This window comes from Rhyacophila brunnea, unplaced genomic scaffold (genome assembly GCF_057557595.1).
Source record: "Rhyacophila brunnea isolate RB1 unplaced genomic scaffold, BYU_Rbru_1.0 scaffold_12, whole genome shotgun sequence".
NCBI classification, from domain to species: domain Eukaryota; kingdom Metazoa; phylum Arthropoda; class Insecta; order Trichoptera; family Rhyacophilidae; genus Rhyacophila; species Rhyacophila brunnea.
The window spans coordinates 34,469,470-34,541,558 of record NW_028232774.1 but is presented as its reverse complement, the minus strand read 5'-3'; the positions used below and the strand labels follow the sequence as shown (position 1 = coordinate 34,541,558).

Genomic DNA, 72,089 nt, shown 5'->3' with positions numbered 1-72,089 from the left:
TTCATTTCGCAGTAAGTTTTGAGATCTCCTTTTATTTGATGTTGTTATTATTGTGGTCGAATTGAAAAGGAAACTTTTTGATTGATGTCTTTTGTTTCGAGGTGCAAAACAAAATAAAAAATATCAAAAATCTTCAAAAAAATCTAAAATTAAGAGTAAGTACAGTATTAAGTTATGTTTCTGAGACAAGGCTGACTCTGATTTGATCAGCTTTGAAATTTTATTGTTACATTATGATAAGAGCAAAATGGGACTTAGATAATATTATTATTAATTTCTTTTCGCCTAGCGAGAATCGATAGTGTGATATCTGTATAACTTTTTTGATTAGTGGGATTTACAATATACCTAACAAATACTATTACTTCATTACTCTAAACTTGTTATCATCATCATCAGCCTGAATCTATCCACTGCTGGATGAAGGCCTCTTCAAGCTGCTTCCTCTTCTCTCGGTCCTATGCGTTACGTTGCCATGTACGTCCGCAGAACGAACGATTAATCGATCTAGCGACCTCTAGGTCTACCTTACGGACGTTTTTCACCTCTCGGATATCACTGAATGACTAAATTTAGCAAATTTCGCAGAGTAAAGCTAATCTAGACTAGAGTGCTTTTGGCCGCCTGAATAATGTCTTCAAAAGTGACCTTCCACTGTGCCTTAAGCGCAAAGTGTTCAACCAGTGCGTGTTTCCCGTAATCACATAATATGCGTGTGAAACATGGACCCTAAGTAAATGAGAGATCCAAAAACTTAGAGTAGTACAACGTGGTATGGAGAGGTGCATGCTGGGAATAACGCGAAAGGACAAAACGAGGAATGAGCGGATAAAGAAGCAGACAAGGATTTGCGATGTAATAGAGTTCATTAAAAGCCTCAAATGGAGATAGGCTGGACACATAGCTCGAAGAATAGACAAACTTGTTATAACGTTAAAAAATAAAAATAAAAAATATATATTTGTCAAAAGTGTTTATGCTGGAATTATATAAACATATTGACGATATTACATGTTTGACCGTTCAAGGCAAAACAATTAAGACAGAATTGTTTATCACATCCATAGTAGATTTACTATCTTCGTGTATCTTTTTTATATGAATCTCTATAGGGGGCGTTACAACATTCGATGTTACAGCAGTTGGCAATTTATCTTACTTGCGTCATTGACCCATAATATTACAAGGCATATGTTATTTTATTACACGGCTTTTATTAGAATATCAAACTTCCTCCAATAAATCACAAATAATATGATCAGTTTAAAGGGCGAAGGGTTAAGTATAATATAATATAACCGAGGAAGCAATTTTCCCTGCAAGAATATAAAGAGGAGTTGCATAGTATAATGGACAAATTTACGCTTGAATGGACCCTGCGCTAATATAATATATTGAAACCTTCTAACAAATATTTATTAATAACAAATAATTAAAAAAAAATACATGTTAGGTATATGTTCAACAATTTTGTTGGCTATTAATTTTATTTACTGTAATGTCTTGATGGAAAGACGTAATATTAAAATCAAAACAAACATTTATTAAATTCAACGGATTTAAGTTTTGTAATATTTCATTTGAGTCATTTTTTGCAACCTGGGTTTCATCCTTCGGCATCTTCAGGCACTGTGTACACTCACCAAAAGGCAAACACACACTGCCAACGAACAGTATTAACTCTAACTTATATAACAAATCAGTACAATAAAGTAGGTATCAAGGATCCAATAAAAAAAAATATAACAAAAAAAATATGAATAGTTGAAGATAGTGTTTGTCATTGTGTAATTACCTGTTGCTGAGTGCACATAGTGAAGATGCCGAAAGGCGAAGCCCAGGTCGCAAAAAACGACTCAAATGTAATAGTACAAAACTTAAATTTATTATAATTATAATATTATGGTTTATTCGTCACTACAATTTAGAAAAATAAATGACTTTTTGCCTTTAAAATCAGTAGATCACAGATATACTAAAAGAACTGTAATTTATGAATATGTCTTCTTTGCAAGTGATTTGATCTCAATTTTTTCACCTTTTGAACCCCCCTTGATTTATTTTCATGTAATCCAATGTTTATTTTTTGGGCCCCGAGGTACCTACAACTAGTTGACCCTGGCATATAGCTCTTTCACCCACATAGTCAATCTAACCCTGTTATTCCCAACCTTGTTTAAAATGGCAGAACTCTTGAGCGGTTTCATACAATCACGAGCAACCCCTACCTGGCTGACACATACTAACATCCAGGAGGATAAATGACAAAATTAGCCCCAAAAACAGTGGGCAGTACTGACCTTAAACGCACTCAAAATTCCAACCCTTGCTATTTTAGTTTCAAATTGTGTGTACCTTCATATCATACTTAGTAAATTCTATTATTTGTCATGGCTATTTAATGGATAAATCTAAGGATAATCTTTAAAATTGTGGTAATATTAAATACATCCGAAAATACATACAGCGTATTAGCACCGCAGGCGAAAATTTGGATACACAATTTATCTTAACATGTTTGTCCAAATGTAATGGTTAGGCTAATATAATATACTCATCAATAAATAACGAAATTACTCAAACATACCGCCCTCAAACAAACCGTCTCGCACCACACTCGGTCTTAATCGAGCGTATCACGAGCTCTTATATTTTATGTGAAGCATCAGCAGTTTTTTTACGCCTGGGAATGTCTCAGGAGCAGATACCCAAAACTGAGTTCGAAACGCACCCAAGTGTGCTTTGACTGATTTTACAGAGACTTTCTAATAATAGTGCTCATGGAAAAGCGGAGCATGGTGAACTAACAAAAAATGAATCTAGTTAATCCTATTAATCAATTGATCATTCGATTTAAATAATTAAATGCTCCGCGGTCAACAAATAATTAATATTAAGTATATATATAACAAAAACACAGCTAAAACAGTAAGAAAATACTTTACGTCAGCAAAAGATGGCGTATTTTTTTAACGCAGAAGAATTGGCCTTTGTGGCTACCAGATCGGACGACCCGACGTAACTGCATAAAATGCATCTCTGCCCTCTCAGCAACAATTCTACAAAAGTCCTCTCCTAAGTAAATCTATGCCACTGCACTACTATGTTTGAACCATACCTATACTATACAAGCTTAATTTTTTAAACTGTACAATAGTTACATATTTCTACTGACTCAAATGTCATCTGAAACGTTTAGGACATTTTGTTTTTCAAAAGGGTTTTAACTGAAATAAGTCTTATCTCCGTCTGATACAATACAAACTACGGCAATAAATCTTTTACTTTTAGTAAGCAAACTGAACAGGGGAAATCTCAGGATCAAATTTCCGGCATTATCCGGGGAATCTTCACAAAGTAATACGCCTTTATTATCACGATTTTACACGACGGCTGCTAAAAACAAGTAAAAGATGTATTAGTTAGCGATACTTTAGTTAAATATAAAGACCTAGTAATAACCTTACTTTTGCTTACAATGTGATTTCCCATATATTTTAAGAGTTAATACGTCATACAGATTATAGATAGATGGTACTGGTATTAGATGAAGATATTGAAATTTGTTTTAACTTCACAATACTGAACTAACCTTCTTTTTCTTCTTCTTTGATGGCGCTACAGCTCAAGTCGAGCTCTAGCCTCCTCCACCACCGTCCTCCAGCCGGAACGGTCCTCCGCACGTCTTTTCCACTTCATGATTTTTAGCAGCTGGTTGGCATCTTTTGTAATGTTATCACCCCATCGTGTGCGTGCCTTTCCCACTGGCCTTTTCCCCCCTGGGTTTCCTTCGAGGATCTTCTTCGGTATCCGTGACTCAAGCATGCGCTGGACATGGCCTGCCCAGTTTAGCCTCTGGAGAGTTTTGAATCTTGGTATAAGCGGTATAGTTCCGTGTTGTATGTACCTAATTCTCCACTCCCCACCATCATTCATGAGTTCGTATATCCGCCTCAGGATCTTTCTCTCAAAGTAGTCCACTATTTCAGCTGCTTTCATATTTAGCATCCATGACTCACACCCCTATGCAACGACTGTGCGTTTGACGGTTTTATAGAGCCGGGTCTTAGTTTTTCTGTGGACATTTCTGGATTTGAATATGGGCAGCAATGAGAAGTACGATTTATTTGCAGCGGTTATTCGGGCTTTTATTTCTTTCAGTTCCTCGTTCTCTTTTGTAATATTGGAACCCAGGTATGTGAACCGGTTGACAACCTCAAATTATTGGTTTCCAAAACTGGAACTTTGGCCCAGCCTACTCTTATTTTGTCGGCTTTGTACCATGACTTTAGTTTTGTTGAACTAATCTTACTAGGTTAAATTGAAAATACTAAGATTTTCTTTGATATATTTTTTATTGCAGTACATTTTTCGTAGACCTTTATAGCGGTTTTTAAGTCATATTAAAACAAATGTAAGTTGTCGCAATCCTATACCGACCTTTGCGTTCAATATGTCCAAGATTGGATCTAATTTTTGAATAGAATAATATTACATTTACCGGAAATTATTTCAGTAAATCACGAAAGGTCTAATAATTAATAGCTCTAGCTACCTTATTATTGCTTATAATAAATTAGAAATTACACTTCTTTGACATAACAAAACAAAATAAGCCGTTACCTGAGTCTATTAATATTACAGTGGATTAGATTGATGAAAACGTACTCGATTCATCTGTGTCTCATATAGCACATGATAATTGTAATTTAATTATTTTATTGAACCAAAACTCATCTTTGCCATATAGCGGTTATAATCGATTCAGAAATGCCCATAATGAATTAATAACAAATTAAATTTTAATATATTTTTTTGAATTATTTATCAACTCAACATTCACAAAATTTATTTATTTATTGATATATAATTTTACTCATAAATAATACTTACATAAATATAGCCTCAAATCTTGATACACAATCTTTACAATGAAAAATAAATATACACCATAATATAAATAAAGTTTTATGAATATAAATTAACAGTGTAGAATGTTAGTCTCCAGAAATATGTTTATAAACATATATTTATTTATTATGACACAATAATGGTTATGTTTACAACACGTGCTCTTTACTTGCTTGTATTGAGCAAGTAACTAAATGACACTATGCGCATGCGCATGTACCCTTGAGACCGAAATGAATATGATCATAATAATACATTATGTGTTACATCGGCGCGCGCAACTTCGTCACTCGCTAAAAATACACTGTGATCTGTTTTCCCAAACGCGCCAAAAGAAGTATAACTTCAAAAATAGTATACAATAATAATTATTATTAATTTACTTATAGTTATTATGTACGTTTCAGTCATCGAAGGATGCGAACCGTACCATTCTTTGTGAAAAATAATAAAAAAATAAAGCTGATTTATTTAAGTAAAAAATCTTTGTATCAATCCTGCCATACGGTATTATGTATTCACTCTTGTCGTATTGAAAAATATCCTAGCACACAAGTGTGTGTTTTTTATACAAAGCCAATATATTAAATTTAATGTAAATTTACGGCATTATCTTCGATACAATGAAAACTCGTTCGTCTCGAAGATCCGACACCCGCGTATATTTTCTGGTGACGATAACAATAAGTCGTGATATTCTTGAGAAATGAACGATACTTGGGGGTGACTCTAAATTTCGACAGATATGGAGCGGTTTAATAGTGTACAATATATATTTTTTTATATTATTCGTTTTAAGCTTCGAATACAGGGATCTCAGAAATAATGGGGACTCAGACAGAACGCAGACTATGATGACACACAATGCAGGCTGATGGATCCAATTGGAATCAAGCAAAAAATACCATAGTTTACGTCAATTTGCAGTGCCGTGTGCATTAGCCATTAGTGTTATTATTATACGTTATGTAAACTATAGCCATTTTAGTCATTTAATAAGTTGCTACACTATTGTCAATGTTTTAGATTGAGTTTATTGGGTGCTGGAGAGAGTTAATAATTTTTTATCTAAAATAATCTTCATCGAAGAGGCACATTTTCGGTGGCTATGTAAGAATACAAAATTGTCGACTTTGAGACTTCGAAAACACTCAAGTGAGTATTTCTCAAAGACCAGAGCTAATATTATGTAGTTAAACTAAAACTTCAATGTCATCCAGCGATTATTATTCAATAAAGAGTTGACACAAGGGAACTCAGAAATAATGGAAACTGAAATACCTAACGAGTGTGGAGTAACAGTCAACCTATCTAGAGTATGGAATAAAATAGGTTAAACTTTAACACGTATCAAGAATACGCTTGTATTTCGTTCTGACAACTGCTCTCAGTTTATGCACTGACGCTCATTCAATATTGGTGTCTTTGAAGGTTCCAACATACACTATTGCATGCCTTTAATGTGTGGTTCATTTTCGTTGGACACTCACACATTTAAAACCATGTGTCAAAATGTAGTATATTTATTAATCTATTATGTGCCAAACAAAACCATACAAGAATAAAATTTGAATATAAAATCATATAAACGATAATATTGAATGCGCAGCTCACACGACAGGCTCATTTCAAGGCCGTCGATGAAGCAAGTACGTTTTTATTATGTATATTAAATAATCCACTACGACTAAAAATTATTACTTTATTTAAATTTTAATAGACAGATGAATAAAAACAGTCTAGTGAATTTTCTCCTTTAAAAATGAATGTTCTCATAACCAATATAATAACTATGAATAATTCAAAAAAACATAACAGATTGATATAAAGAAATGCGAAAGCCGGTCGCCATAGACCAAGTCTTTGAAGACAGTTTTGGTTTATAAATTAATGATGGCCCTACCATAAAACGCAATAATCAATAATTGTGCATATTCTCAAATATTACTTGTTAGGTACCTAATAATCTATGTCCTAACACACATTGAAAAAAACAACTTGTGAATTTCGACTGCCAGTATGGCAAATTCACATTATTCGTATACAGAGCTTGAACTTAATATATTGATTCAATTAATATAATTATCATCAATTTCTCGTAAAAAAAAAATGTAAAGAAAATAAATAATCTTTCCATAAGACCACCATAATTCACGTCGGATTGTCGGGCCAATGAAAAAAATATTCTATTCTTTTGACCATGTTCGATACTTACTAGTAGTATCATATGGGCCTGCACAGAGTGGAGGTTTGTATTAACAGATTTTGTTTTTACGAAAAATGGATGTTAGCCACTTACTCAACTTATTAAGTCCATACTCTGACTTCAAACACAAATTGAAAAACAATTTGTGAATTTTATTCGCCAAACCCAGGATTCGAGCGTGGGATCCGCGACACTATTATACACCGACGCTTAAGCCGCTCGGCCATCATGGGATAATACAATAAAATCTGGGTAAATTACTTCATCTTCACTTTCATCAACATCACTTACATTTTGACAGCTAGGAATTATGACTAACAAGTTTTGGTGCGAAACTTTGTATAATGTGGCATATGGATCCCAAAATGGCTGTGATTTTTTTTAAATAATTACATTGTTACTTATTAAAAAAAATAGTCACCGTGCTTTCTTCAATAATTCTAGAGATATTTCATAATAATATAAAGTAAATAATTTCTATATGTATGTATGTATATGACAGACATATCGTAGATGGCATTCTGTGAAATCAAAAATACAACATCCCGCTGAAGGGAGGCGGATATCTTATTTGTTGAAGCGTAACGGCGTTTGATTTGTTGGTCGTTATAACGCCGCGTCGTTAGGTACTCCCTGTTCTATCGTCTTTACTCACTACTATATCGGAAGTTTTAAAAAACGCCATCCCTGTGACTAGGGAATCCAATCCCGAGTCAAAATTCTGAACCCGGGATATAAAATTTTTATATTTACAATTAATAACATTGATAAAATAGGTCAAAAATAAATCTAGTATAATTTATACTATTTAAGACATGTATTGTTAATATTGTTTACGTTCAATCTTGGAAATACATAAGTTTAATGGAGTAAATAATATTGTAATATAAATAATAATGTGAATTTAATATGAGATTGCTGTTCTTGATAGTAAAGACTTAATGTATGGGTTAGCGAGATTTAATATAGTAAAGCAAATCATGGTGTACTTATGGCATTTCCGCTTCATAAATCTAATTAGTCAACCAAATATGAAACTACCGTAAAACGTATGAGATCATGGTGGAATTACTTTGTTAATAGTGCGAAGCATTGTTTTTTTCCAATTTTTCTCATTTTTATCAATTTATGTGAAAAAAAAATGAATCGGCAACTTACACATGGGTATAAATCAAACTTCATTCAAATTCAGTTTATTTCTAATGTAGTTATTTGTCGTTAAAAGTATTTTTTCTGTTATATTTTCGTTTTTATTTTATTTTCCATAAAAATTAATAAAAAAATCAATCCCAAAAATGTCGGGATTATGTTTATCAATCCCGAGATTCATAGGTATCGAAAATAGCTCGGGATCCCGGGATTGGAATCTTTACCTGTGACGCTAATGTGTAATAAATAATTCAAATTTATTTGTTTACAATAAGTTCGCTTAACGAATTTTTGTACAAATTCTAATATGTACACAATATGCTGTAAAAAATATAAAAAATAATGATATTATCGAAAAATGAAGCTTGTTCCACAAAATTTAAACAAAAAAAGTTTTTAAATCATATCAAAACCTCGGTTCTCTAGACCGGGGGTCGGCATAAGCGTCTCGCGATCCGCATGCGGCTCTTTGCATAGACATTTCGTCGCTATAGGATTTGTTTCCCGAATAGACCAAATGTCAATTTTACAGGAGACGAAAAACAAATTTCACTGTCGTATATTTTAATATCAGTAGATGTATCAATCATTCTTTCTATACTGTATGATTGCAACATTATCTAAGAATAGATTCCAAGAATAATATACTGGTATAAATCATTAAATGCACAGAAAATGCGTTTTATTTACAAGTACTCACTGTGGATATTCGGGAAATTTTTAGCGATCTCTCAGAATAATGGATATTCGGGACAAAACATGGACGTTCGGGATTTAAGACCGCAGCGTATTGCTGCACGGCCCACAGATTACTGAGTGGTCAAAAAGTACGCGCCTCAAATGTTATATTTATTTACACGATAATTGTTAATAATTACCTCTACTATTTAAATACTTAATGATCGTAATTACCCAAGTTCGTATGTAATAATAACACGCGGCAATCGATTTTTTCGGTTTTTTTTCGGATTAAGTAATAAAATAGTTTTTAAGTAATTAACTATTTTTTTATTGAACGAATATTTCACAAGATTTAAGAATGTACCATTCTAATAATTGAACATACTTACATATTTTTTTTAAATCACTTCTGATAAAATATATTATAAGATATCTACTACTTCAATTACTAACCGACGTCACGGTCATTTCTCCAATATTTTATGATGGTACTTACTCGTACTTGCCAACAATTTTATATTAATACTTTTTCCAAAAAAAAAAAAATCTATTTATATATATTTGTATATTATTATATATATATATTTCTATAGTTGACAATTAAACTTATTACAAACCACCAAATAAATATTATATATTTACTATTGTAAGGAACAACAACACAAAATAATAGCATGTATAAATTAATTACCATTGGCTGCTAATATTAGGTAGGTACCAATATCCTAAGTATATAATATCCACCAAATAAATAGTTACTAACATACATATTAAATTAAAATATTAATTATCAGCGCATTCAAAAATAAATAATAGCATCGCCTTTATTTTCATAGAAATACCTAGATTAAAAGTAAAATAAAGACAAACAATGTTTGATTAATAATAATTTGAAATAATAATTATTTTTTACGTCATAGTAGTTGCCGGGTCATACTGTAGAATTCATATAACCGTTGGGATTTTGTGTCATTTATCAAAACAAAATGCAGTTATTTAGGTTAAAATACTCACTTCCACAACTCTATTGTAAGTTCAGGGCGAACTGGTGATGTATCAGCTATGAATGATCTCTTCAAATTTGATGAATTCACTATTAAAACAATAGTAACGTTAAAAACGATATCAATAAGACGAAATTTGAAAGAAGTCTCCAGACGGCGGAAAAATATGAAAGTGGGCGTGATTGTTTTAGAGCTAGACAGCGTGAATGTGGGAGCGAGATGCACGGCATGAGCGCGGTTTGATTGGCTAAAGTCATATTCGGGAAATAAACACTCAGCCAGAGATATATTTCGACCGAAATTAACTTGGATATTCAGGTACGAATAGTTGGACATTCGGGAGAACACCACGGAGTAATTGTAACTTAACATGGCGTATTCGGGTTTTTTAAAAAAATATCTCTGTTCCTAGATAAAAATATATTGTTTTTATAAATGATTTCGGAAGAGTTCGATAAAAGAAATTGAACTGCATTAAAATGTCGATTTCGACAAAAATGGATATTCGGGAAACAAATCCTATAGCGACGATTTGCGGCTCTTCAAACATAAACTCCAATTTCACCTCATCTCAAGCAGCCTTATAACGTATTAAGAAAAATGAAGAACAGTTTTGGTGAACGTTTTCACCAGTTCAGAAGAAATAAGACTACACTACCTTTTATCGTACGTGCTCTCAAAATAAATGTCAATGAACTTAACTTGACACCGTTCGACACAGATGCTGGTTCACTCCAGACGCAGTTGATAGATTTAAAAAGCAAGGAATAGTGGAGCAACAAATTCACAGATCTAACCAGCCGTTTGAAAGAACTCGAAAGAGAGAAATCCAATTTAATTTATCAGCACAAGTGAACAGCTATAACACAACAACCTAAAATAGAAACAATATTAATTTGATACGTGTAATAGTTGGCCTGAAACATTCTTCTTCTTCTTTTGCCATATCCGCCCCGTAACTGAAGCATATGAACACCACGTTGCACCTCCAAAAATCCCTGTCGCTCGCCGGTCTTCTTGCTTCGTTCCAAGTCAAACCAGCATCCTGTAGCTTTGCCATATACACTCTGTAGATTGTATTTAGCGGCCTTCCAGGACGCCGGAATCTAGTCGGCTTGAAGAACAGGCAAGCCCGGTTGAAGTTCTCTTCTGGTATCCGCAGCACGTGGCCGAGCCAGGTCTAACGTCGCCTCTTCACTTTCAGCGTGATGAGAGGCTGCTTGGTACGTTCTCTTATCTCCTCGTTGCTCCTAAAGTCATACACCGCACACCCAGTATTCGTCGCAAACATCTGTTTTCGAAGCTCAGTATACGGCTTCTCTGAGCCTTCGTAAGGTGCCATGATTCGCTACCATCAAGCAGCACCATCAGAATGCAAGCGTCGAATAGGCGGCATTTGGTTTTGACCGAGTACAATCGTGAGTCCCAGACATTCCGCATCGAGTTGAATGTTGCTCCAGCCATTCCCATTCGGATAGCAAGCTCTTTCTGCAAAATGCCATTTCCCGTGATGTGTACCCCCAGGTACTTGAAGCTGTCGACGCTCTCGATGTTTTGCCCGTCGCTAATCAGAGGGAAATCTGGATCAAGACAGGTGCTATTACACAAGACGTTGGTTTTCTTAGCGTTGATTTTCAATCCAACGCAAGAGGAGTTGTTATGCAACATATCGATTGTCTCTCGATTGAGTTGTCGAATAGGACAGCGTCATCGGCGTATTCCAGGTCGCATAGCTTCACCGTGGGGGTAACAGGTATGCCTCGGTCTGGTGGTATTGACTTCCGTAGTATGATATCAAAGAGAATGACGAAGAGAAACGGTGCAAGGGCAAGGTTGTGGATTTGGTCTGCACACGGCTTGGTTTTTCCTGAGGACGTGCATTAATGGGTCCCTTATTCTCATCAAGAGGATGTTTGCCAAAATCTTTCCCGGAACACTGAATAGCGTAATGCCTCGGCAATTGTCGCAACTTAGAGGGTCATCTTTTTTTTTTTTTGAAAAAACCTGAAACATAACGTTATTGACGCGTTAAAAAAAAACTAGCTTTTGTTATTCTCATAATCTGTGGCTTTGACATATTATAATATAATATGCGAACAAACATGCGAACGAACAAACAAACCAAATAAAAAATAAACTTAGAAGCAGAATAGGATAGGATGGGATAGGATAGGACAGGATAAGATAGGACAGGATAGGATAGGATGGGATAGGATGGGATGGGATGGGATGGGATGGGATGGGATGGGATGGGATGGGATGGGATGGGATGGGATGGGATGGGATGGGATGGGATGGGATGGGATGGGATGGGATGGGATGGGATGGGATGGGATGGGATGGGATGGGATGGGATGGGATGGGATGGGATGGGATGGGATGGGATGGGATGGGATGGGATGGGATGGGATGGGATGGGATGGGATGGGATGGGATGGGATGGGATGGGATGGGATGGGATGGGATGGGATGGGATGGGATGGGATGGGATGGGATGGGATGGGATGGGATGGGATGGGATGGGATGGGATGGGATGGGATGGGATGGGATGGGATGGGATGGGATGGGATGGGATGGTGTAGGCCTCCGAATCCTCGGCTAGCTCCGGGCCTGGAGTGGAGGTACATTCAAATTGTAGGAAGAACAGGTAGGCACTATGTCTAGTCCAATAAAAGAACTTATTACGATATTAAAACAATTTATTAGGTTCCGCGTCCACAAAGGTCACAAAGTTCAAATTGTCTAAGTCCGAAACCACAAAATTATTAAAAAGACTTATTTAAGATATTACACTAATTACATAACTAACACAATTATTATTCAGTTATTTGAGAATTAATCTATTTTTATCCGTAAGCGAGATTGCGCGAACACGGGGCACCGCGATAAAAGGTTGGGGACCGGGTCCGGTAATGAAAAGATAAACTCGCGAATAAAACGACTAAGTCGCTGGGTGACACTTCACTCCTATCTGTCAAAGTGACAGTAGGTGGAGAGGTAGGTATCTGCCTGTAGGTATCAGGACCTGGGCGAGTACCTCCTCACAAGTCCTGGCGACTTGTATGTGAAAATGTAGAGAAAATTACGCCGCTGACCTTCGCAGGTTCAGGGTCGTAAATGCGGGCGTAGACTGATATTGAATTTAAAAATATTGGGTTTATATGCAAATCTGGCCGATTTCATCCCTTAGCTCAACGTTTTTCGGGTGACAAAATTAATTAACGGTTTCCTTACGAGAGTGGCGGAAATTGTACAATGACTAATTACCCGCGACATCTACGTAAGGGCCGACTAAGAAAAATTATGGGCGCGAGTCGACGCTCGCCGGCGGGCGGCGTCGCTCACTCGTCACGTACGTCCTTCGAGTACCTAGGAGTACTGAGATCGTGTAATTGATGAAGCAGTACCGCAGTGTTTCTGGGCCAGCCCCACGAAAAACGCACCTACGAAGGCGTGCGAGGCATCGACGGATTCGTGGTTGAATTACCTATCGATACAGCACACCCCCCGCGTGGTGGCGCTCTTCATGGCTGAGGGAGGGGCGTTCCCGCGGCGGCCGGCTTTGCGGGCCCTAGCGGCGCGAAGGTACCTCTCACCCAAAAACAAGGGTACTACAAAGTTAGCCTGGATGATAAGGCGTCATACGCCAGTGGTTAACTCGGCATATTTGAGGCACCAGGCCTCCGACAGCGCATATCAATCCTTCGGCCAACTACCGTTGGGGGGCTCAACTTTGAGGCGCCCCGACGGCCTGAATACCTACTTGACGTTGGTCTAAGAATATGAACTCGGTAGATTGGTAATTTAACTACAAAATAAAAGCTTAATATAAACCCATATTACGCGGGGAAGTTACTCGATTCTAATATATAAACGTATTGGTCGCGCAATCTTTCTCACGTTAACAACTAATATAGCTCGGTGTCGCCACAGGCACATACTTACGACTAGTTGACGGATGTCATTCCGTCAACCAAACATATAGGCAGTAATAATTGCTTAGTACATACTCATACCTAGCCGATCTTTTGGTATGCTTGGCGTGTAGGGTGCCGGGGCTATGCCCCCTATCCCTTTCATCTATATTATGGCGTATGATGGAAGTCTGCTCCGTGTAGCGGTTTAGCTACTAATTGGATGTCATGTCTTATTTGAGTTTTGTAGGATGGCTTAGATGTATAAAATCAGATGTATAATAATTCGTCTTCTTCTCGTTTCCTCATCGTCTTCTGGTCTTGATTATTGGGCTTTCAGGTCTTGTCGAGATTAGTTTAATTCTGTCAGTTTTGATATCATGTTGTTGGCAGTGTCGATAGTGTTTTTTAAAGCATTTATCATGTCCTTTATCTCCTCTGGTTTAGGTTTTTCCTGGGTGGTCTTCCAGGCAGGCCTGAACGAGTATCTGTCTTGGGTCCTTTCCGCTTGTCGTTTATCTGCTTCTGTGTATCCGTATCGGGCGTGTTTTGGGTGCCTCGGGCATCCCCTGTAGTTGGCCGGATGAGGGCCTCCACAGTTGGCGCATGTCGCAGGATCTGTGGTATTGGGTTTCTTGCAGTCAGCTGTGAGGTGATCGCCTGCACAACGGACGCACATTGGTCTGGCATGGCAGCAGGAAGCGGCGTGGCCGAAGCCTTGGCAGCGATGGCACTGTCCGTCCGTCGTCCTCCTGCGTAGTGGCTCCACCTTTATAGATAGTCCAAAGATTTTTTCAAGTCGGTAGATGTCTTTGGCGTCGCTGGTTCTCTCTACGTCCACCAGGATTAGCGGTATCTGAGTTCTTGAGTGGCCTTGAGTCATCCGATACGCGCTCTTGATGGTGAATCCCAGTTCCACAAGCTCGGCGCGAATTTCTTCGGCGGCCGTTTCTTCTGGAACTCCCCTGAGCACCACTTTGAGGGGTTTGTCCCCAAATAGGTTGTAGGAATGGAACTCAATGCCCTTGCTGTCTAGTAATTTTACTGCTTGTCTGTATTCTTCTATTTCTGAGATCGTTAGTATAATCCCCTTCTTGACATTTTTGGCTTCAGAGACACATATTCCTGCCTCTTCCAGCAGCTTCATGTTGTCCCTGTAAGCCTTTTTGTCGTGAAGGACAATCGGAGGGATTTTCTGTGCTCCCGTGCGGTCCAAGTTCCTCTTGGCCGGATTCTTCGAGGGCGCGTTGCCTCTTGAATTTTTTCCGGGGATTGTTGTCTTCTTCGAGCATGCCGGCTGGTTAATGTTAGGCATGTCCGGTTTCTTCGGCGAGACCGTGGCGGGTTTCTTGGCCGCTTTTTGGTCTGCTCGGTCGGTTGCTTGTCTTTTGGTCGCTTTTTTTCCGTGTTCTACGCGGGCTACGTCCTTGTCCGTTGAGGGCTTGGCCGCTGCTGCGTAACTCTTCGGTGCGTCTGGCTTGCCGGCGTCGGCGGGTTTTACTGGCGCGGATGCGCGGGGATCTGCTGTGGGTTTCTGCGTGGCGGCGGTAGGGTTAGGCTTGCCGGTTACGGCGGGCTTTTCCGGCGCTGCTGTGCGGTGATCTGGGTTTGGAAGCGATACAGATGTGGCCGCTGGCGTGGTGTCCATCTGTTCGTGGGCGGTGGAGACTGGTTTCCCACTCGAGACCGGGTCCTTGGCTGTGGCTGGGGCGGCAGCCCTGGCCTTGGCCGAGGCGGGGGCTTTGGTGGGTTTTACAGCATCCATGGAGTGAACGAGTTTGCCGCTATAGTCGTCGGCATCATCGGTGTCTAGGAAGAAGTCGGAGTCATCATAATCCAAGTCTTCGTACTCCTCGTCTTCCTCTTCCGAGAAAGGCTTGAGTAGTCCCGAGTCCATGGCGTTGATCTCTTCGAGGACCCTCTGGTAATTCGATATGTTTTTGTTCCTCCTCTTCTTGTCCTGAGAATCGCGTTGCTTCTGCAGGTCAGGAAGAGAGTCATGCGGCTGAATCCCGTAGGCAAGGGCGAGGAAGCCGTAGATGTACGCGAAGTCCGCGGCCCTCAGCTTCCTCCTCAGTACACGGATGTTCAGCAGGTCTGTCTTGATGTTATCGTCCACTTGTCGGTGGCACTCTGGAGCCAATAACCCCACGAGCGACGGTATTTTGCTCATGATGGAGGTTTTGGTGTTGACAGGCGTCTCCGCTATGAAGGCTTTGCAGGGGAATCTTGAAGTAGTCGGCCGTCGAAGAATATCTTTATAAAGACTTTTCCGCGGCGGTGAAGTTCTGCCAAGAGTCCTCTGATATGGCGATGATAGCGGCGAAGCGGTGTAGACTTTGGATCTGTGTGCAGACAGGAGCGCGGTAAATGAGGTGTTTACGCGGCGAGTGTCAGTCAGCAAGTGACCTAGCCGATCAAAGATTTCCCGCACTTTATTCCAGTACGTGGTCTCCTTGATCGACCAAAATCATTGATCCGATTCTCCCGTCGCGCGTGAGCGTGATGCCGTCATACACGCGAGCGAGAGGGGCTCTGTCACTGCAAAGCGAGCAAATTCGTATCTCGAAATCGGTTTCTACACATACGACAGAGACGCCGTCGTATGTGCGAGCAGGAAAGCTGCCAGAATACCGATTCGGAAACGCCGCGCGCGGAATGACCGCGAATATTAATGAACGGAATTGATATGTAAATTAATTGCGCGGGATCGTGATTATAATCGGATCGATGATTGCCTAGGTGTTGCTATGCTTTGTGATTGCACATACGTGCAAAAGGGAGCCTTCGCAACAGGCCTATGAGCATATATTAACAATTACTGTGCCGTGTACGCGCGTCGCGCAGCGACATCGATCTATATGCACTTATCACTACGTACATCTTAACTATCTAATTACATACCCTCAACGCCCATCCATAAGTCCCCCTTTATTACTATTTAATCCTTTGCCTTACATATAATATTTTACAATTTACACTATACATTATTATAAACAAATCATATCTAATTTAATTACCCTTTACCTAATATATATTTAATTCAGAATTCAACCTTATACTATATTACCTATTACCTATATTTACATGGTCAGTGGCGACCGACTTAACCATCCACAGTTCACTCTGAGAAGCCGTGGGGCCTGTCAGAGCAAACTGCGGGACTTTACATATGAAATATTTTGTTCAGCTTTGCCAAGGGTCATCATCATTTCATCGGTGGCGCATTGATTACCAGGGTCAGACCGAGCGGCTGGGTGGCACTACTCCTTATGGGAGCGCCCCCCACAGGGGCGGAAAAACCTGTCGGTGACAATGGGATGGGATGGGATGGGATGGGATGGGATGGGATGGGATGGGATGGGATGGGATGGGATGGGATGGGATGGGATGGGATGGGATGGGAAGGGAAGGGATGGGATGGGATGGGATGGGATGGGATGGGATGGGATGGGATGGGATGGGATGGGATGGGATGGGATGGGATGGGATGGGATGGGATGGGATGGGATGGGGTTTTTTTTTTTTTTCTAGATGCCTTTATGGATACCTCGCATTTACTATCGAGGTTTCTTAAGGACTTTGGCACGCAAACTACTCTACTTGATGCTAGTCAAATGAAAATTGTGCCGGCTGAGAGAATATGCCTTATTGAAAACTGTTCTTCTACCCGCATCGGGTATTGCTGATTTGAATTCGGCCAGGGCCTATGATACCGCCTTGCAAAAACCCTGGAAAATTCTTAGTAGCGCAAGGCGGAGGTGATTCTGATGAATATTTTGTCGTATTCATTGGGAACTGAGGACTGCGATTTGTAGTCGAGTTTTTTCCCGTGGTAAAAGAAATGTCGCATTGGACTAATGTTCTAAGTATATACTTATCCTATCTTATATGATTGCAGTCACTGGATCTGAAAGGCATGAATCATCTTTACATGTCACCATTTATTATTTTTATTCTTTTTATTACATCAATACAGAAATTAAAAAGGGCATCTCTTCCGGCCTCGTTTGCCATGGTCCCCGGAAGGTCTCGAATGTCCGCATCTGCCATCTGTAATAAAAAGTTCAGGTTGTGCCGCTCCTTGCTAAAGATTTGACAATCTAGGAGTAAATGTAAGACGTCCTGGTCGCTTCCGTCGTCGCATGGACACTTTCCATCAGATGTTATTTTAAACCGGTGCAGGTATGCTCGCATGACTCCGTGACCTGTAAGAATCTGAGTCATCTCAAAACACAGTCCCTTATGCACCCTGACGTCTCGTGCTGCTAAAATTGAAGGTAAAAACTTTCGGGTCAACTCCCCTGTCGATGAGTTTATGTATCGTGAGTTCCATTCGTTTTTCACCATATCTGAAATTGTTATTTTCGCGTAGCTCAGAGGAAATTTGTCATAAGCTACCGCGGTCTTGGGTTCAGAGGCACCATGCCGAGCCAATTTGTCAGCTCTTTCATTTCCTTCTGGGATGGGATGGGATGGGATGGGATGGGATGGGATGGGATGGGATGGGATGGGATGGGATGGGATGGGATGGGATGGGATGGGATGGAATAGGATAGGATAGGATAGGATAGGATAGGATAGGATAGGATAGGATAGGATAGGATAGGATAGGATAGGATAGGATAGGATAGGATAGGATAGGATAGGATAGGATAGGATAGGATAGGATAGGATAGGATAGGGCTCAAACAATCGACCCACTCTCGAACCTGCTTCGAATTAACAAATTATACAAAAGTCGTTATACCTAGCATAACAATCACAAAGACCAGGAAAATACGCAACATGTAGAGCGTATTATTACGAATGGTATCTATATGGTGACCAAAAGTCAGCTAGCTGTTAAGAATAATGCCAAGATTACTGACAGATTAATATTAAATGATAGACTACCAACTCCCCATGCTGCACTATTTGTCTTCCTCTTATATGTGGGTGCTGATTCGAGTATCTGATAAAAATACAAATTGCTCTTTAATGCGTATTTAATACAGAAATACATTACAGGATAAGTTCTCACTTAATCTAGCTACTCTCCCCAATTCGTTACCCAAACCATACAGCAGTATGTTGTCTATAATAATTGTATATTTTATCCAACACACTTTTGGCGTGCTTTCAATGACATAGCAACCTCGTCGCAAATGTATGCAACAGCATTTGGTCCTGCCGGTTAAAGATCCTTAAATCTCAATTCGATAGTTTTTATAATCAATTTTCTATGTTGAGTATCATACCATTGACAAATCAAATATATTCAAATATATATTGCACGTAAATCCGAAATGAAAGTTAAAAAGGCTCTTGAAATTAATTTTGGAGACAAAAAAATAATCTGCGAAAAAATAATGATGATCTGGGACACAATGATCTGGGAAAAACAACAATTACTGTCTAGAGGGCCCAATATGTCTAGCTTCACCACTACCTGTCTTGTCTCTTGCAACTTACAATATGGTGTCTTTTTGATTCTCTTCCTCACTATTAATTAATAATGGTATATAATATTTTGTTAGTAATGTATATACAATACATTTCTTAGATATTCGAGTCATGAAGCCATTTTGGCGCTTCCTAGAGGCGGCATTTTGTCTAGGGACGTCACTGACAGCCAGACCTGGGAGATTGCTCATGGGATACTCCTGGAAGAGCTTCGAAACACACTTCACGTTCTCTAAAGCGGGTATGGAGACGTGACAGTTAACACCAACGATACGTACTGACCTTGAATAATAATTACTTTTCGTCATTTTATATTTTTCCAGGAAATATTTTTCATTTTTATTTGAGTTTTTAAATTATCAAGGAGTGCAGTCACAAACAAGATTTGCGGGATGCATAAAATTTAATTTGCTTTCTAAATTAAAACTACGCCTCCCGTGTCTGAATTTCAAAAATTAGATTATCCAATTTGCTCTTCTGTACGTATCCTATTAATTGCATTCTGTTGACAGAATGTTTTTTTTCTAATTAAGCAGTTTTCGTTATTTTTAATATATTGCGAGAAAATGAAGTTAGTTTTTAACAGTTATTATACAATTGTATATAATAATATGTTCGGTGGGCTTTTTTCTATTGACACATTCTAATATTCATGAATAATACACACGCGATCTCAATAGACGAATGGAAACGTATCCGCTTATTCAGTCGAAGGTCTGGGGTTCAAATCGCATGTAAGAAAAATTATTACATGCCGTTTTTCAAGGTGTGTTTAAAGCAGTGATTCCCAACGATTTGCGTACGCCCCACCGGACATTGCGCAAATCATTAAAAATGGCTAATGACTTAAATGACAGATTTCCAGATTTAAAAGAAATTGCTTTCCACCTTGGATAACTCAACCGATGTTGCTAGATATAACTAGTGGATCTTTTAAAACACTATTCATCATAAAAAATACAATGGCGTGGCTTTGTGTCTAGACAGAAACAAAATATCTAATTATGACAAATTTATTAAGAAAATTACTGTCGCCGTTTCCATCATGATTATAATTTTTACTGAAAAAAAGATATCGTTTTGATATTACAAATTGTGGAGATTTAAGATTAAAATTGACCAAATTAGTACCTCACATAAAAACTCTTTGCACCTCACACGAAGCATAAGGATCGCACTAAATTTCTTCCGAGTGCTAAGTACATGTAACATAATATACATATTCACTTACAAAAGTCAAATTAAAAATAGTATTCCTTAATACTTTGGACGCGGAAGACGCACACGGCGCGTAATGACCAGGCGGCCAATCGATGTAATTAACGTGCATTTTAAAGGGGGCAATTAAAATTTCATTATCTCTTCAGCAGCGAAAGCGTTATGTGCATTTTTTATTTGAAGAAATTCATTTTTTTTTTTCAGAATTTGTTGGGTAAGTATAAAATTATGATGCATGGAGAAGGAGATTTGTATAGCGTTAAAGTGGGGCATGGCACAAATAAGATTGGGAAACACTTGTTTTGGCTTTAAACTTTAAAGCCAAAGCAAGTGGCTTACATCCATTTTTCGTAAAAAAAAATATATGAAGAAACGTCTTCATTCAGCAGCTAATATCAGATTGTAGAACCAACTGTAAGAATAGTACACAATATAACAGTGGCTTACAAACTAATAATTATTACGGTATAAAATATAAATCGGATTTCTATAATTAATTAGATACATACCTATTAGAAAAATCTTTAAAAAATATATGATGCCAGGTGGAGTTCCAATTCACCGGATCCAGGCAAATGATTCACCAAATTTAGCCTCCTGCACCATACCTAATTACAAAAAAAAGCTAACAGTCATGTGGCTCTAGGTTTCTGTGGTTTGAATCAAAGTACTAATTATCTTACACATTATCGTCTTGATTGATCTATCTGTCTGTCTATAAAGCATGAGAGGAACCATAATGTATAAATGTATCGAAGAGAGGGAAACAGGGAGAAGACGTATTACAATGAGTAAGTTGAAAGAAAACATACATGTAAACGCAAATTCTAAATTTGAAAAATAAACTGACACGCCAGAATTGTTTAATTTAATCGGGTCGTAAAATAAACAAATGATATGATACTCTCATAATAATTTGACAGAAACTTACAGTATAATAATTGTACTAGCATATCAAGTAAGTATATAGAAAGTAATAAAAAATGACATTACAATTAATTTGTGACAAATTAACGGAAAGATAATATTATGTAATATGTTGTCTGTTAATCAGTATAATTAAATTTATGTTGCAGAACTAAGCCACATCTAATAATGTTGACAGGTGGCGCTGCCACCTAGTAATTCTTTTCTAACCGACGTCAGGTATTTTCCAAATTTTAGTCTTAACGTAGGTAGAGTTGCCACTTAATAATTTATCCTAAAAATATTTATCTTTTAGACATATTATCTATTAATTTTTTTATCACTACATATTAATATATTAATACAAGTGAATATCATTTGTTCTAATTTTATGCGAGGTATTCAGGCAAAGCGGCGTATCAGTCAGTAAAAAGTGCAAACAAATTGCAAAGATAGCTGCCTGTATTTACTGTCAGCAATAGTGCGTATTTTAAACTATCGTGACATTAACCTATTTACAGTAAAAATGCTGTCTCTCCAATCTCAATCTTCGAGAGGAAGCGAGACGCGATGTTGTCATTTATGGTACTATTTGACAGGTAGTGAAAATAGGTTAACCTCAAAATGAGTACAGTTCGTTTTCTCCACTATCGTTCTACTGCGCAGGTGCAGATCTAAAACATCCCTACTGTCACATGAAAATTCAGAAGCTTCCAAACTTTTTAGTTCATGCATGCAAGCTTGCAACTGCAGGATAATACATGTTTACCCATACATTTTCTTGTTATGGCCGAGATAATACGTACTGTTAACAGTTAATCCATGCACGTATAAACGGGGTATTATAAAACGTATACCTACTCTACTTGCGATTGCTAATAACTTTATAAACTGTCAACGAACGAAAGATTTTTACAACGTTTTTCTTAGGTCGTATTCTTATTTGTCCGGTACAAATCTTGCAATCGATTTTTAACTAACTTCCCGACTAGCTAGACATTTGAAACTTTTAGAATATATCAGAACACGATGCCAATGCATTTTTTAAATACTTTTAGCCATCTTTAAGTAGAATTGAATTCATTTTTAGTTAATTCTGTTTTATATGAAAAATTATTTCGATACCATTATTGTTTGCTAGGGGTCCTAGCAACTAAATTATTTATAATATATACGTGCGTTACTATGGAAATCAATATGGAATGACATTTCATAATTCAGTATTTCTATCAAGTACAAATTTTTTTTTGATCGTTTAAGCTAGTCAAGTCAAGTTTATATGATTCAACAGAAAATTTAAAAACGTTGTATATAAAAAGTTCTTCTTATCTTGTAATTATTTTTAATAATTGTTAGTTTGTCTTTCAATTATTTATTTTTTGTGTGTTTTCAGATACGTTAATTATATATATTAATTATTAAAACACTTCAAAATGTAAATTATCCATCCAGTATATCTACACTACCATAGTACTCAAGCTTAAGTAGTACAGGAAAGTATGGATACCTATTTCAATTCTCCTCGACATTCCATATCGTTTACAATATTTTTGCTAAAATCGTACAGCTTGGATACTAAAGTCTACAAACGAGTGACATTGCTGGCACAACAGCCAGTCGCAGTCCAGCACTGGCAAAGCGCTGCTACAAAGAAGCGACACAATTTTCCCATCAAAGAGAGCTGCGTGCTCCGGCTCTGCATTCTGCCAATAGAACGTGTGTTTGACAGGCAATTTTGAGATCGCGCATTGAAGCGATGATCGCGGACCCCGTGAGATCACAATCATGTTGACTTCGCGATATTAACTGCCTGATGATAATATGTGATTGACATGTGATTGTTAATATTCAATATTTAGACATTATTACATATGTATAGTATTATAAATGTGTTTAAATTCTATGGATTTAAGTTTTGTACTATTCCATTTGAGTCGTTTTTTTGCGACCCGGGTTTCGCCTTTCGGCATCTTTGAGCACTGTGTACACTCATCAAAAGGCAAATAAACACTGACACCGAATACCTACTATTAATTCTAACTTATATAACATAACAAAGTGTTTGTAAAAAACCCCTTACCTTATTAATAATAATACACTTGATAAGTGTATAAAAAATCGTCAAAACTTAATAATAGATCATTAGTAATTATAAACAATAAAAATACTACACTCAAGATGTGTAAAATCGTCCATTTTGGGAACAATAGTAACTAATGGAGCTAACTAATGAGATATAATAATATAATTATATAGTATATTTTAATAATATATATAATAATATAGTCTTTAAAAGTTATTAGTAAAACAATTAATATTCAATAATATTCTTACCTACCTAACGATACCTACTTCTTTTAAAATATTTAAATATAACAAATCCACAAATAAACCCACCTAATATATATATTTATATACACACGTTCAATTCAATTCAATTCAATTTATTTATTTTTTACATATTGTGGACATTACAAATTATGAGTTTAAGACGTTCACAACATGACATAAAAAAGAGATAGATAGTATGTTATTAAACAGTAGAAATATGTACATACAAAAATATTAATTATATAGGTACATGGAAATACACCGGATGAGTTAACGGCCCACGTGCTCGTCGTAGGTCAAAATTGAGATTTTTTTTTTGTATTTTCAAACCATGATCCTGGACACTCCTTAAACGCTGTAGATAATCTATTTATATAATTTTGAAGCCTTATTATCCTTTATAGTTATTTTAAATATTTAATGACTGCATAAAGTATTTTTGTTACATAAAATAGTATTCTTTTAAACCTCTCGCTCTAATGTTTTAGAATATAGTCATATTTCGGTACATAACTGTGCAGTGGTGTTAAGATTTTTTACGTTTATTAATTTTTAAACGCATTTATGAAACCATTAGTATAATTTATTACGAGATAATTTTTGTAAAATATTCACGATAAAAAATTATATTGATAATCACTGTGATCCCAAATTTGACAAGAATTAGGCATTTTATTATTCAAAAAATCGGCAAGATTAACACATTTGAAGATGATTCTAAAGATACTTATTGTAAGCTATGTCTTTTACCATTGAAGTGTGATAAACATCTTATGAATAATGATTGCTTTATAATAATTATTGACCTAAGAATAAGGAAGTGTTTTTTTGAAATACGCCATTTCTTTTGTCATTCCCCAGTGGTTAAGCTACAACATACGGCCGTAGCCATAAATTGACAAACTATAATTGAAGTAGGGAGTAAAATGATATTGACGCGCGTGTTTGAACATGTACCGTTTAAAAAAAAATAAAAAATAAATCGGTTAGGTACATGTTCAAACACGCGCGTTAACATAATTTCACTCCCTACTTTAATTATAGTTTGTCAATTTATGGCTATGGCCGTATGTTGTAGCTTAACCACTAGGGAATGACAAAAGAAATGGCGTATTTCAAAAAAACACTACCTTATTCTTAGGTCAATAATTATTATAAAGCAATCATTATTCATAAGATGTTTATCACACTTGAATGGTCAAAGACATAGCTTATAATGAGTATCTTTAAAATCATCTTAAAATGTGTTAATCTTGCCGATTTTTTGAATAATTGAATTCTAGTTTGTTACGCCTGCCCTAATCTAATATATTATCTATATCAAGTTGGAGCTGACGACAATCGTCCAAGGTGACAACTTCCAAAAAGAGTTTCAAGTCATCAGCGAACAACAAAAACATAGTATTTTTTATTACCAATGCTATGTCATTTATAAAAATCGTGAACAGCAACGGCCCAAGTTTGAGCCCTGAGGGACACCAGAAAATGTGTAAAAGCTCTGTGACTGATAAAGGCCGTACGATACGTATTGTTGACGGTTCCTAAAATAACTCTCGAATAGCTTCAAAAATCGATCAGACAATCCATACCTACATACACATCCATACATCCTTATACATATATATAAATGTTGTATATCAATAAGACTCAAATGGAATAGTACAAAACTTAAATACGTTAGAATTTAAATTCTAATTCCATCAAGTACCTTCGGTCGATAGTGTTAATATTATTATAAATGTGTTTATTTTGAAACTTACATAATATATAATCATTGATATATTATGCAAGGCTTTTCGGATGTTACGGTACTGAAAATTCTCTATAACTCCTTAGTTAGAAGGAGACTCGAGAGTGTATCTATTGTTTGGGCTCCGCATCAGTTGAAGTACGGTCTTACGGTGGAGAGGGAGCAGAAGAAATTTTTGAGACTCCTTTACTTTCGGCTGTTATCCGTGGCTCTATCCGACTGACTTTCTTTTAGGTATGCTTACATACATACTTATAGTTTAGAAGGGATCTTTATTTAGCTACATAATTTTTCCGACTTATAGGTACGCGGCGTAAATGGAAAGTCTTCCATTCTTGGCGGTATTGGCTTGTTCTCCCAAGGTGTAGAACTAACCTGCCATTGGTAAAATCAATTGGGAGGGCAATAACTTACTCTGTTCAACCAAATCACTTCGGATATTGATATACTACCTGCGTGAGGATGAGTATTATAGATGGACATTGTTTTATAAATTCTTAAAATAGGCTTTGCTTAGCTCATTCGGTGTACTTCCTTGTATCTAATTTATATTTTTTTGTATTTACACTAAGACTTTTCTACTGTTTAATGCGAATCTATTTCTTTTTTCTTTTATATAATACTGTTTTATTAATATTTCTTTTCTTCTGAATGTAATGTTATGAATGTCTTAAATTAATTATCTGTAATGTTCATTATATCGGGGGGGGATAGAATTTGAATATATCAATGTTCTAAATTTATTATCAGCAAAACATTTTTAAATGATACTTAAGGATGAGTAAAGTTGTGTATATTATGCAACCGAGATCTGTGCACGGCCGCCTTCCAAGACGCTATAAACGTATCAAGCTTCAATATTGGGGCCATACATAAATAAAATTTTATATAAATAAAAAGGATTTCAACTTATACACAATTTCAATTTATAAAAATCGATGTTTTTTAAAATAGATATAAAAAATATTTAAACTATGAATTAGTCAAAAATCTCTTAGGTGATGCTCAGAAAACTTAATTAACTAAATTTTAATAATACATATGACCATAAAATATAATATGTAATAATAAGATGCGGTCCGATTCAACAAATTCACAGTTTATTACATTTTTTACAATAATTGTAAGTTTATCTTTGACTTAAAATAAAAAATATTTTTCTTTTTAATTATTTATTAATTAATACAGTTGAAATTGTAAATTATCAAAAAAAAATCTCAAATTGCAAGCTTCGTATTTTTCCGCTAGGTGCATCTTTAAAAAAGGCTCAGTAAAGGCTTCACCTTTATAGGTATTACATAAAACTTTATTTTAACATTAATATGTAGATTAGTATTTTTTCGTAATGTCCAAGAGATTTTAGAATTTTATTTAATTTTGAAAACAGAATTTAAAAATAAATAAAATATGTTTAACTTGAAATCTTTTTTATTGATAGGTACTTATCGAATCTAGTCTTGGTATGGTTACAATACCAAAATAGTAAAAAATGCGATATTCTAGGACTCTGGGTACTATTTTTTGGCTAAGTATCTCATTATTTATTTTGTTATTTATAATTAATTAATGTCAAGCAACATTCAGATTAGTATCTAGGTACTCAATTTAAAAAAGTCTAAAAAGAAACCTAATATTACATTTTTATGTATTTATTCCGTTTTTCTTACAATGACATCTGTGAATAGAGCTTGAAATGTTTTACTTCGGTTGAAACGTCAAACAGTTTGATTTATTAGCACACAATTTTCTTTCACCAATGTATCATAAAAAACCACAAAAGGAAAAATAAATTACTCGTAAACGATTGAAAAATAAATTTTACTATAATTCTATAACTACTCATAAAGCTTAAAGGAACTTTTGCGTAATTGTATGTAAAATTTAAGTGGATATAAAAACGAACGACTAAATTTAATATTATGACGTATTTTATGATAATAATATCTCAGATAGATATAATATAGCATCGTAATAAAGATGTATATCTTGGTAGTTTGTACACTTATTATAATTTAAAATTTATACAACACAATGTACACATTTGTACAATCTCGCTTTGGTGGCAAATTGGTATAATATTTAAGTAATCCACATTTTTCATTCCATATTTTTGGCAGAGCTGTTGGTACCTACCACTAATTGATTTAAAGGTTCGGTTCGAGATTCGGTTCTAAAACCCCAATATCCTACCTACCATTGGCGTGTGGTGACTTTTAAACATTCCAACATGCTATTGAAAAACTACATCTATACCTGTGGGTCTATTCTATGCTTATCGACCTCTAAAGTGATAAAGTGATAAATACGACGGCTAACTAGGGTATGTTTGTATCAAAGTATTAGCACTTATTGTAACAATTACAATACGTTGGTTGTAATTGTTGCAATAAGAGTTATATTTTAACAGCACCTCTCTTGGCTGTGATAAAATTTAGAGCGAGATAGACAGTTTTGACTGTTTAGACGGCTAACTTATTGTAACAAGTATAATACCTCAATACAAATAATATGTAATAAATACTATCACTTTATCACTTTAGCGGTCGATAGTCGCTAGACTAGACCCGTTGCTATACTGTGTATTATCATTTAATTAGGGTTTTGTAACTAATTGAACCTTGATTTTTTTTACTAGGTACCTACACCAATTGCACAAAAATAAATATTAGTATTAAGAATACATACTATATCATAGAGTATTTCAGAGTATCATATACCTACTTATATTATTATGTATACTATGCTGTATAATTTATTTTACTTGCAAATTTTGAAAACTAGCATCTGTACCATTTTTTCATGACATGTATACTTACAAAGTAAATCATAGGGACACTACAGTTGTGTGTATCTACTGAGTTACATTGCTAAATGGAACGTATCATGATGAGCCGGGGTCGATCCACTGCTGGATGAAGGCCTCCCCAAGCTTCTTCCAACTCTCTCGGTCCTGTGCCGTTCGCTGCCACGTATTTCCGCCAAACTTTATCAGTTCGTCAATCCAGCGGCTTTTAGGGTGACCCTGTGGCCGTTTCGTGCCCCTTGGGTACCATTGGATGACGGCATTTGTCCAGCGGCCTTCCTTTCGGCGAGCAATCTGCCTCACCCATCTCCATTTCAGCTGTTTGGCAACGTCTATTACATCGCGTACTCCTGTCTGCTTCCTAGCCCATTCGTTTCTATTACGGTCCTTTCGCGTGATGCCCAACATACACCTCTCCATGCCTCGCTGTGATACCCTTAGTCTTTGGACATCTCTCGTGTTGAGGGTCCATGTCTCGCAGCCATACGTGAGCACGGGCAGCACACATTGGTCCCATTTCCAACTCTAGTTTTTTACACAATATCTGCCATAAATAAAATTATAATAGTTTTCAACAAATAAATAATAAAACATCACCTAGGCTTCTTCACTATGATAAAATTTTGAAAAACGTTTTCTCATGTATACGTAAAGTAGGTTGTTTCACAACCTAGTCTGCGTTTTCAACATCACATTCATTTCCAAAATACAATGACACATACAAGCTTCCTGCTGTTTTGTCACATCCTACTAATTTACAAGTTAGTAACGCATCCTATAATTTGGCTCAGGAAAATATTATGTACCTCTACTTAGTCTACTTAGTTCATATATTATTATTTAAGGAAGAGTGTAATATACTAGCGGTATCTAGAGCAGCAATTTCCAAACTGGTAGGCGCGCCTCTCTGGGGAGGCGCGAAAAGTTTAACACAATTAATGTAGTCACATATTTGCAGTTTGCAAATGCATAGTTTATAAAACGGTCACTAGTTATAAACTACATAAAAAACAGTCCTATAAAAGGTTGTTTGCAAACCTGTGTGAAAATATGGAGACTAATTCTATAATACCTCACTTCTATATTATTGTGAAGCACGCTGGCTATCTTGTGAAAAAATGAAATAAAAGGGTCAAATCATAATGTTGAAAATTGAGGCAAAATTTGTTTAGGAACGATAATTTTGTTGTTAAACTTGTCTATTTGGCTGAAAAAATGAGTGAATAAATCAATGCAAGGACCACTAATGCATTCACTGAAGACAAAGTGAAGGAATTCATAAAAAATGTAGCTTTGGAAATCAAAATTACAAAAAAATAAGTTTGCCATTTAATAGTAAAAAAGTCGCCTACGGCGCTGCTTTGTTTCAGAGCTGTTAAATATTTTAAATATCTGGTTGTGCGTTGCGATTTGATGTAATACATATATTATGATGATTTGTATACTTAAATTACCTAAATGATAATTGCCCTGTATAATTTAGGAAACTGGAAAAGATTGACTACAGCTATTAAAATTGATTATGCTAATAAACAGGCACCTTCATCGCATGAAAAACAAATTAATTTAAAAATTAATATAATATAAGTGGGTACGTACCTACCTAGTAAAACCATGTTTATTTTAATATTTTTTCTTTCATTTTTGTATTTGTAAGTATTATTTAATAAACCACTGATCTAGAGACAGAATTCGAAACATACAATTTAATTCTACTGTCTGATAAAATCGGTAGGTATCCAAAAATATTTAAATTATAATATACTGTTCAATTCTAATTTAAAATACTTGTTATAAGATATACGTTTGTTCAACAGCCTCCACTTTCTAATAATTTTGATTTATATAGAGAATGTCAAATTTTCTATAATTACCTGGGATTGCTGTCAAAGTAATAATATAAAAATATCGTTTAAATCTTTCTTTTAGAATCGAAACGCTATTATAGGGATCTATTTTGTTTCTATTTCTATTCTATAATATAAGAAAAAATCTGCAACGTTTTTCCGATAAGTTTTACTGTCACGCTCAATTTGCGAATTTTTCCCCCATACCCAGATATTTAAAATTCGGTATACAGGTGCTAACATGGTGACAATACATTCTATTAAAATTTTGGGGACAGTCCAGTGGGAATGGGACGACTGGACTCCGGACAATATACCGCACGGATACCGCACGTATACAGAACGTAGACGAGGTACTTTAATCAGTTTCTATCTACTACTTAGTAGTTTTCTTTCATTTTACTCTTAACATAATGTATTCTTTAATTTCTTTTATTTTGTTAACTGTCAATTCATGGTGGAACTGCATTGTATTGTTGTTTTTATTTAATAAAACGCATTTTTTTTGTAGTACTTATTCCACTTTTAATTAATATATTAGGACCGGTTTCGTCCGCTTCAGTGGGACATTTTCAACTACTTGTTGAAAATGTCCCACTGAGGCGGACGAAACCGGTCCTAATATATTAATTAAAAGTGGAATAAGTACTACAAAAAAAATGCGTTTTATTAAATAAAAACAACAATATAATGTATTCTTTATTGCGGATTGAGAATTACCACGCCTAAGGCTTTATATAAAATAAAAAAACTCTTTTTTCGTTGGAACATAAACATATGCACGATTAAATCATTGTTTACGTCTGCATATTTACATTCTCACCAACTATATATAATCATTTAAATATAAATAATAATATTAAATATATTTTTTTAAAGTACCTATAAGTACCTAACGTCTGTTTATTTTCGAATTCCGTGGCGTCCAGTTGTCCCGGTGCCAAATCGTCCTAGACCCCAGTCCAGTACACCAAGTATGGGTTTTCATCAAGGGCGGACTTAACCATAATAACAAAGCATTTACCATACTATTACCATGTATCTGAATCTATTATGTAGGGCATATAGGCATACACTATGGATCCAAACTTACATTGAAAATTAACATGTGATTTTAATGAAGACATAGGATTCTAACCTGCGACCCACGGCTTCAGATGTGGACGGTTACATGTAAATTATACATATTACATTTCACCGTAGCACAGTTAACCTTGAGCTATCTTACTGATGGTTTTATAGCATTGAGATCAAAAAATACGAGTTGTTAGTTGTGCATTGCAGACAGTGACGTTCCAAATTTATTAGATTCAATAAGAACATAAATTTGATATTGATTGTTATCAAATGTCCAATAATAATGATATAATTGCATGTTAGTATTTCTAATTTACTTACCATATACCTTGTTTTATTTTTGTCTTTCCCTTGTATTTCAGTTGTTTTTGTTACGTATTTAGTGTTTTATTTAGATACGAATTCTATCATAATGCTATACGGCAATCTAATTCAGATACAACATCTCACGCTGAACAGTGACACTTCCAACTGCATACATACAAATTTCCGGAAACGGAAGCGGGTATTCCCATCCTTAAATAATCAATCCATACATTAAGAGTATAAAACCATGTCATTGTTACAAGCGATAATGAACCGCGTTTTATAATATGTAATTTCATGCGAACAAAATTCCATTTATATACCTACATATCACGTTTTTCTGAAACAATAAAATGCCTTCGTTTGATGGTTTGATACTAGGTACCATAACAAATTGTTTAAAACAAAACTTTATGTTCAAAATAGTAACAAATAATTACGAATGGAAATATTTAAAAATGGAATATAAAAAGTTTACACATTTTTGCGTATAGCCGCATAACCCATAATAACTTTCTAAAATAGAGAAAAGCCACGCGACAGAATATCATACTTAAGTCAAATAAATAATGTTCATTGATCACGCTTGGATAATCCGGCCCTGTACTTTTGCAGCCCGTGGAAGAAAATAATTTCATTTTCCTACACCGTTGAGTTAAGCCGTAATTAATGGGGTATGGTCTTTTACTTTTTCCAAACATAATTCTCAATACATTTAATATAGTAGGATTTGATAATGTGCTTATGTGTTCAGATAGTACAAGTTCCAACTTAATTTAATTTTTCAGGGTTTAAAATATTATAGATTCCCAAAAGATCCATTCTACAAGCTGTAGAAAATCGTATTACCTTTGCTCAACTCTAGAGCGATAGCTAATTAATAGTCAATGATGATTCGACATGATGAAGAAGACAATTAAATCCTTCTAGTTCGGTAATAAATTTGAAGGCTTAACTTAAATACAGATTTATTTTTACAACAATTTGGTATTATATAACTGACACTATTTTTTTCCGACCATGTCCGATACTATTAAGATCATATGGGCCTCCACACAGTTAAAGTTTGTATTAACAGATTCTGTTTTTACGAGAAATGGATGTCAGCTACTTGCTCAACCTATTAGGTCCATACTCTGACTCAAACACAAATTGAAAAACAATATGTGTACTTGTCAGACCTAGGATTCGAAACTGGGATCCATGACACTATAGACCGACGCTTAAGGCTATACCTCAGTTGAGGCATGGTCTAAAGAGATCGTGGCTAGGCAAAACGCGGATTGTGCAACTGACGCGTGCCGAACGAAATATAATTTTTCATATTATTAAATCCAACATGCGTCCATTTAATGGTCTGTTTATTGTTCTATTAGTAACAATAATAATATATTCATTGGCATGTTTTCTTTTGAAGTACATGGGTAACGTTTTTTAGTCATCTTTACACGATTTAAGAATTAATACCCCCGTCGCCATCACGAAACAAATTGACGTGTTCACAGCTCTACGTTCGCTCTCCGATTGCCAGCGAGTCCAAAATTTCGTCGCACCTATAGTTGAAAATTATTTGCCGTTTCACTGAAGTACCGTCTTAAGCCGCGCTTAAGCGGCCGTATTATTATATCATAAGGCTTTCAAAACATGGAAAAATATAAATATATACTAAGTCGAGATATAAATCTCTTCGTCCCGACTTATAAAAAAAACTACATAACAGATGTAAATACGAAAGCTAGTCATCATAGACCAAGGCTTTGAAGGCAGTTATGGTTTATTATTTGTTATTCTCCACAATTGAAAATTGTACCTTCTTAAAGACCCAGAAGGTAAAATTTCCCCTTATTTTCGTGTTCGTGTTGAAAACTAATTAAATGTTTTTTTTTCAATAATGTCAGCATATTAAATTAATTTTAAATTATATAAACCTATATCATTTTCATTTTCATTATTTGTAAATATATGTTTAACAATAAAAAAAGGTTTGATTTGCTTCTTATCAACCTGTTATTCTTATATAACACAATAAACAATATATACTTTAAAACAATGGATCTGCTGTTATGTAATGTTTTTTTAATAAAATATATCGTCGATATTTTAATTCTGATTTTCCATTACGCAAACCCTACCTGAAAATATCTTTTAAGCATTAAGCCCATCCGATACCACTCATCATTATATTAAATATCCAAATACTAATAGAGGAATTAGGGTCAAATTTTTGTTTTACGAAAAATGGATAGGCATTCACTTTATTAAAACACTCGTCGAAACAACGTGTGAATTTTCCAGACCCGTGGGTCTATTCTATACTAATTATCGACCGCTAAAGTGATAAAGCGATAAATATTTTCAAGCTTAGGTAGGTAACAATAAGCTGGTTATAATTGTAATTGTTACAATAAGTGCTAATACTTTGATACAAATCTATCCTAAGTTTGGTAATATTTATCGCTTTATCACTTTAGCGGTCGATAAGTATAGAATAGACCCACTGGGATTAATAAACCGTTACATTACCGCGGACACTCACACATCCTGACTTAATAAATCTACTCAAACTGCTAAACCACTATTTTAATCAATATAGGTATTAACAAAAATGATTATAATTTTAATAATACAAAAGTTAATTAGTTACCTATCTAGTCTATGTAAATTTTTGATTTTATCAACCATTTTATTTAAAAGTTCGGTTCCCGGTGTCTGAAATGAAACCGAAAACCTTTGATTTAAACCAAACTTATGTTGGGTCATTGTTTATTTATCTGCTGGAGTAATTAACCTTCATAATGTAGTACAAGGACATCCAAGGAAAATTGATGTTTCACCAACATATTTTTTCCACATTCGTAGGCAGGTAGATACATCCCGTATTCCCAAAAGCGACCTATTTTTAGATAGATACGTAATATTATTATTTCAAATCTATAAAATTTACTAAAACAAGTAGAAAGGATGATTCAGTAGTAAGAAGCAAAAGGAATTATGTGCATTTTTTTAAATGCACAACAGTCACTATCAGTCATTTTGGACCTTTTGACTTTATCATCTGTAATTTAAGTAATTGTCAAAGTAACCCAGTATACTCTTTTCATATAATATAATAATAAAACTTATATTCTACCTAAAAACCACTCAAACTGTGTCTTTATTTTTATGAGCATATCTCAATGTATAAGTGATGGAAAGAAGCATTTTTGCCTCAATTCAAAACCATTCGAAGTTTTTAAAATAATACAGATTCCCATTACGTCATGGCATCACTAGACAATAGAAAAAAGAATAAACCTATTCTACATTCTCCATGCCCAATGGCGTATTGCCTAACCCTTCTTGTCAGAAAGCAAGGTAGATTTCTCCAAGCCAACCGCCCCGCACCACACTCGGTCTTGTTTGTGTCTCAGTTGTGAAGCATCACCAATTATTCACACCTGGGAATGTCTCAAAAGCAGATGCCTAAAACTGAGGTCGCCACGCACTCAAATGTGTGTTGACTGAGTTTATTGAGACTTTTAATAAAAAGTGCCAATGGGAGAGAGAAGCTCGGACGATTTACAAAAATAGATGACTCCAATTAATTTACATTGTATAATATGTAATTCTCACGTTCACAATAAAACGTCACATTTTTTTAACGCATTACAGTCGCCATACCTGTCATCATAAAGGTATAACGACCAGATCAGACTACCCAGTGAGTCCAACAGCTAGTTGGACCGACTTGGGCTTCTCTTACTTTCTGTAATGTACTGATACTTGATCAGGGTTTGGAACTTAGCTGTTGTCTGTATGAACGTCGTTGAAATGTGGTCACCAAAAAGTACATCGAAAACTGTCTCTGCCTTGCTATCTGATAAGTAGAGTTTGGCAATACGCTGCCCTAATTTGTGAAGTTATCTCTGAGAAGATATGAGCTCTAGCTAATATTTATACTAAGATGAGATCACACAATGGTCAAAAGCAGTGACGTCCCTAGATAAAATGCCGCCCACAAGCAGCACTAAAATGCCGCCCCACTTTTTATACAGTATTTTTATCATCCTTTCATGAGTCCAATATCTAAGAAATGTGTTGTATGGATATATTACTAACAAAATATCAGACTGTAATTATTCGCAAATCTACACGTGTCGTTTCTAGTCACCAAGAATGTCGAAGGCCAACGGAAGTAAACTATAAATCGCGAACCCGACAAAACAAGTGAGCTGAATATTTAAATGGAAAGGTGTTTTCGTTATAACTAAGTTTAGGTAACTATTTATATATATATTCCAAATGATTCTCCTCGATTTGCCGCCCTTCGAGTAACTGCCGCCCCCAAGCGACGCTCAATCTGCCTTCTTGACCCCACGGGACGTCACTTGTCAAAAATTGTCAGAATGGTCAATGTGATGTTCAAGAGGACATTGTAATGATAATATGCTTATCCAAAGAACACATTCAATGCACAGCATAGTCGTTTTCAATATTTTCCATTCCACTGCGTTCTTAGTGGATTAAGTTTTTTCACAACGCTCTAAAAAATACCTGGTCTTCACTGCGCAGCTTCTTTGAACTAAACATAGCTAACTATGACATACATTTTTTTATATAACCTACTTCTCTACAGTTTATTATATCCCTATCTAGATCACACACAGTTTGATTTTTTTTTCTGACGCATAAATTTTCCAATAGGAATCTATTAATAACATATGCAATCACAGAATCTACCATATTTATTTATTTTGATTTATAGTATTTTTTTCACCCCCGTTGAATGTACTGACCCTATTCAACGCATAATCTGCCTACATACACCGGATAATATTGCAACTAACTACATATTCTTGAAAGTTCAATTGAAACCAACTGATAATCTCTAATAAACCCTGTTCAAAAACATTTTTTAATGTTGTAAAAGGGAAACATTCAAGGTCACAAGCTGGTGCTACAAAAAGATTTACCATAACAATAATATTATTATAGTGTTATTGTGTGTCAGTCCAGTAAATTAAGATTGTTGATTGATTCACAGCGTGCTGTACCGCAAGGACTTACTCGCGACGCACACTTTGAATATAACTGAAAAGCAAAATAAGTTGCCAATCATTAATCAATGTATGTATAATAAATACTAATTACTTACTGTTAATGCATAATACTGATTTAATAACTATTTTCATAAGTACTAATTACCATGTAAATAACGATAAGTACTATCTATCTAGAATTACATTAGATTAAACATGAACATTATAGATTGACTAATTGTGAATTGGTGTTTAAAGATACAATGTAACTATTTAATTTCAATATTTTTTGAAATGCCTTTTTATAAAATACTTAAGGTAGGTAATGCTTATTGGATTTATGTCAATAGTATGTTGATAATACGATTTTTCCTTAATTTTACATTAATTTTATATTCGGATAGTAATATTTTATAATTTATTTTTAATGCTTTTATCCGTTATGTTTACCTAAACATTTCTCTATTCTATGTTTGTTAGGTAGGTACGTTATATTTCCCCGATTATAAGTTCTGTTATTACAACGTTTTTATTAGCTCGTATTCCTATTAGTCCGGTGGTTGTTTATCCAGTACAAATCTTGCAATCGATTTTTAACTAACTTCCCGACTAGCTAGACATTTGAAACTTTTTATAATATATCAGAATACGATGCAAATGCATTCTTTTAATACTTTTAGCCATCTTTGAGTGGAATTGAATTCATTTTCAGTTAATTCTGTTTTGTATGAAAAGTTATTTCGGAAGAAACCCGTAATCCCATCCACTATTATTGGTTGCTAAGTGGGTGTTCCTAGCAACTAAATTATAAATATATACGTTCGTTACTATGGAAATAAAAATGACATTTTAGTATTCTATATTTGTTTGTTTGTTTTTATTTACTTCATATCAAGTACAAGTTTGAGCATATTGAGCATAATAATTGAACAGAAATTTTAAAAACGTTGTATATAAAAAGTTTTTTTTTTATCTTGTAATTATTTTATTTCCGTTCGTTGTAGTGGAATTTTCTATGTTCCTTGTAATTGATAAAAATCTATATATAGGTATATTCTTAATTTTGTTACTGGATGTCTCCAATACCTACTGTCCCTTGAACATTCCCTCTACTTGGTTTCAGTAGACAACTTTAGTATTGAGCCACGGAGTTGATAGTTCCAACATTAATGATTTCCTGCTCAGATAGCTGCGATGAATGCTCCGTGTCGATAGGAAAAGCAGCCTCAAATCGGACGAGTCTCACGGCGGCATCATCCAAGAATTCGTCATCCTGAGGGATGAGCGCCTCAAAAAATACCGTAGCCGTTTCAGATTCTGTCCACCATCTGGCCGTTCGATACCGCACATAATGCTGCTCGGTCTGAGTCCAAGCTTCGTGGCGCTGTATGGAGGACAACAGGGGTCTGAGCCCCCCTTTATAGTGACAATTTTCTGCTAGTACTCTTTCTTGGCCTGGAGAATTGCCTTCTGTTAAGTGTATCGGGTGAAAGCATGCATGGCGGCGAAGAGTTCAATAGAGGGTGAGGCAGGTGATTGCTCGGAGCGGCGTGCATTTTTAAGGCGTTTGCGAGTTCTCTTGCAGAGTGTACGCATGGGATGAAACGTGCTGCGTCCACCACGGCGATTGGCCAGGAAGCTTCGGTCTGCAGCGGCCGATTGCAGAGTCGGTAGCACCTGCTATGTCTGCAGTCAATCGAGAAGCGACTGTGTGCAAATCCGGTGCACAGGTTTTGGCCGTTCTATCGAGATTTTTCGAGAGCGCAACTTCAAACTTTTCCCAATTCCCGTCACGCGTTTTAAAACGCACAAGCGGGAGAGGGGATTCGTCCGGCTCACCATCGATTGAGGGGTCAGTGACCAGCTGAAAAGTGATCAGCCAGTGACTACCAGTCTATGCTGGTGTACAAAAACTCATCAATGGTATCTGCGTCGCCCAAAGTGTGGTCCACTGGTACCCAAAGTGGTGACTGCGAATTGAGATCCGCGCAGATGATGACATCTCTGCCATTCAGCATGCGCAGAATGCCATCAAGCAGTCGGACCACGTATTCCTTCGTGCTCTGAAAACTAACTATGCGGAGATAACCACCGTACTGCATCCTCCGAGACAGGCAATCTCAGCGCACATGACTAGGTCTTCGACGACGATCTTCTGTACAATCGCGAAAGCCTCAGCTCTCCGTGATATCTCCAATTTTAGCATCCATACTTCGATTGTGGAGATACGAGAAAACCAAACGCTGTATCAAGTCTAGGTTGAGGTCTCAATTGCCAAGAAGACGTTTCAGTTTGAGAAAGATACTCCTTGATTACTCCATTGTTATTGTTTATATTTATGATCCAATTTCTCGTCCATAAATATTTAAGCTGGGTTTGCTGATAATTGCAAACTTATATTTGGTTTTGCTATTTTAGATATAGTATAATAATATATTATTCCTTAATGATGCATTACTATATTGATCACACTACCTATTATATTCCCCCTTAAATCTTGTATCTTATAATATTATGTATAATAATATCAATAAACTAAAAAATCCTAGTACATACTTTGTAATAACATTTTTTATCACAATCAAGAATGAAACAATGTTTCACATTATTTTACTGATTCTTGTGAGAATAGACATAGCTTATCGTAATCGATGTATCTAGTAATAATTCAATGGAATACTTTCACTTCAATCAAAGGTGCCGCATATCAATTTATCGTGCTAATTTTATCAATAATTACTCACTATCTATGTAAGAAGCCATGCGAAAGAATAATTTTACATTATATTAAATACATAATAGTATCTAATACCTAATTAGTATGCCTACTCTACGTTATACAAATTCAATACAGTGTTTCCCAATTTTATAACATGATCGTATTCATTTGTAGACATGTTACCGGTGACTCTTTGGTACATTTAAGTGACGAAGCTCACCAGAAGTGGCGCTCGGTGCGCTCACTACAAAGTAGGCCCCCTCCCACCCGCGCATTACCCTTCACCTATGTAATAAGGGGCACGAGAAACACAAAATAATTATTATTATCAGCGTCTCTCCTAACAAAGCAATAAAAATATTATTATGTTTCTCGGCAGCTTGTAATTCATATTCACGATGACGTAATTCTACCAGCGAAATATCGGACACCCAGCAACTAAACAATGAGTTCACTGTTATTAAATAATGCTCACTCGCCCGTCTATCGACAACGCGTCCAGAAGCGGATAAAATAAAACGGCGTGCGCCCCTTTTGCTTGCCGTGTTCAATGGGCTTTGTCATATTTAACAACGTAGTATTTTCGTTAATTTGTCTCGCTGAGAAGCATAACAACGTGTGAATCATGGGGCGAGCGGACACAGTGCTCCATCAAAACCAGTGTGCGCTGCCATATTTGATTACGTTGTATTTTGGATGATCAAGCCCGATTCTATGTGCACGACGCCTAAGGCTATACTTTAGCTGAGACATGGTCTAAGAAGATCGTGACTAGGCGATGCGCGGAATGCGGGTCGCGGGTGCAAATGGCGGAAGCCGAACGAAATATAATTTGTCATACAAGTTCAACATGCGTCCTTTTTATGTTATGTTTATTATTATATTCGTAATAATAATAGTATATTCATTGACATGTTTTCTTTTTTAATTACATACGTAAAGTTTTTTAGTCATCTTTACACGATTTAAGAATATTTTCATCCGACGCCATGACAAAACGAATCGACGTGCAGACGCCTCGACTATCGCTCTCCGAATGACAACGCAGCCATAATTTCGTTCTGCAAACAGTTGAAAATTATTTTCCGTTTTACTTATGTACGCTCTTAATAAAAAATATTATGGGTATAAGCAGGGCTTTTTTATCATGTAACGCGACGGAACGGCGTTCCGGCACCTTTTTTCATGGTATTTTTAATGTTTAAAAATCATTGTTTTTTAATAAAACGCAATTTTTTTTATAGTACTTATTCCACTTTAATTAATATATTAGGACCGGTTTCGTCCGCCTCAGTGGGACATTTTCAACTGAATACATTTTTTTAAAACAATATTTATCAAACAAAATTCAAAGCGATAGAAATAATATAACAATAGGTACATAATAATTATCCGTCCAATAATACCTTCCCAATAACAGACTAATTTAAAAGTAATGAGGTTGGACATTAATATTTCATACTACGTCAGGGGCATTAAACAAATTATTTAAAATATTAACAAACCACAAAATATGAAACAATCTACACTTACAATAACATTAATATCAACAAATAATTATGATTTTATTTTATTTTCTAAAAAATAAAATAAAACAATATTATCAATTGAAGTGAGATCGAATAAAAAACAAATACAACCAAAATATGAGTCAAAATTAAATAAAAATTAAAATAATAAATAATGTACAATATATAAAGTTATGTTATGACAATCCCAAATATTAAATAGGGTATAATAATGGAGAGGACACAAAATATAATTGATCATTTAACAAATTAGAATTGGGCAAAAATGTATACCTATTTCTAGGATTTCCTGTTTATATTTATATATTTATGTATATATATATATGTTTATATTTATATATTTTTTAAAAAAATCATCTTAATCGACCTTGAAAATATTTTAATGATCTTATTCATTAGATATAATTTTCGGCACATTTTTTTTACATTTTATTCGTCTGGACTAAGGTACTACAATCTTTAGACCTGTGATTCACAACAGTGGTTTTGCGGAACCCGGTGTTCCGCAAGAATAAGCAATCTTCGCCTGCGATGCTAACATACTTTGGATTTTGTGCCTAAGTATAGGTAACGGAATTTTAAATATTTTCTAATGAATGTGCTTTACTGATTAAAATAGTCACGCAGAAAATAGCAGGGAACTTTAGATAGCATTTGACACTAACCAGAGTACCTAATTGGTGGAATTTAGAGTCAGCTTAAAGGAAACTCTTTACCTACTTTTTACAGATAAATGTTCCTACCATAATGTTTCGTCGAACAATATGTCTCTTAGCCAGCTCTCACATCAAAACTCGTCTCGTCTGCCGTACAGCCATAAATCAAACCTTCTAGGAACATCGTTCGGATGTTGCATATGAAGACCACGCACATCTATCTAGTGACAGTCGCGCGTAACCTCTCGAAACGTCAAAATATTATACTCTTGCTAGATCTCAAACTTACGCATGGTGGCCGCGCGGCTTAATCATCGGCCTATAGCGGCGTGTGTCTCTGGTTCAAATCCTGGGTCTGGCAAAGTAGGCATATTGTTTTTCAATTTGTGTTTGGAGTCAGATTATGGAGTTCATAGGTTGAGCAAGCAGTGGCTAAGGGTGACTTTCGGAAAGAGGTAGGCTGTGGAGATCTGATAAAAAGAGCACACTTGTCAGGTATACTTACGAGAATAGTACGATATTTAATACTAATGAATAGGTACACAGTAAATGACAACGACACACTAATTCAATGAAACTTCAAAAACTCATTGACGACATAAACATGAGCGATGTGTTTAAATTACGTATTTTTCAAAACATCTATACCCATCAAAAATCATTAGATAAAATTTATTTTTATTTATAAAAACAATCTAGACTTACTTATTTATTAATATTCGATTAAACGCCGTTGAAATTATTTTTTTAATTATCTAATTATTAATGATTTTGGACAAAGTGCGTAGTCGTGACAACATTATTATGCGCGAATGTTTTAGGCTCTGCGATAGGAGCTTACCTTATTTCGTACAAATCAGCAGACTTGCTGCAGTTACGAGACGTAAAGTCCATACGAAAAAAATTCAGAATTATTTCACACATAATGGGAGATTTATTTACGTCGAGGCATCGTGGCGTTTATTATTTATTTACGGCGCGCTGTGGTATATTTTTTAATACCTTTGCAGTTGTTTTGTAAACTATGTAATACTGTAATACATTCCTACATATACGACATCTCTCGTTGGCAAAATAAATTATTTTTATATAACATAAAATAATGAAGTGATTATGTAAATAAATATGTCAATATGCAATTAAAAAATATTTTTCTTAAGAAGGTAGGCTTTAAATAATCGCCTAGTATGGAGTCTTCGCCACTGTGAGCAAGTGGCTGACATCCATTTCTCGTAAAAACAAAATATGTTAATACAGGCCCATATGATTTTATTAGGATTGGATATGGTAAAAAAAGACATTAAACGCCATTGCACAAATATGTCATCACTGTCATCAGACACTAAAACGCCCGAAAGAGCGATTATTATGACGTGTTTGCCGCACAAAAGTTATAATATATTGGGTTCATCTGTCAATTAGGCACTTTATATCGATGCATAGTGCATCCTTTATCGCAGAAAAAGTCATCCAGCAACCGGACAAATTCCAAAATTCCTATAGAATGAGTCCGGACTATGTTAAGGTTCTGTTGATGTTAGTTGAACCCCACTTATCGAAAAATGACCCACATTTCAAGAAAACCATCAAACCAGAAGTATCATAGTCGTATATACACGCATATTTTTCGATTTCTCGCAGGAACCAAAATTTATTGCGCTCATCTGCATCATAATATATATGGAACGCGATAACCGTCGAGCAATGACGTCTAAATAGAAATTGCCGACTCGTGGCAAAGCGCATGCGCAGGCTCGGTTTCGACCAACAGTGTGAATCGCACGCAACTTGTCTAATGCACAGTAGATTTTTTTTCAAACTAAAAAGTCGCATTCGACCAATATCCAGAGCTCCATTTGGCAACGTGTGTTTTGTGAATAACGATGACGTTGCAGACGGACGTGTGTTGATGTGCGAGAGGCTTACGTGTCATTAACGAATATCTGCAGTCCGTCAAAATACAGTAATATTATGCATTTTTTGTAATCAGATAGTGAATGGACGATTCAGAAGTAAAAGGAAATGCATGTTGTAAAAAATGATTTTGATCTCTTAGGATGAATTCTATCTCTATATTGTGTTGCAATCATATTAGTACAAAATAATATATAGATATTATATGTGTGTGTGTGTATATATACTAACAAATTAAAATCGACCGAAACCAAAGTACATAGACAATTAATGATATCACCATATTGTAAATAATAACGTCAGTGGTACCCAACATTTTGGAGACTATCTTTGTTTTTTTTCAGATTATCTACTCGTATAAGCTATTAATACAAGTCAATCGTTGTTTCTCAGTTTAAATGATAGCACACACGTTAATTCGTTATGTTTTGTAAATATTTTATTATCACAAAAGCTGAAGGGAAGTGGAATTGGCCAGGTCTGGATTGAGGCAAATTTTAAAGGAACCATGCAGGTTATAGCACCAAAACAGTAGATATATTAATAATTTATCACTGATAATTATACCGTTATATTTTTAATTAAACTCTCTTTTATATTCAATGAATAAAGGTTAACAAGATTTTTAAATTTATAATTTATTATAGAACATACATAATTTCGAATACCGCAGTAACATACAGGTGTAATGCGAAATACAATAATTGGGTCGGGTCATAGTTTTTAAACATCCTAATCCCAACATTTTTTTTTCTAAAGCACAATATATTGTTTTAATATTTCAACGTACTTACCAACTGATAATTTCGTAACAGCAATGCCAACGATTATTCGTTGCACTTTTTGCAGTGGACTGTAATTTGAAGATGCTATTTGGTGGATTGCGGATCTAGAGGGGGGGGGTTTAACAGAATGCCAGACACTGATCGTTTATATTGAGAGGGCTAGCGCGCACTGAACCTAATTCAGTGTTCACGCACTCGCACGCTGGTAAACGGAGAGTTTGTAATGTCATTCTCACGGTATAGGATAGGATAGTTATACACATTTATATTTTTTATAAAAATCGATGTTTTTTAAAATTGATGTAAAAAATATTAAAACTATGAATTAGTCAAAAATCTAAACGGTGAAAATTCGAAAACCTAATAAACTAAATTTTAATAATAAATATAACTATAAAAATAATGTAATAATAACGAAAGCTATATACCAAATATGTGACAAATTCACATTTTTTTTTACAATAATTGTAAGTTTATCTTTGACTTGAAAAAAAACTTTTTAATGTTTTTAGATACATATTTATTAATTAATACAGTTGAAATTGTAAATAACCAAAAAAAATCTCAAATTGCAAGCTTCGTAATTTTCCGCTAGGTTCTCTGTTGGCATATATGACCCCCCTTAAGAAACATTTGTAGTTATCTAAAATTTTAAATGATTGCCGAATATAGAATTGCAATTAATAGTGATGAACCCTAGAAATTGTACTACACAATCAATTACAGTTGAACTTGGTTATTACGAGAAAGATGGGACCGACTGAATTTGCTCGTTATAAGCATTACTACTCGTTTTTCTCGCCCCGTTCTATTTAAGCATACAACATAAAAAATACGAAAAACATCGTAAAAATCCCGGAAACAAGCATGGAATTCATAAACTACAAAAGAATTTTTCTAATGAAGTGCTAACCCGCCGGCGCTGGTAGGGACCTACTAACTGACTTCACAAAGCTTGGATTTTTTACATGCAATCTCAACCATATGCATGGATACTCTTTCAAAATTGTCGGCGAAAACACCAATTAGGTACTTAGACACTTAACTAGTGTCATAAACGTAATCCGATCCCGGCAGCATCGGTCTAGTTAACTTCCCGGTCGGATTTTATTGCTTAGGGTCGAAAATGTTGTTTTTAAACGATTGACACATTATCAGTTTTGCTCGGTATACCTAAGAAGTAGCTCGTTATAAAAGCGAATAAATGTATGGAGAAAATCATAAACTAAAATTTCAACGAATGTTTCCTCATTACATCCGAGATCTCGCTATTTCCGTGATCGTAATAATCAAGTTTAACTGTATTAGCCTTTGAATGTGTAGTTGGTTTATTGATAAGTATCTTTTTATATTTCCATATAACTTTTAGGTTTATTTTTTTCCATATAATTATTTAATTACTAATAATATGTTTACCATGTTTACTGTTTTATTGATACAGCCAGGGGCGGCTCTACCTTAAGGGTTCGTAGGGACCATCCCCACATCGTTATCATATCAAAAATACACGTCCGATATTTTTATCATTGTCATAATATACCTACTTACTTAATTACATGATTAAATGAACTATTTATTTTATTTTGTCCATCTAAACCCGTCGCAATTTTATAGTGATATTTTTTTATTGTTATACAAATAAATACAGCAATGATTGTAAATTATATAATAACATAATGATGAATACGCGGTATTAAAGTAATTTATTAAATTAAACGCCCTATTTCACGGTGACACCTATGTATAAATTAAGAAAGCTATGGCGTCTATTTTTCGCTGACGGGGTCACTCAGTCCCATCCCAACACCGCGGTACAAATCTCATTCTACAAACTATGTGAATGCATTAGCGTTAGTATACCCATACTGTAGAGCGAATCAAATAACCCCATGATGAATTAAAAACGCTCGCTGTTCAAAATCGATAATGGTAAGTCTATTATTGTTATTATTATTAATTGTTAATATTTTAATATTTTTAAGCACGCTTTTTAGATCTGATTAAGAAACGACTCAGATTATCATATTATGTATTTATCCTGAAAAATTACTCATTTCCTTATTGATAAAATCGTATTATTATTATAAGTAGCTTCTTACACAATGTATAAAATGAGAAAATTAATAATTAATGGCTGAACCCCACCACCTAGAAGGTCGTCGAGCTGCCACAGGAACTTCAAGTTTAGTTAAGTTAAGACAGTGACTTAGTATCAATTAAAACATCTTTTAATTTTTGCGTTTTATACGTAGTTGGTAAAAATAATGACAAATGATATTAGCTTCTACAAAACCTGAGAAGTTCGTCATAATTCAATACGTATTTGAAAATTATGCTTACTTCCATCTTTGTTGTGATGCCAGTCTGCTTTTTTTCAGCATAAATGTTGGATATCAGTCGAGTAGTAGAATAGATGAACCCTAACTTCAAGGAATCTTTAGTGTTTCTTTGTCATGTTGAAATGTAAAAATGTTCGTAATTTTATTATTACCACGTTTTTATTATCTCGTATTCTTATTTGTCCGGTACAATTTTTTTCTTGTTTGTCCAGTACAAATCTTGCAATCGATTTTTAACTAACTTCCCGACTAGCTAGACATTTGAAACTTTTAGAATATATCAGAACACGACGACAATGTATTATTTTAATACTTTTAGCCATCTTTAAGCAGAATTGAATTCATTTCCAGTCAATTCTGTTTTGTATGGAAAGTTATTCCGGAAAAAAATCGTAAAAAGTAAAACATTGTTATTGTTTCCTAAGGGAGTTCTAGCAACTAAATTATTAATATATACGTGCATTACTATGGAAATCAATATGAAATGTCAAAATGACATTACAGTATTCTATATTTATTCAGTATTTCTATCAAGTACAAAAAAAAGTATTTATTAATACATAGAATTGTCAAGTTTATATGATTCAACAGAAAATTTAAAAACGTGGTATTTAAAAAGTTCTTTTAATCTTGTAATTATTTAGATATGAAAATACAAACACAAATGTGGTGATCTAAATATCGAACTTTCAGAATGTATGTACTACCTCGCGGGCTTTCAGAAAAATGTAATTTTTCATGGTTAATACCTCATTTATTAAGATGTAGTATGCTCAATGAGTATTTTTAATGATAGTCACTGCAATTTCCAAATAGAATTACAACGGAAATGTGAAATTCTCTACAATTCCATTGATCATTTTTTTGTGGAACGCTTTCTTTTCAAACTATGCATACTTTTCTGTTTGACGTGCTTTTTACATTTTACGACATGGGTATATCGACCAATATCCATCCCATAATCGACACGTTGGATATTTCTGCATTATACACACAGTAAAGATGCAAAATATTGTAGGTACATCTTAATAATATTATCTTATAAATCTTCGTTTTTACATTCATTCTAGTCAAGCGACCCTTTTATACATTATTAAACATAAAAACGTCTTATTTTTGTTTAAAAAAAATCAATATTTCAATTTACGATACAGTGTGAATACGTATGAATATATCTCAATAAAAAAGTTTATGTTACTTCCTTGAAGTGAGAATTTTGTGAATTTGTCAGTTATGTGCAATCAATGAGTGCAATATATACAATTTTTGATGCCCACAAAATATATTTTTTAACTGATCAAAAAATAACATGCTAAAAACTTTCGCAGCAATTCAAATATGAAGTGGATACTAAATACGGACTTCTAAATGCAAAAGCAGGGCTGACAGATAATTTATTATTTATAATATTCTAATATAATTGTTAACAATTGTAGAGTAATAATTTTAATAAAATTAATGATCTGGACCACATTCTCATTCTTATCGTGGAGACCTAAGGTTCTGCAGATACCATTTAGGTCTATCTGCTATTTTAGCTCTTTTTTTATTCATTTAGCTTATTCAAATATTATAATTTATCTACGTATTTTTACAACTGGTAAGGATTTCTCTCAATAAAATTCCATTTACCCTATTAATCTAAAACCAGTATATCAAGATAAAACTATGTTTATTTATTTTGGTAATACAATATTTTAAGTACTCATAAGTATCAAAAGTACAGGGAAACCCCCAAGAGTTAATCAAAACTATTATAATTGATGATTTAAAATTTAAATAATTTCAACTTAGATATATATTTTAAACATTTGTATTTTATATATGATATTTGAACCCTATTATTGATCCGATGAAGCATGCAGGGGTCAGAATATGCTATATATTCATTTTTATTAAATAAGTTATACGTCATTTAAATACGTGTATTAAATAAGGCTCTAAGTACCAAAAAGTAGTATTGCCTGTAGTTACAAAATACCGAGTCATTGCAGTAAAATTTCATGAAGAAGACCTTTTGAAAAATGTAGTTTTACAGTGTGAAGCAATCATGGCAGATTCTATAATTTTAGGTATTAAGAACTCGCAAGTGTCAACACACCATCGTCAGCTATTTTATATTGAATGCCGTTAACCACTCCAGTGCTACTTACACCATTATAAATAAAACACGCCAACGGACTTACAACGTCGACAAGTTTAATTATTTTGCTGTGTTTTTTTGACTTGCTTGAGGCACTTAGACTATAGTTGAAGTTATTGGCGTTGGTATGTAGAATATTTTTCTATAAATATGTCAGTTTTTATTAATTTGGTACTTAGCGCCTTAATTAATACACGTATTCATTTTACGTCGTGGATCTATCTACTGTTAAGGCTTGGGATTGACGAATCCAATAAACAAGAACAGTGGTGGAGAACTCTTTATATTTTACAAACGATTACAGATAGCGTACAGTTTACAATATTCTGGTAGATTACTTTAACAAGGGAAGCGTTAACAATGGTCTGACATTACCGGCGAGAGACTGGATATGAGTGTTATAGTATCAAAAGTAGATCTGTGCGTTATTCACAATTTCGAGAAAATGACGAAAAACGTTTTGTTGAGTTTTTAAGTGTTATAATAGCATGAAATATGTTTCTACATTTAGAAATTAGAAATTCAATTCAAATTCAACAGTTCTACTTTTGTTTCCAAAGTATTGAACAGTTCTAATTCTGATACCAAACCATATTTTCCATCACAACTTTATACCACACAGATATGATTTTGATTCGAATATTATATTGCTAATCGTACATTATGGTCAGAAGAATAATTTGGCATACTTAGTTAAATTTCGACATATATGCGACAGTTCTACTTTTGATACTATACGACTTATATGACTCGCTCTTTATCTGCAACCTCAAGTGAGCGGCAAGTGACGATATCTCATCGTTACCCTATCTCCTGCTTTCTCCTTTGCCTGAAGCCATTGTGGTGGAGGTGATCTAATTTCAAAGTGAATCAAAACACTAAATATCTTATTATTACCAATAAAGACAATTACTGTTTATATTTCTTCGATATTTAAACGCTAGCCTTTGATTTTTTGTTTGCGTCTGAAAATTGGATCAATAAACATATATAAATACTTCATATTTACAGATCAAGAGTCGAATCAAATATGTTTTTATGCAAACCCCCTGTGTTCCCTCACTCTTCATATTGGGCGACATATTATGTAAAATCGTGTAATATGTTATTAGTTAAATAATTTAAAGATAAAAAGAACTTTTTATATATAATTCTGAAAGTTCGATATTTAGATCACCACATTTGTGTTTGTATTTTCATATCTAAATAATTACAAGATTAAAAGAACTTTTTATATACCACGTTTTTAAATTTTCTGTTGAATCATAATATAAACTTGACAATTCTATGTATTATTAAAAACTTTTGGTACTGTTCGGTTATCAGGAATACAGCGGAAAATACATTTTGAAAATACCCGATATACTGGATTATTTGTTAGTTTGGGTTAGTTTAGGTTAGGTTAGGTTAGGTTAGGTTTGATTAGGTTAACCTAACAAATAATCCAGTTTATCGGCTATTTTCAAAATGTGTTTGCCGCTGTATTCCTGATAACCGAACAGTACCAAACTTTTTATTGTACTTGGTAGAAATACTGAATAAATATATAATACAGAAATGTCATTTTGACATTTCATATTGACTTCCATAGTAACGCACTATACATTAATAATTTAGTTTCTAGAACAATAATAACTTTCCATACAAAACAGAATTAACCGAAAAAGAATTCAATTCTGCTTAAAAACAGATAAAAGAATTAAAAGAATTCATGGTCGCCGTGTTCTGATATATTCTAAAAGTTTCAAATGTCTAGCTAGTCGTTAGAAAGTTAGTTAAAAATCTTCGATCGTCCAATACAAATCATGGAGAAACAAGAAAAAATGATTACTGGACAAACAAGAATACGAGCTAATAAAAACGTGGTAATAAAAATATGCTTGAATTTATATTTATATGTATGTCATTTAATCTAATACGGTGAGCATGGTTATTGATCCCTGGTCTGCATCAATTAATGATATAAAAATGATAAAGGATTGAATTTTCCCACAGTGTTGGTTTACAAGGTGTAGATAGTAATACTCTATAATAATAAATAATTACTATAAATAATCATATGTTATGGAAATATTAGCAAATATGTAAATCATTATAAATTGATCGATAATTATTATAAAATTTTCTGAATAAATTATAATATTTTAATTTAATTTAAAATACCAATATTAAAAGTACTATCGAGGAAACCTTACATTTTTAGTAAACAAAATATAAAATATAATAATTATTTAATCAGTCATAAAGATCTTAGTTAAGTGTAGTTATTTAAAATTAATCGTTATGGCTAATAATGACGAAGGACACAGTGGTTCTAGTGTAAGAAATCAATATTTTGCAGCATTACTAAGTGAGTTTTTTTTATTATTTATTTTAATACTACGATTGTTTAATTGGTACATCAAAAGTTATTCCCAATAATCAAAGTACAATTTTATGACCACCTTAATCTTCAATCTTCCTATTAAATTAATATATAATAATATATCAACGTGTTTGTTTTTTTGAAAAATGAATGTCTGTGTATGCAACAACTTACTATTAAAGTTGCGGCTTATTATGTATTTATCTACTTACAGGTATTGACATAATATTTTCTCAAGCTTATTAATAAGATTTAAGACGATTTCAACAAAATCTTTCACACAATATTGTAAGCAAGTAAAATTTCAAATATTTTGAAACACCTCAGAAAATTTTTAAATATCATGAAAATATATTATAATAACACGCATCCAACGGGATCAGTTCTGCATCCAGTCACATTGCACAAAGTGGGGTTACTGCCAAACGTTTCAAATACCATCTAAAATCAGGTTACATGTAAGTTGTACGTATGCAGTTCATCGTGGGACACTTATTCGTGCGCCGCAGTACGCGATACATGAGTTCGTATAACATTTTATCAAATGATGAGTTCTTCGTTAAACATTTCGCCGTGGGATACATTTGTACGTATCTTACGAAATGTGGCGATAGTTTGCAAATAGTACTGTTCCAATTAGATTAACCCTAACCTAACCTATTAAAGACATCTCCACATGTTGTAGCATACGTACAAATATACTCCACGGTGAAATGTTCCACGAAGAACCCGTCATTTGATTAAATATTACACGAACTCATGTTTCACGTACTGCGGCGCTGTTTACGTACAAATTTCCGGATACGCTAAAATCATGCATACCTAATACTAATTTATTTGTGTTTGTTATCTGCATGTTCTATATCGGATGGCCTTGAATTTTTTTAGCATAGGTACATATTTATATAGACACATAATCCGTTGCTAACTCTAAATACCTAAATTATCGACACACCAACTTTTGGTAGCCAACCCACGAAATCGTCTCGTCTGGAATATAGTCATAAATCAAAATTGGACGCAATGTTGCAAATGTCTTTCGTGCTCATAGGACTAGGCCACACCGGGATAGTGACGTCATGCTGCAGGCCGAAACGAATGAAAAAGCCGGGTTTGGGTCGAAATCCCGAAGGCCGGAATCCCGAAGGCCGAAATCCCGAATGCTGAAATCCCGAATGGCTGAAATACCGAAAGCCAAAATCCCGAATACCGAAATCCCGAACGCTGAAATCCCGAATGGCCGGAATCCCGAAGGCCGAAATCCCGAAAAATAAAAAAATACAAACATCAATAATTATGCAATCTTGAATTGCACAATTTTTACAATAAAGACAAAACCCCTTTTTGTGGAAAATGGGTTTTTGTCTCGCTTATAAAAATTGCGCAATTTTTTGCAGGAGAGACAAAAACCCATTTGTTCTACAAAAAAAATGGGTTTTTGTCTCTCTTGTAAAATTGGCGCAATCCAAGATAAGTGTTAAGATTGCGCAATTTTTTACAGGAGAGATAAAAACCCATTTTTTGTTCCACAAAAAAATGGTTTTTCGTCTCTCTTGTAAAAATTGCGCAATTATTAATGTTTGCATTTTTTATTTTTCGGGATTTCGGCCTTCGGAATTCCGGCCATTCGGGATTTCAGCATTCGGGATTTCGGCCATTCGGGATTTCGGCCATTCAGGATTTCAGCATTCGGGATTTCAGCCTTCGGGATTTCATCCGGCACCCGAAAAGGCCACCTCTGCCGATGTGCCAGTGCGAAATTTAGACATTAAATATACTGCCTCGCATGTCGAGTGAAATTTGTTGCTTGCGCTACCAGCTGCTTTTTTCATAACAAAAATGTCGTATTCCAGTGTGCGGAGGTACATTAGGCTACATGTGTTTTGTGAATACCAACAAAATCACATCGACAAATTCAACGTGTTTCAGTCAAGACTAGTTTATAATATGTAGCGACCTAGCTAACGATGTGACGTAGGCATGCATATAAAACTTACGCGTTGAAACTAGTGTCGTAAGCGTCAGACTGAAAATCTGACATGAATTGTTGACTATAGATATCACCTTATAATTATAAAATATTTGTCTCAAATTATCTATAACGCATTAGATAAAACATACGTAGTTGCTTATCAGAGACCGAAACAATAAGAACAAAAATGCACCGTGACACAGAAAAATATAGTTAAATTATCGTTTATATCAGGGGCTTGGAGCAGACCCTTCCTCGAGTTGCTCCACTCCGGGACCTAATGCTTGCTCCAACTTCACTCAAGAGTCTGCTTCACTCCTGGTAAAAAGTATTAATAGGTATTATTTGTATACAAATGATAAAAAACCAAAAAAAACAAGTAGTTTTGAAATAAGGTTTATTATTCGTCCTTTTCATTATTAATTCTATTAAACAAAACCGACCGCAAATCGTCTTTCATTATCTGCCTCTTCTGTCAAAAAAGTGACGTTATTAATTATCACTCGGCAGTGTTGCCGTATTTTAAATAGTTCCAGTGTTGTAAATTGTCAAATACAATATTTTCATGAATGAAATTTTAATAATAAAAAAAAAACATCCGGAGCAGTGGGACACTACAAATTTTCGGTGCTCCGGGTAAAACTTCACTGCTTCACTGCTCCATGCTCCTGCTTCGATCTCCGCTCCAACGCTGTGGTGTATATAACAAATTAATCTAATAAAAGACTGTGTAAACCACAGAACAGATAATAAATAATACCGATAGGCTATATTCAATACGCCGCATGTTGATGCAGGCTTTTGAATGTGTGAGTGTCCTACGAAAATGAAGCACGCATTATGCACGTGCAACAGTGTGTGTAATACATCAACATTAAATGAGCGTAAATGCATAAACCGAGAGCAGTTTTCAGTATTCGACGTAAAACGTATTCTTGACACGTGTGTAGGTTTAACCCGGATTCTTCCTTACTCGAGTCGGTTACTTGCTATCGCCTTACCCGTTATGTATTTCAGTTCCCATTATTTCTGAGTTCCCTGGTGTAACCCTTATTACTGGGGAAGTAAGGGAGCAAGTATAAAAACTAGTGTTAGAAAATTGAAGTGTAGAATAAGTAATGCATATTGTGTTTTCATTAAAGAAACTGTAATAATACATGTTATATTAAAAAAATCCTATTGCTCTGCTTGTTTCAGTGAGCTTATCAACGTTTATGTACGGGTGCGCTATTGGCTGGGTCTCTCCATCGCTGGAATACCTCCAAGGAGATAATTCTCCTCTTGGAGAGCCTTTGCAGAGCTCTGATGTGGCATGGGTCGCATCACTTTTATGCCTAGGAGCCATCGTTGGCACGGGACCCTTTGGATTCGTTACTGATCGATTGGGGAGGAAGATCGCTGGATTGCTAGTGGCACTACCATATGCTGTAAGTAACAATATTTATTGGTAAGTCAACAAATTAAACAAACTATTTAAAGATTGTATCAAACACATACATTTAATATTATGCTCTGGTAATGTCCATGAAATTTTCCAAGGATGAAAAACATTGTTCACGTAGTTGTTCTTGGTGTTCTTGGTGTTCTTGGTGTGGACTATACTCGATCCGTAACGTTTATTATGTAGGTACCTAGGCGCATCCACATGGGGTGGGGGAGGCAGGTTTCCGTTTCGAACTCCCCCCCCAACCAAGAATGAAAAAAATGCAATTTAGGTGAATAGAATATTACACGATGTGTGAAGAAGTCTTGACGAAGGAAAAGGAACTCGTTCAACCATCTGAAGCATCCCATATTTGCTTTAATATTCTGATGTGGTATATCTAGGAGACATAATAGTGCAGACGACACAAACGGACACTGACGGTCCTAATTATTATGACTACTGGTGGGTGCAACAGGTCGCCGTAACTATTATGTCAGCTGCAGGCCAAAAGTTTATCGCTAGTATTAAGCTGCAGAGTGTCTGAGTATGAGGAATATACCCGGAAAAGTATAGAAGTCCGTGGTTGAAGCGACGAGAAGCTATAAGTAGTAGGTGAGATAAAAGTGAAAGTCGGTTGCACCTGCCAGATTTTGTTGACTACGCCCCCTCCCTCCCCCCAATAGTAAGTACTTATATTATTATTATAGATCCCCCCCCTAATTTTTTTCTGTGTGCGCATAAAGATGAACACATTTTCTCGGTTCAATTAAAATATCTACTTACATAATAAATACAACGTGCATATAGGTATCTACACTCTAAAAGTTGTTTATCTTTGTTGTCCGATGTAAACACGCATCGTGCGTGTGCATTAAATAATAGTCTTAAACATACGCATGTTATATTAAAAATAAATTAAATTTCAGATCTGCTGGATCCTCAAGCTTTCTGTGAGAAGTACTGGAGGCCTGTTTGCAGCCCGCGCCTTTGCTGGAATAGGAGGAGCCGGCGGCCTATTAGTCGCACCGCTATACTCTTCAGAAATCGCAAGTCCTCAATGCAGGGGTGCTTTGGGATCCATTGCAGTGCTGGCCATCAATGCTGGAATACTATTCGCCTTTATTCTAGGGGCATATGCGGAGTATGAAGCAGTTCTTTGGACTCACTTAGCAATTCCAGTGATATTTTTCGCATCGTTCTTATTTATGCCAGAGACACCTACATATTTGATCAAAAAGGAAAAATATGAGGTAAGTACACTACATAAAATTGTATTTAATTACATAGTTAACAAACATACAGTTGTATTAAATTGGCATTATAATAACATTTAAATCATATACATTAAGATAAAGTTAAATTCATATTACAATATTTTACATTTCATTCAGCGGCGTTTCTCTAACGCAAATGACGCAACCGATTCGTCAAAAAATTTAAATGAGAGCCTCCTAATAAGAAAGTTATAAAATTATACTAAAATTTAAGATAGAGATGCACATTTTTCACAAACTGAATGTAAAATATTACTAATCACAAAGCATAACAAAATTCCTACATTTATTATTTGGAAAATTGAAAATATATTGTTATTTTTTATCATAGTGGGCCTCTAAATCAGTCAGTGCATCGGACCTCTATGTCACTAAATTCGCTACTGATTCCATTCCGTGTTATATTTACAATATAGCAGTAAATTCATATCACGGTGCTATCTACTATTTTAATTTTCGATATCCTTTGTTGGGTTTAATCATTATATATTATTATTTATTTTTTAAATTCAAAAATCAGGGTTGCCAACTTAGCATTTTTCTTGCCAGATCTGGCATTATTTTAATAGACAGCTTGCAAAATACGCGTCTGGCGTATGACGTTAAGTCTAATGTTTTTCGGCGCCGTAAACAGCCTAAAATGTTTCATAAAAATCAAATGTGCTTGAAAATCATCATGCTGGCCTGTTGTAATAGTATATCAATAAATTAAATGTAACATACGCTATTTAATTAACGACCAAATTGCATACATGTGAGTATATTCTATACACAAGGCGGCTATCGGCGGTAGTTTATCATATGTATGTATTGAGGTAATGGCCCCTACAAGGGGGGGCTGACAGGGCTGTAGCTTGGGGGCCCGAGGTCGGGAGGAGCCAGGCGTGGCGAGTCGACCAGATACGTTAGATCACATATCACAAATTTGCTTTAATAGCAAAAAAAGTGCGCTATTTTCCTTCAATAATGTCATTATTTAAAATTATATGGTTGTACGATAAATTTTTTAATTGCGTATCGATTCTTGACAACTCCATAATTCAATTGGATAGGTAGGTATCTGTATTCAAATATACAAAAAAATATTAAATATACACATTAATTTTACATATTATGGTCATCATTATTTTGGCTGTACTATGGACTGTAGAGCGTCACACTGCCATTATTCTTAGCGATAGGTATGGGTGCCGTCAAAGATCCTAGCCTGGGGTCCCGCTCAAGATGTGGGGCCCATGATTGAGGTATTATAATTGTTACAATAAGTTAACCGTTTAAACTGTCAAAACTGTCAATGTCGCTCTAAAACTTACCACAGCCAAGAGAGGGGCTGTTAAAACATAGCACTTTCTGACAGTTTAGAGTGTTTGGACGGTTAACTTATTGTAACAATTAACCTTATCAATACATACATATGATAAACTACCGTCGATCGCCGCCTTGTGTATTAAATAGAGTTTTCTTGATTTATTTATTTGTAAGTACCTTAAGTATTTATTTATAGGTAGGTACATATTTGTGAAAAAAAAATCTACAATGAGCATTAATAAAATAATCAAACTTAATATCACAATTAACAGACAACCATATCGCATCTGTTTTGCGTATTCACATCACAAAATTTGAGCCTAGATTGCAGGATTTAGTTTCAAGTTTCAGACAAAGAATTGCATAAATCACATGGTGATTATTTCTTTAGTTTATTAATAAGAGTAATAATAACATGTATATTTAGTTAAAAATATAAGTTTACACAATGAAAAATTTTTTTATTTTGTTGCCTTATGTTTTTTTAAAAACATAAAATATTTACGAAAGAAAGAGCAGCCCGCCAAATATTTTTCATTTCAAAATTGTCCCTTTGACGAAAAGGTTTGTGAACCCCTGGAATATACCCACTGATTATTTTTTTGCTTTTTTGACTTTAGTATGTATTAATAGTTAGCAAACAATTATTACATAGTTCTTCTTCAATATATTTTGTTCTCGCAAAACTAATTTCAAAAGTAATTTCCTATTTTTTTTTTCTAAAAAAGAAAAATATGCGTTTCTTAGCCAGCTAGCTTATTTTCGTACATTACCTGGCATACAATTATTATTCACTAATATTCAATAGCAGTTGATGGCACTATCAAGAGTATTAATTGATAAAATTACTGTAAATATAATCATTATAATATTGATTGATAGCCATGTGAAAATAACGATTGCATATCTGATGTTTTCTATTTTAAAATTACTGATTTTCGTGAATGATTTTAATAAACTAATACTAATCAAATTCTTTTTTAAGCAAGCATCAAAGGCAATCGCTTTTCTCCGCAACCTATCTGTGGACGACCCCTCAATAAAAAAAGTCATGGATGACTTAAAACACGAAAACCTTCTAGCATCAGAAACCTCGGGTGGAAATGCCAACATTAAAACAATCGGTAAGTAATTATTTCATACAACGTGCAATGGGGAAACGTACGATAGTATTTTTTTTGATCAATTGACATGCACTTGATTTTACAAGTCCAATGAAATACAATCTCATATTATGATAGTATATTACATCCATTATCTCTGCTATCAGAATATAAGGTGAAAAAACATAACGACTGTAGGAAGGAAAAAGGACGTAACCCTCAGTTTTCTAAAAATATGTTGTATTGTATAATAACGTCGTACACAACTAAATACACGTTGTGCCCAGAGGATGTTAGCTGAAAATGCCAATTTATTATCTAAATTTAGCTGGCATTTATAAAAAAAAGAAGGAAACAAAGTGGGAAAAACGTCTTCACCATCAGTTATGTTGGTTTTTCATTAATTCACTCAATAAGTATCAATATCAGAGTATGAATATAAAAACCAAATTGTTAATTATCATGCACTTTGCGGCATGTCTATTTTGTATTTTAACTTGGACCGAAAACCATAACAAAAACGTTTTTGTGCCTCCTGTAAAATTTGATTTGTGTGGATTACATCCTTTTTCATATCTACAGTCGATAATAATTATTAATTGTTGCCATCATAAAAATATTAATATCATTTATAATTGTTTAATGAATAAATTAAATCCTTCTTTAATTTTTTTCTGCTAATTCTCACTACACTGGCAAACTTCCGCCGTGTATTTGGCCCACTGTGCTTCCAGCAAACAATATTGTTCAGTGTCACACACTGCCTTTAAAATAATATAGTCAATAAAATGAGCGTTTTTCTTTCGATTAAGGCGTATAACTTCAGTAAATACAATATAACTTCCACTCATATTTTTATTTAACGTATTGTAGATTCTAAGGACCTTCAAAGCCCTGATGGGAAATTGGCTGATGAAGAAATGCCTTCGTGGAAGTTTTTTGGTGCGATTTCAATATTTTTATACAACTAACACCTTACAATATATCGATAGTTCATTAATAGCCTAAGTTTCAGACAACGTGTTGATTTTGAATTGAGAGAAGTTATTTTGGTGAACATGGCAGCGCCAAGGGTTTTAAGGTGCGCATCATCCGGGTGGTAGGATTCAGGAAGCGAAAAGTACCGGAATAAAATAATTATAATCATTTCAATAATTTTATAAAAATATTTTTAATTTAATTAGATACACTGAATCTCGTGTTTAAATAATATTTAAAGCTTTATACAAATATATACCAATTATACAATATAAATATCATTCTTTCCATCATTTTTCAGTGACTTCCAAGGTAACTTTGAAGGCTTTCGTCATCTGCTTCATCCTGATCTCAATCCAGGGGTATATTGGCATCTTTGCCATCAATAACTACACTGCTACCATCTTCAAAGACGCTGGAAGCACTCTGTCTCCTAAAAATTCCGCGATTGTAGTATCAGCCCTTCAACTAGTAGGCTCATATGGATCGACATTACTGGTTGAAAGACTTGGAAGAAAGGTGAATAAATAACGTCCTTTTTTGAGCTGTTGTTAGTAGTTCTTTGAAGTTCGTCTTTATATTGTAACAGTTAGACTTGCAATGGACAGTAAAAGTGAGTCGTGATTTCATGTCTAATAAAATAATGGTGCGGTAAATAATGACACCTTTAGAATCCTGCCGATCGTATTAATTTAAACTATAACATTACAAATAGGTTTCATTACAGATGACTAGGTGAATGGTTGCATATTCATCATAATTTACAAAACAACAAAATGTCGAAGGTTACGTAACATGTGATAAAAATGATATTTATGAAATATCGTAAATGTTCAATCGACGCCGCTAGCCGCGCAAAATATAAATTGGATAAAAATTACCTTCATCCTAACTCCAAAATCAATAAAAGAAGTGATAAATGTGATATAGTCACCTTACTATTAAAACCTCGTAAGTCTGATATTATGGAAAAATGAAGTTTATTCGACAAAATTTAAACAACAAAAAAAAAATTTAAATCATATCAAAACCTCTTTTCTCTAGACCAGTACTTCTCAAACTGGGGGGCGGCTCTGGACATTCTGCAAGAGAGCCGCGAAATATTTCAGTATTTAAAGAGAAAAATCATAAAAACGTGATTAATTTCTCGCATTAAACAGATCAACTTCTTCGCAATACAACTCGATGAATTCATCTACTGATATTACAAACTACGCACAGTTAATGGTTTTTAGAAGATATCAGTATGATTCCCAGATTCATGACGATTTGGTTTTCTGTACGGAACTTTTGGCGACACCAAAAGGACTAGATCCACCATAATCTAGAAAATCATGATGAAAATGTACATATAATAATAATTAATGGTAAATAAAGTACTGTTGGTCACTAACGACTAAAATTTTTGGGGAGGGTAGCCTTGAATTTTTTTTCTGATTTCGGGGCACGTGGTATAAAAAAATTTGAGAAGCACTACTCTAGATTAGTATGCTGTCCATCGATCGACATATTTTAAAAACTCGTGGGTTTCATGGTTTCAAACATGGAATTAATACCTCGTATTTCACAACCAGTGTTGCCAAATTCATCGATTTGCGAGGTGTATAAAATATTGTTTTTATTACGTTTTTCCTTTCCCTCAACATTCTTCTAAAACAGACTTACGAAGTTTTAATAGTAAGGTAACGATATGTCATAGTCAGGCAGTTAATTATCTCGGGAAGTTAAATGTCAGGCGTGATATTTTTAACACGGCCGCCCCGCGTTAACCGTGAGCTGTCAAATGTCGCGGCTAGCACAGTTAACACGCCGTCTTACTTGATTCTAATCAGAAGCATTTAGAATCAAGTAAGACGCAGTGCGGTGTTTTAACACTAAATGTAGATAACCGCATTGTTAATGGAATTGGTCAGAGTGTTATTTTGGAGCAATACAAATAACTGGAGCGTGATACCGTGTTAACTGTGAAGAATAGTCGCGCTGGGCCTGTTTAGCTCAAATTAATAATCCCATCACAGAATAATACATTCTACAAAAAAAAATGCAGTTCACGGTAGAGGTGGGAAAACTGGTCGATTTTGAAGACTAAGTATACTTACTACCAGTATAAAAATATACTTAGTATCGAAACTTGTTCCAAAATACTTACTAGTATTTGGAATACTATATAGATCGTTTGGCGTGCATATGCGACATAAGTCTCATACTCAACAGGAACTAAAACTAACTCCATATTAGTATTAATTTGAAATATCGGCTTCAATAGAATCGCTAAAAATACACTGAGCTGGGTTTTTGGAAATGTCCCATTTATCATAAAATTTTAAACACATTTTAAATTTATGAGTTGTTTTTATGTTATGTTATAAGTTATAATATTCTAGTTAAGATAAAATGAATAACAATGACCTTTTTTATTTTAAACTGCCATCACCTCAGTCACCTCACCACATTCCTGAGGGAATGTGCTGCTACAGAAAATGTATGACCTCTTGTTCATTCATAAAATTATGTCATTCGCAAGCATAGACTAATAAATTAAAATATGCTTGTATTCAACTCTCTCCCGCGCATTTAATGTCAATAGTATTAAAAGTCTCCCAACTAGCCAGGGACTCGCGACGATATCATCACAAGTTTTTTGGAACAAGTTTATTGGGCCACACGTACTGAGTATGGGTAGTTTCATCCGATACTTCAGTACACAAACTGGTGACAGTATTTCCAACTCACCTCTAGTTCACGGCGACAGCATTTAAAAAAATGATGGCGTTTTAATACGTCGGGCGAGGCGTCGGTCATGTCATTTACACTTGAACATATTGAATTAAATAAGAATGAGACATAGGTACATGTTCTAGCTCACGGTCATGTTTTAGTTTACCCAAGTTTAGTGTCTCGGGAGGTTAGATACTCCAGGGGCACAATGTTGAAGGGCGCCGACCGTCAGTTTCGTTATGGTATAAGTGACGTAGAGAGAAAATCAAGTTGACAACATCCGATCTAGATATATTATGCGTTCACAATAATTCACTTACTGACGACTAGAGGGCCGCCACTGGAAATTTCAACACATTGAATTTTTTAAAAATCACAGTTTTCAGGTATTGTTCTTTTTTAAAACTTTATCAAAACTACATCTAAGTATACCTAAGTACATAAATATTTAAATTATAGCTACGTAATACTAGATGTTTTTAAAATGGAACATGATTAGCCACAAAGATTTGAAGACAACATTCTTCATAACAAACATTTATGGAATAATATAAATCAAAATAGATATTACGTAAAAATCGAGTTTTTTCGGTTTTAATTGCAATCAATGGAACTTCTAAATTGATGTTTCTTTAATTAAAAAAAATTATATAATTATTCTAATTTCGAAAACCTGAACATATTTACGTTATTTTTTATGGTAATCTTGATCAAAAAGCTTGCCACATTCATTATTTACAATCTATCTTATTGTACCGACTTTTATGTGTATTTTTAAAATACTTGATTTAATTTTTTTCTCATTCATTACTTTTAGACATTATTATGTTTATCGGTTAATAAACTTTTTCTAACGATTTTTATATAACAACTTTATCTAAAGACTTCACCTTACAATCAAAACTGGACATGTCCACTATTTCCAGTTCAAAGATAAATTAATTTTTCTGTAATTTGATTCGCCCGCAATGATGTACATATTATTATGCACGTGTAATATACCATGAGTCATGACGTATATAAAAACTTATACTTACCTACATTAATAATTATTATAGCGCTTATACGCTCTTGTCGTCGGTAGAAATGGACATGTCTCATTATGAATGTAACTAACGTTGGACATGTCCCGATTTCAAAGTTGTATTATTGCATTTTGGTTGCCGCAGTGTATTATATAGTATATACATACCTAGGTATACAATAATATAGCCTTACACTAAACAACACTGCAATAATATATTTTTATATTTATAAATAAGTAGTGTTTTTTTAGTAAATGGCATAATATTATGCAAATTTTGTAAATAATAAAAATGACATAGTTAATGCAAACCTCACATGGAAAAAACTCATTTAAATTCTGCTTAATTAGAGTTTTGTAGCACTCTATAATATCACTGTTAATATAAAAATCTTCGTTTCAACAGATTAAAATCGTTGTCCTATTTTATAAACCTTATAAATCTAATTAAATAAATATTAAAAAATGATGAGAATATTTGCAACAATAAATAAGAATGGACTATTCGTAAATCATGTTATGGCATACCTATTAAATAAGTTTAAAAAAAGAAATTTACCATTTTCGGTTATAAGTAGAGCGAATGTTATATTCACATTTTTTTACGAGGAATTTTAACAGCTCAACTTATTGTTCCATCCACTGGGTCAAGTACAGATCGAAAATACAAGATGCATCTTTTCGTTCACTCACAGCTCTGCAAACTATCGTAGATACAGAATATAAATAAATAAAGTCATATAATTAATTACAATATTCAGATTACTTCTGATAAATTACAATATTAAACATAAGTTCAATGTCCTCCTGTTTTATCTTATTATTTGATGTACGATTACTTAAGAATAATATTATTCTCATCAATGTCAATATCTTATTATTATTAAGATATGCATGAAATACAAAACATTAAACATTGTATCAATGTATACATTAATAATTATATTTGAATACAAACGTAAAATGTCGAAGTTGCATCAAAGATATTTAATAAAATCTAATCCAGGGGCGTCGCACCCCTATGTGCAATGGTTACATGTTACGTGAGCCGTCGTACCGGAATAGCCGTATAGCGTTGAGATAAAAAAGACACGTTTTTCGTGGAGCATTGCAGACAGTAATGTTGCAATTTATTTATTTTAATTATTTATTTAAGAGAACAAAATATTGTGGACATAACAAATCTAAATTCAAGACGTTCACTACACGAGATTTACAATATAACAAATATTACCCTCACAAAAGAGAAGAAAATATACATAATAATAAAAAAACATACGTATGTACAATTTTATACCGAAAAATAAATTTTGGAAAACAAAATACATAGCATGTCACTGAAAATGACGATGTCTTTGGGGATCACATTGACTAGTCTTCTACCATTCGCTAATGGTGCCTGATAAGCTTGACACAATAGTTGTTATAATACAATAAATTCTCATCTACATGTTTGCAGTTCAAAAGTGAGTTCAGAAGTATCAAAATGTCATTTTGTTAAATATATGACGCCAGTCTTAATATAAACAACATTGAAATTATTAAAATACGAAATGTTAATGATTGGTAATCTAAATGATTACCGCTGTCTCAGCATAGAGAATATTCATTTTACAACGTTTTTCTTAGGTCGTATTCTTATTTGTCCGGTACAAACCTTGCAATCGATTTTTTACTAACTTCCCGACTAACTAGACATTTGAAACTTTTAGAATATATCAGAACACGATGCCAATGCATTTTTTTAAGTAGAATTAAATTCATTTTCAGTTAATTCTTTTTTGTATGAAAAGTTATTTCGGAAGAAATCCGTAATCCAATCCACTATTATTGGTTGCTAGGGTCCTAACAACTAAAGTAATAATATATACGTACGTTACTATGGAAATCAATATGAGTGTCAAAATGACATTTCAGTATTATTTCTATCAAATACAATTTTTTTTTATCGTTTAAGCTAGTCAAGTAAAGTTTATACGATTCAACAGAAAATTTAAAAACGTTGTATATAAAAAGTTCTTTTTACCTTGTAATTTATAATATGGCTACCATTCCCACGGTAGTTACTAAAAAACTTTAAGAAGTTACTATCAAGTGTTGTAAAACAAATCGTTCATAAACCTACCTCGAGTAAACTAAACTAAAGTCTATTTTTCATAGAATTAAAAAAAAGTCCGTATTCATTGAAATACAAAATGTTGAAAAAAATATAACTAAGGATATCTTACTACGTGAAAGCCTTTTCAATTTCGCATTCTAAATAATATGCCTTTCATATTTTTGACAGATTCTTTTCATATCATCAGCGACAACTGTCTCCATTGCAATGACAACTCTTGGGACTTACTTCTACTTCAAAAACGAAGGCAGTAATGTGGAATCAGTGGGTTGGATACCCGTCATGGCTTTGTCAATTGCTGTGGCCGTATTTTCCCTAGGAGCCGGTCCTGTTCCGTTTGTCATCACTTCAGAGGTGTTCATGGTTCAGGTAATAAATAAATAATGTAAAGTTACACGATAATATAACAATGTTAGTAACTTCCGTTTGTAGGGTCTAAAAGTAAAACAGGTTAGTATTTTTAAGATTTAAGTATTGATTATGTTTGAATAGACACTGCACAAACATAACTAAAAGAGAAAGAAACATTGGAAAATGTGGAGAATTATCAGACTTTTTATTAGTAATCGTTGTTAACTGTTCGCCAGGAGATCTATGCCTTCAATGGATTCCATCGCACATGGGCATTGAGGGCGATGAAAGGACGGATGATCTGGCAAAGGAAGCTGGCCATTCAGTGGTACCATATCAGTGTATACCAGAAAACCTGGACTGGAATGAGGCTATAAATAAAATGGGCCAAAGTATTCTTTGACGGGGAATGAGCTTAAGTTAATACTGAGGCTAAGAACAGGGCACACAATGGGCAAAAGATTTGATGTCCTCATGGGAAGAAGCAAATCGCAGCTCTGCGATGAATGTCATGATTTAGAGCAGTGCTCCGCAACCGGTGTGCCGCGGTGCAATAACCAAGTTTTCGTACGTAGCTGGTAATATATTTGAGCACCTGCATGAACTTAATAAAACAATGCAAGGTGAGAATGAAAAATATTAACGTGCTCTGATAAATTTGAAGAAGTCAAAAATAAAATAGAACTTTGGCAGAAGGAGTTTAGACAAGGATCTCTACAAATGTTCCAAAAGAACTATCAATCCACCATTGAAAACAAGCAATTAATTTTGGATCCGTCTCAAAAACATTTAACTTTGCTGCAAAAGAAATTTCATCAGTACTTTCATACAATAAATGCGACAGGATACGAAACTCTTTTGCAACCAATGCCAAAAATTCTATAGAAGCGCTTTTCCTATAAATTCGAGAGGAATTTGTTGAATTGATTAACGACGGGACGCTAAAACTGAAGTTTGTCGATGTTCCATTTATATTATTATATGGACTATTTTCTGGATTTCGGTTAATAAAAAATTTCCTCGGATTTCCGACAAGGCTATCGCAGTTCAGCTCCCATTTTTGAGTAAAGAAAAATCGCCTGCGGCGCTATTATACTACGCTAGTAAATATTAATATTTTGAAAATTGTAGGACACAATTTATTATATATGTATCAATACTCGACAAATAATTATTCCTAACCCGACAACTAACCATAATTATATTAATAGAATATAACCATACAAAAAATCGCTAAACATAAAATCAATACCATTAATTTTACCTTGAACACTATTTGAAAAACGCTATTTTAGAGTATCACACTGTATTTAACCTTAGCGATATGTAGGGGGTCCGCCAAAGATCTTGGGCTGGGATCCCACTTCAGGATGTGGAGTCCATGTTTTGGTGTATAAATTGTTTTACGTGTGGTGTGCCGCGGAATTCTGGGAAGACCTTTGGTGTGCCATGGGTTGGAAAAGGTTGCGGAGCACTGATTTAGAGGACATTGTACATATAGCACTACAATGCCTTAAATATGAACTTCACAGAGTACAGCTGCGAATTGCGGATATCTATGAGAATGTCGATGAATTGAAGGGTGTCCTGTCGGTGGGTAAGACGGAAGAGCTAGGCAAAATTGTAAAGCTATTTAACAGAATAGGAGTGAGGACCTGATCGACGGATCCCCTTCTAGAAGAGAAGAGGCGATATGACAGCGAGTCGCAGTCAAAGCCTCGGTAAAATCACAAAAAAAACTGTTCGCCGAACTCACTGGGTCGTTGCACTGGATCAAATACCTACCATTGAAAAATAAACATGCATTTTTCTATACCTACTTTTAGATAGTACATTCTATGCGACATCCACATACGCCACTGCTCTGAAGAAAAGCAATGTGTACATAATTGATTATTTTACAATATGGCATGTAACAATTTTATTAATAAAAAAATCTCACAAGACAGATACTTATTTCGTAAAATGCTAACAAAACTCACTTATACATTTAATTGCGACTCAAATTTTGATGATTTTATTTCAGCATATTACCAGTAAGTCTAGGAACAGGTATTCTTAGATCACAATAATTATTCTATCCTACAATATTCTTCGAGTGGAAAATTCTTCGTTGCATACAAATACTTTTGATAAAAATATGACTATATTAATTCATAATGACATTTAATGGATTGCTTTTTATTTGTCAAAGCTGTTTCGTGTAAATTTACTACTTCTTCTAATTCATAAATAGTGTATTTTGGGTGCTTTTAGTCCTGTTTTACTGTGTAAGTACATATGTGCATACTCAAAAACCAATAACTTTGCTTTTCATCCTGGCAACATAATTATTTCTAACACCCTATGGAGGCTTATCGCACAGCAAAAAATCACTGGGTGACTGTCATCAGGTATCTATGTCACTAGAATCGCCACTGAATTTTGTGACTCTTCATCTTAGATAGGTACATAGGCTCAGGTCTTCGTCTTCTTCTTCCACCCTGTCACGACCCAACATAGGGGCATAGGGCAAGCACAAGTTTGCGTCACTTCCCTCGGTCCATCGCCAACTCTTGCGCCTACCGCCATGTTAGACCTGCAGCACGTAGGTCACTCCTGTACCACCGCTGTAGGGTGAGGGAGGGCCAGCCACGGCGACGGAAACCTTGAGCACATTATGACCCGAATATTCCAAAAGTGACTAAAACTGAAAAGTCAATATTTTGACATAAGTACTATTACGGCCAAATGCAGAGATGTCGACATTGAGTTAGATTTAACTATGAAAGATGTTCTAATACGAATAATGATAAAACTTTGCTTATTTTTCTCACTTCCACTAAGTCGCCGATACCAGTGAGACACTTAAGTAAGACTATGCATTTGGACCTTAGTACGCAGCATACATAGAATAGGCAATCCAAATTAATTTATTTCGGTTAACTTATTCAAATTCACTATTTGTAGGCTCGAGGAATTGCTACGACCATCGTGATATTCTGGCTCTGGGTGACGGCGTTCGTGGTGGCCCAATTTTACCCCCCGCTGGTCGAAGCGCTTGGTGCCCATGGCACGTTTTGGATCTTCGCAGTGATAGCCATGTCTGGATCGGTCTTCATGTTCATATTTGTACCGGAAACCAAAGGAAAATCGCTGGATGAGATTTTAGTTTATTTCGGCGAAACAAACCTGCAACTGAAAAATGAAACGCATACAGCAAATAATGAAATTGGAGATCTTTTATGAAGTTTTGGATAAACATCAGTGAAAATAAAATCCGGCATTAACTATTATTATTTATTTTAGTTTTTATGTGGGTAATGTTACGACTATAGGGTGGCGAATTCAATAATCACTATGAACTTGACGACGATAATGTATTTAATTCAAAATAATCACAAATAGCATACACAATAATTTATTAGTGATATTGTAACTTGTACTTATGTACACAAATGTCATCATCACTCCCTCTCACTCATTGTTTTTTACCTGAAGCCCTCTCATCGCCGAATTGCTGTGTGGCCTTCTCAGAATTTTGGGTATGGTAACATTTTATTGAGCAGGCAATCAGTTATAATTTACAATTCCCAAAGTAATTTATTGAATTTTAATTACAAGATATATTTTTACTAGTAGTAAATATTGGCGATTCTTCTGTCATATTTGTAATCAACACGAAATGAAGACTTAAATTATACAAAACAAAGTATGTGAATATTTCAATTATGTATGTGGCCGTCATTGAATTCCGAATCCGAAATCACCGAACCCAGATCTCAATTATAATAGTATTTATTAAATATTCATTTTTCACGTAGAATCAGTCAGTACCTATATTATATAATATGATTTCGCAATGTTATGATATAACGGATCTGCAATTTTATAACATTACGAATTAATATTATTTCATAATAATTTCAACATAATATTATCACTTTTCTCAGCGATGTATGTAATTCAGTTGAAGGTATATTGTATACTATTAAATTAAAGATAAAAAATAAAAGACTGCAATCTGTAGTATTTAATATAATTTGTATTATTATTTCACGAATGCTCAACTTACCAGAGGCATCTAACGGAAAATACGAAGCTTGCTATTGGAGACGATTAACATTTTAAACTGTTTAATCAATCTACATAAATATGTACCTATTTAAATATATTAAAAAGAAAATAAATAAAGTCAAAGATAAACATATAATTAAAAAAACGTTATAAAATAATAAATCATCAATGAATTCAGTTTTACTATTTCATAATATTAATTTATGATTATGTTAATCATAAAAAACGTTTTATTAAGTTTTATTTATGTGACATAAATATTTTTAAATAATTCATAATTTTAATATGGTCTCTATTTATTTACATTATATTAATAAACATATTGTGTATAACTCAAAATCCGTTTTATTTATACCAAACCGAGCTACAATATTATCTGTAGCAATACCGTAATTAAATCACATACAAATAAAACTATTATATCACTATTGATAGTGTATTCATTTGCAATTCGCTGCGACCCCATAGATTACAAGCTCTAAGCGACAAAACACACTGCGAGTGGCCGTGTGATGCGAGCATTGCGTGAGAGGCGTAACAAATACTCTGTGCGCGCATCGCACGGCTTCTTGCAGTGTGCTCTTCCATTGATCCTGCAGCTAGGTAATATACACGTATATTTTTTCAATCAATATTGTTCTTATTTGGATCTATTTTGACACTATTGAAGTCCATATGACCGACCGACTTTGGAGCGCCAATGCTGCAGTGGGTAATAAAAATATGTTCATGACCAGTAAAGAATCAACTGTCTAGTAAATATTCTAGTTCTATCTGCGATTGAAAAAATCAATTAAGTACAAACTTTTAGGATGTATGAAAGTATGTGAGTATTATACAATAATATTATATCTATAGGTAGAATGCAGTAAAAAAAATATTTACTTTAATTAATAAAACTTTTTAATTGTATTGGATACTAAATAAAATTGCTAATGAATATTTGGGAAACACCAAATCCTTTAATTAAAAACTTTCTAAAAGCATTATTTTATAGGATTACGCTATTATTTTTTCATTACACAAAATACAATATAATGTAGATATTTATTTATTAATTAAAAATCAATATCAATTATATCAAAATAGTTTAAAAAAAACGATTTACGAATATTATTATATATGTTCGTAAGTAATTTATATGGTTAATAAAAAAAGAATTGGATTTAAATCAACATATTTATAATTTTGAATAGAGAACCAGAACTATTTTTTTAAAGCTATTAATTCCTGAACCACTGATTTGCGATTATCAGCTGACGTGTATAAAAATATACTTGCGATTTTTTTACAAAAATAAAATTAGCGCATTGTGCTAGTGATGTGCCGATTGAAAAACAGTCCTGTCGATATCGATGCATAGATCAGAGTTTCCCAAGCACTTTGGCATACTTCCTCCTCTTAAAACGTGGTATATTTCCTGAATGCACACATACGTAGCAGTGGCGAAGGGTGACTTTTGGAAAGAGGTAAGCTGTGGAGATCTGATAAAAAGAGCACGCTTGTCAGGTATACTTACGAGAATAGTACGATATTTACTACTAATGAATAGGTACACACTAGTAAATGACAACGACACACTAATTCAATGAAACTTCAAAAACTCATTGACGCCATAAAAATGAGCGATGTGTTTAAACTACGTATTTTTCAAAACATGTATCTTTATCATTAGATAAAATTTATTTTATTTATAAAAACAATTTACACTAACTTATTTATTAATATTCGATTAAGCGCCGTTGAAAATATTTTTTTAATTATCTAATTATTAATGATTTTGGACAAAGTGCGCAGTCTTGACAACATGCGCGAATGTTTTAGGCTCTGCGATAGGAGCTTACTTTATTTCGTACAAATCAGCAGACTTGCTGAGGTTACGAGACGTAAAGTCTATACAAAAAAAAATCAGAATCGTTTCACACATAATCGGTGATTTATTTACGTCGAGACGTCGCGGCGTTTATTATTTATTTACGGCGCGCTGTAGTATATTTTTAATACCTTTGCAGTTGTTTTGTAAACTGTGTAATACTGTAATACATTCCTACATATACGACATCTCTCGTTGGCAAAATAAATTATTTTTATATAACATAAAATAATGAAGTGATTAAGTATATAAATATGTCAACTTGCAATTAAAAAATATTTTTCTTAAGAAAGTAGGCTTTAAATAATCGCCTAGTATGGAGTCTTCGCCACTGATACGTAGCATGGAAAGGTGCATGTTGGGCATAATGCGCAAATATCATAAAATAAACCAATATATAAGGAAACTGACAAGAGTATGTACCAATGACCTAGTGGCGAGGGGTGGAGGTAGGCTGCTAAGATTCGACATAAATAGTGCAAACTAAACTTTGTCTGTCATACTTATTTGGTTTCATCGAACTAAGAATACAATTTGCAGATAGTACCTACCTACCGGTTAGTTTTTAAAATTCAGTTAAATCCTGTATAAACCAACGTATGTTATGGGCGATCCGACAAAAATAGTGCAGAGTTTTCCAGTCAAAATTCGTTGAGCCCCAATCGGTAAAAAATATTGTTAAATCTATAAAATATCTCAAATTATGTATGGTTAGACTTTAATGGCTATTATCTACCATGACTTGAATTAGGCAGGGTTTAATTGAATTGTAAAAACTATCTAACATTATATACAGAGTATAATATTAGTTAAATGAAAAATAATACGTTTGACTGACAAAGTTTAGCATGAAATATTTATGTTGGATTT

General features: G+C 34.3%; 1 protein-coding gene across 1 annotated transcript; it reads left to right on the top strand.

Annotated features, from left to right (window-relative positions):
- Positions 1 to 17,181: 17,181 nt before the first annotated feature.
- On the top strand, positions 17,182 to 68,518 carry LOC147078091 (facilitated trehalose transporter Tret1-like). The gene is made up of 9 exons (XM_085940109.1): positions 17,182 to 17,381; positions 37,783 to 37,928; positions 38,560 to 38,751; positions 54,187 to 54,416; positions 55,342 to 55,665; positions 57,983 to 58,121; positions 59,380 to 59,597; positions 65,108 to 65,308; positions 68,240 to 68,518. Exons 1-9 carry the CDS (start codon positions 17,182 to 17,184, stop codon positions 68,516 to 68,518), a joined length of 1,929 nt encoding a protein of 642 aa, XP_085796235.1.
- The last annotated feature ends 3,571 nt before the right edge of the window (positions 68,519 to 72,089 follow it).

Excerpts from the sequence above, each read along its gene's own strand:
- LOC147078091 (XM_085940109.1), top strand. The coding sequence starts at position 17,182 with ATGGGATGGGATGGGATGGGATGGGATGGGATGGGATGGGATGGGATG. Across the intron at positions 54,417-55,341 it reads TAGTGGCACTACCATATGCT|ATCTGCTGGATCCTCAAGCT; the intron begins GTAAGTAACAAT and ends ATTAAATTTCAG. Across the intron at positions 55,666-57,982 it reads TCAAAAAGGAAAAATATGAG|CAAGCATCAAAGGCAATCGC; the intron begins GTAAGTACACTA and ends TTCTTTTTTAAG.